This window comes from Arachis stenosperma, chromosome 2, assembly GCF_014773155.1.
Source record: "Arachis stenosperma cultivar V10309 chromosome 2, arast.V10309.gnm1.PFL2, whole genome shotgun sequence".
NCBI lineage: Eukaryota > Viridiplantae > Streptophyta > Magnoliopsida > Fabales > Fabaceae > Arachis > Arachis stenosperma.
Window position 1 is genome coordinate 104,217,716 of NC_080378.1, and position 59,798 is coordinate 104,277,513.

The 59,798-nt window shown below is 32.2% G+C and overlaps 3 protein-coding genes across 7 annotated transcripts; 1 reads left to right on the forward strand and 2 right to left on the reverse strand.

The window, feature by feature from the left end:
* Positions 1-33,591: 33,591 nt before the first annotated feature.
* On the forward strand, positions 33,592-38,310 carry LOC130961621 (RNA-binding NOB1-like protein). 3 transcript variants are annotated; one of them, XM_057887590.1, is made up of 6 exons: positions 33,592-33,821; positions 35,231-35,589; positions 35,889-36,936; positions 37,110-37,278; positions 37,362-37,478; positions 37,632-38,310. In XM_057887590.1, the coding sequence occupies exons 2-6, from the start codon at positions 35,241-35,243 to the stop codon at positions 37,779-37,781; spliced, it is 1,833 nt and encodes a 610-aa protein (XP_057743573.1). In that variant the 5' UTR covers positions 33,592-33,821; positions 35,231-35,240; the 3' UTR covers positions 37,782-38,310. The 3 variants fall into 3 exon arrangements, with proteins under 3 accessions (XP_057743573.1, XP_057743572.1, XP_057743574.1); XM_057887589.1 differs by lacking the exon at positions 33,592-33,821 and adding an exon at positions 34,793-34,863; XM_057887591.1 differs by lacking the exon at positions 33,592-33,821 and adding an exon at positions 34,897-35,042.
* Positions 38,311-39,555: 1,245 nt separating this feature from the next.
* On the reverse strand, positions 39,556-44,981 carry LOC130961106 (U3 small nucleolar RNA-associated protein 18 homolog). 3 transcript variants are annotated; one of them, XM_057886787.1, is made up of 2 exons: positions 44,531-44,981; positions 39,556-41,637 (listed from the first exon to the last, which is right to left on the reverse strand). In XM_057886787.1, the coding sequence occupies exon 2, from the start codon at positions 41,598-41,600 to the stop codon at positions 39,936-39,938; it is 1,665 nt and encodes a 554-aa protein (XP_057742770.1). In that variant the 5' UTR covers positions 41,601-41,637; positions 44,531-44,981; the 3' UTR covers positions 39,556-39,935. The 3 variants fall into 3 exon arrangements, with proteins under 3 accessions (XP_057742770.1, XP_057742769.1, XP_057742768.1); XM_057886786.1 differs by lacking the exon at positions 44,531-44,981 and adding an exon at positions 42,555-42,874 and having other exon boundaries at positions 39,556-41,615; XM_057886785.1 differs by having other exon boundaries at positions 39,558-41,615.
* A 3,833-nt stretch (positions 44,982-48,814) lies between these two features.
* LOC130961747 (suppressor of mec-8 and unc-52 protein homolog 1) lies at positions 48,815-58,346 on the reverse strand. Its single transcript, XM_057887745.1, has 16 exons — positions 58,045-58,346; positions 57,694-57,904; positions 57,184-57,336; positions 56,068-56,116; positions 54,926-55,009; positions 54,665-54,768; positions 53,704-53,790; positions 53,536-53,589; positions 52,599-52,694; positions 52,130-52,257; positions 51,722-51,848; positions 51,581-51,640; positions 51,364-51,471; positions 49,850-49,950; positions 49,511-49,562; positions 48,815-49,083 (listed from the first exon to the last, which is right to left on the reverse strand). The coding sequence occupies exons 1-16, from the start codon at positions 58,071-58,073 to the stop codon at positions 48,985-48,987; spliced, it is 1,542 nt and encodes a 513-aa protein (XP_057743728.1). The 5' UTR covers positions 58,074-58,346; the 3' UTR covers positions 48,815-48,984.
* Positions 58,347-59,798: the final 1,452 nt, after the last annotated feature.

A 59,798-nucleotide genomic window follows, 5' to 3' on the forward strand; every position in this document is an offset into this window, starting at 1 on the left:
AGAATGAGAAATAAATTACTTACCAAAGATTAAAGGAAGGATAAGGAGGCAGACAAGGAAAGCCATGCTCACGAGAAATGAACAGCCGAGCGCATTTAACCAAAGGCCTAACATCAAAATTACAAATAAAGAAGAAAAGAGAAGAGTCAGTTACAGAAGAATTGAATTGAATGTGTGAATCAATAGAAAAGAGCTGAATTTGCAGTAGATAAAACATAAAAAAAAAACGATAAATTAAGACATAGAATGGTCAATTTGGCATATTCACAAACAGATGGAGTACCTAAACTAGTTACCTCTGTGGCCTTAATATGGTGGTGGTGCAGACATATATCTATCACATGTTTTAATGATTTTCATGGTGTATCGTGACTTCATAGAGGTGTGATTTCCTACCAAGTTGTCGTGACAAGTACCATCTAAAATGTTCCACTACACTTATACTCTTACACACCAATATTTTCAACCACAACAACATTAGCAGAATCAACTAAAAATATAGGCAACAATATTTCAGCTAACATCAGCAGATTATCAATTAACAATATCGACAACCATATTCAAATAAACTGTACTTATCTTCAGCAGACAAGCAATCGGACCAGACTAGCAGCAGAGAAAGCATGGCTGAACCAAACAAGAATTAAGACCAAGACAAGAAGGATGGTGATGCTGGTGGTGGCATTCATGGCAGGAAACCCTACAGAACCGGCAGTAGCTTCAAAGGGGCTGCTGAGATAGCAAACCCTAATGGAAGAGAAGCGGAATTTGAGTAATAGTAGTGGCGCTGGTGGCTCTGGCAGCAAAGACGCGACACCAGTTCACCTCCAACGACGGCGAGCTCGATCGACGGCGACTGGGTGCGGCGGTGGTGACAGAATTGGCTTCCCTTCTCTCACGCGCTTCATTGGCTTCCATCAATTTCTCTGTCAGCATCGCTCTTCCTTTCTCCTTCAAGCTTGACGGTAGCAAAACTAACGGCGACAGTGGCAACACATGGCAGCGACGAGGACGAACAGCGTGAACGTCTCTGTCGATCTCTCTCTTCGCGGCTCTGCTTCTCTCTCCTTCTTCACCGTGGTGATTCGACGGCAGTGCCGGTGGCAATAACGCCCACCGTGCAGTCTCCTTTTTCCCTCACATCTCCCTCGCTTTCTAATTCCCGTTTCTCCCTCGAGCTACCCCTTGTTTCTTTCTTTTATTTCTGAATGTATGTATGCATTTAGGTTTTATGAAATTAGGTTAGAATTAGGTTTTAATTTAGGAATTTTAAGTTAGGATAAAATATATATAAGTAATATAATAATTTTATAAAATATTTGAGATAAAATAACAATTTAAAATTTAAATTTAATATTGTAAAGATTACTTTAAAAATGCATAAAATTTTATTCATCAATATATCAATGAGTTTAAATAATTATTTCTAATTCAAATTATAAAATAAATGTATCAATCACATTTTATAAAATACAATTTTAAACCCGAAAATATCAATTATTCAGATTATTTATATAACTTTTCATTATTTTTTCATTACTAAAACTTTAATTTCAATTTATATAAAACAACTAATTATAATAAAAATTGTACATAAACATTAATTAACTTAAACTTAAAGTATTTATAAAAATCAATTTAATCATTCCGAATAAATTAATATTTTAAACTCAATTTAATAAAATAAACCATGATTTATTCATAATAGAAATTACTTAAATTAAATTATATAATGCTTCCATTACTAAATTTTAATTTCAAATCATATTGACAATTTATTCTTAGTCTTAGCCTTTAATTATAATAATAGTTGATTTAATATAAAATATTGACAATTACATAAGCAATATTGGACTATTGGTATAATGGTACATATTGGATGGATTGATTTATAAATTAGTTGAATTTATGTTTTTGATTAGTTTGTTAATCATTAATTTATTAATTATGTTATGTTTTGTTCTCTTAATTTGTTCATTTAAATTGAGAAAATAGTTTGTCTTAATTATTAATTTATTATCTATATTTGCATCGTTAGTTGGGTGATTTATGTGTATAAGTTAATACTTGATTATTATTAGGGTCCGTTTGAAAAGTTTTAAAAGTAACTTTTTTAAGTTTTTGATTTATGAAAAATAGTAATATTAATGTCTGGTACAATTTTCAAAACCAAATTACAGCTTTTTAAGAAGTTATTTAGGAACTTATAAAGAAGTTAAAAAAAATTACTTCTCTCATAATACTATTACTTTTTATCATATTTTTATAAAATAAGCACTTTTAATTTTTAAAACTAAAAATTCAAATACAGAATAACTTATTTATAAATTACTTTTAATATAGTCGTTTATTGTTTAAGTTATTTTTTTCAAAAGTAGCTTAATTAAATTATTTTCCCAAACTGGACATTAATATGTTTGTGAAAACATACATTTTAACTTTTGATTATATTTTTTTGTAATTTTATATTTTTATTTAATTATAACTTAGTCAGTCGAGTGAATTAGTGATCTACCTGTTGAACTAGTAATTCATCGGTTGAACCAATAATTTACTAATTAAACCAGTGACCCAGTCGTATGACGAAATCAACTATCAGTTTAGTTCTGATAACTATAATGAATACTATCCAATTTACTTCTACTCTATATTTTTATTGTTCTGCTCCAATAGTTATTTTAACAACAAATTAGTCTTTCAAAACCCTAAACTAAACAAATTAGTCTATATCCACTAACAATATCAACCGGTTTTTATAAAGAGTTTTCTCTACATACAAGTATTTTTCCATACAAGTCATATAAGTCATTTATATTCACCCGCTTTCACGTTTTTCTTCGTGCCTCTTCTTCTTCTTCGTAATTTTTCTCTCTCGTTATCGTCGTCATCAACACCACCTCTTCCTCCTTTTTTCATTGAAATTTTTTCTCCTCTTTTCTTTTTCTCTTTCTCTTTCATCATCAGTTATCTCGTTGTTGAAGTTAGATTGTCAATTGAACCAGAACGAAATTGATTATTGTTTTGAATCTAATCAAGTGGCTAAGGTGTGGTTCAATTTAGAAGAAAAAATATAACATTAGAGGAAATATTTTTTTTGCAGCAAATTTAGGTGTAGCACGAAGATATTTGGGTGTAACACAAAGATATTTGGGTGTATTTTTATTCTGATAAGTTCTACATAATTCAAAACTCTTCCTCTTCCTCCTTCTCATCTTCTACTGTTTCTTCTTTTCTTTTTATCATCATCGCCATCTTCTTCTTTTTTTCTTATTTATCTTTTCCTTTTTATTTTACCTTCTCAAGTTTCTTCTTGTTTTACTCTCTTAACAAGAATAAAAACAAAAAAATCAAATAAAGAAGAAGAAGAAACACATAATGCTGCAAAATTACTTGAAAGAGGATGAACTTACATTCATTTAACTAAAAGAAAGAAAGAAAGAAAGAAAAGAAGAAGAAGAAGAAGAAGAAGAAGAAGAAGAAGAAAACGCAGCATTAGAAAAAATATTTTTCTATATTTGCAACAAATTTAGGTGTAACACGAAGATATTTGGGTGTAACACGAAAATATTTGGGTGTATTTTAAGATTTTTTGGTGTATTTTTATTCTGATAAGTTCTGCATAATTCAAAACTCTTCTTCTTCCTCCTCTTCATCTTCTACTGCTTCTTCTTCCTCATCTTCTTATTTTGTTTTCTTATAATTCTTTTTGGGAGAAAAAATCAAATAAAGAATAAAAAATACATAATATTGCAAAATCAATAGAAAGAGGAGGAGGAAAAATGCAGCAACAATAACAGTAATAAAAAATAACGATGAAGATGAATCACGCAAAGAAAAAGGAAGAGAAACGCAAATAAGAAGTAGAAGAAGAAGAAGGAAGAGGAGGAGGAAAAGAAGGAATGTGAAGAAGAAGAAGTGTCTTCCATAATGGTGAGTGAAAACGCGCTTTGAAAACAGTTGAGTGACGCGCGTGTTATCATGCTCCAGTATGGATGAATGTAGTTTTTGTTAGACTTGGCTCAACTTGTAAAACTTGTAAGATAAAAAGGACTTGTATGTATAGCATAACTCTTAATAAAAAGACTAACGTACTTAACAAAAACAAATATCAAAAACTTATTTAACAGTATTTAACAAACGTTGTTTATCATGAAATTTTCAAGAATATTTAATTTTATCCCGCAATTTTGGACGTCAAGAATTTATTTGTTTTTTCATTCAAATATTATTACCAAAATTTTGATCAAAATGCTCAATTATAAAAAATTTTTATGCTACTAATGTCAGGATAATTGTAGAATTTGGAGTAAGACTCAAGATCAGACACCATTTATGTGTCTTAATTTGTTTCTTTGTACTTTGTATTATATTTTTTTTATTTAGATTTTCTAAATTTTAGATTTCATTTGAGAGGGTAAAGTGTCATCTTTTACCATTTATTTTATAAATAAAATAAAAAAAAATATTAAAAAATATTAAAAAAAAATTACATTTTATTCTCTAAAATAAATATGTAAAATTTAGAGGTTACCAATTCTATATTTTCAACTAAACCCGCTATCTAAACCTAAAATCTATACTTTTATCAAAATATGTCAAATGTATGTCTGTACAAACATCCAGACCACATTTAAATTTATATTATCTAATTGGTTATTTGATTATATGATATGATATCCAATGAAATTTATTAATTTGATCTCAAATAATTGCATCCTACCTCCTTCATACATATGCTTTTATGTCAAACCCAATAATTGTTCTGGATGATGATTTTCAGACATTATTCCAATTATTCACCGAAAGTGGAGATTTTCTGTTGGGCATGCAGCAATATTATTATTGATAATGCACATGGCTTTTGTAGTTTTCTCTTTCTATAATCGTAATTTTGATTATAGATAGAATAAGAATTTTGATTAAAGAACCGACTTCTCTTTAACTAATAATCTGTTAAAGAAAGAGAGAGAGAAATGTTCTATCATTGTTGGCCCAAAAAATTAGGTCTAGTATTTTCCTAATTTGATTTAGAATAACTGAATTTTAAGACCTATTTGTGCCAAGAGATTTGTTAGTTTATTTCTCCCCAATGCTTTTGGTTCAATTCTTTTCCCTCTTTTATTATTGCTCCAATTCACCAAATTATGAAGAGATAAAGTCAATAATGAGAAAAATAGAATCTTAAACAGAGAATGGAAATTCATTGCACATGGGGCTCATAATAATGCAAAGAATTCTTTTTGTTTTTTAACTCATAGAAGTTGTTGTCTAAAACCATGTTCATTATACTATACTAACTAATGATTGATAATGATCCGAAAGCTTTTTTTTTTTGTCATTATATTACTCACACATCCACACTTTGAGACTGCCTTAAAATTGGGGATTGAATTAATTAGGGTCAATTAAGTAAAAAGGGATTGAGGTGAAAGTAAAATTAGATGATTAGTAGACCTAAAATACAACTCATTGTTTATATTATTCGCATATCTTATTGTTCACTTAACAGAATTTTTTTTTTTAAATTTCAAGTTTAAACTTGATATAGTTGGACTAAGAGATAATGTGATTACTACTTGGTCTAAGCCTTCTTTGCATAATAATGTGAAAGCCAAATAGCATTAAATTATGGTGGTTACTCCCATAAAAAATCATATGTTTTTATATGAAGATGATATTGTAAATCATTAACGTTTGACATATTCAACTGAATATGATTGATTGAATGATTCAATAGTTTATATTACAATATCATCTTCATGTGAATTTGTTTTTACGAGAGCATTTATCATTATTTATTATATGAAATATTGCAAAAAAAATTGTAGAACTTTTTTTTATATTAGATTATTAGATGTGAATTTCTTAAAAATAACTCAAATTATGTGTTATATATATGTATTTGTGAGTTTTTACAAAATGTCAATAACATTTTGTTAAAACGTTAATAATATTTGTCTTTTCATAATTAAAATTATATTTTTTTACAAAATGTCAATTTTTTATTTTTTTTATTGCAAAACATATTGATATTTTATCTTTTTATAGTTAATTTTTTTATCATAAAACGTTAAGGATGTTTTATACTACCATCGTAACTGTATAAAATATTAAAATAATTAAAAATTCTCATATTTTATATTAAAATTATTCATATAAAAAAATTAGTAAAACCTTCACGGGAAACAAATGGAACACAGATAACACCATCATTGAATAGTGTTGCTTGCATTGTTACTTCGTTTTCTTCCTTGTTTGGAAGGCAATTAATTAACAATCATAAGCCATTTTGAAAAAGTGATTGCAAATTATTATGGATACAACACAAGACATACAGTTAAGAAAGTACACGCCAACATACCTAACCTAACAAATTTTATCTAATGGTCGTGTTTTCAATTTTTTCTATTTTTTGTTTTCATAATTCTATTAAAAAAAGATTAATAAAAATAAAAAAATACACACCAAAAAACTCCAAAGTAATATTTATTTTGAGGTATTGGGACAGAGATTGGAAGACTGAGACAGAGTATCATATTTATTGGCTCAGAGATTGATACTAAAATTTTTGTTTCTATCTCTAAAATTTCAGTATTTCAGTACCTCCAAAAAATAGGGACACAGGGGACTGAAATTTTTAGAAACAAAGACTGAAACTTTAATAACATTTTATACCTAAAATACCCTCATTTCAATTAATTAATTTCAATTTTACCCTTTATACAAATTAAATTAGAGTTTTATTCTTATTTCAATTTTTGTCTCTCACTTTGTATCAAATAAAATACTGAAATTTATTTCAATTTTTGTCTCTTAATCTCAATCTTTCAGTCTCTATCTCTTTGCCAAATATTATTTAATTTTTTATATTTCTTAGAATAACTTTTCAAGGCTAGAAATGTTTTATTTTTTATTTTTTGGTTTTGCTAATCTATTGATCTCCTCTTTTATAAATTTTGTTGGTCCTCTTAGTTGTATAGTATTCAATTATTCATCATGCTGTTAGCTCTAGACAACATGAATCTATGAGTGCAACAATTTTAACTTTAGATAACAATGTTTTAGGCAAATTTTCTTTTCCATTTTTCTAATTATATTTTTTTAGGCAACGGCGTACGAAATATTATTAAACAATATTATTGTAATACTTTTAATGCATGACAACGTTTTTCAGGTAGTATTATTGTGGAAAGACAAATTTAGTAAAGTGTATAAAACTTTAAAAATTAAGATGTACGAACAAGATTTGACAGATTCAAGGAAGCATAAATAGAATAAAGTATTGGGAGAATTTTAAATGTTTTTGAAAATGTCCATATTGCAATAGTGTTAATGGTTGATTTCAATTATAAAAAATATATATAATATATATTAATTAAAATTATTAGAATGTCAGTTTTTAAGGAATATTTAAAAATTTTCCTAAAGTAATAATCTATCTCTTTGCATATAAAATGTTAAATTTCAGTTAAGGATATAATTAATTATATATTTTTTTTAGTAATTTAAAATTTTGATAGGAATAATTTTATAATATAAAATTAGAGTCTATTAAATTTAATATTATTGGACCACTTACTTACAAATATTTACGCACTAAATGATCATTTCTGAGTATGAACATAATATATTATAAATTTTATTTTTTTTTATTAAAGATGTCTTTACAAAATTTATAAATATGAGAATTTCTTCATTTTATGAGCTAGTAGTTTTTAAAATTGAATTAGACCTATTTTATTTTAATTCTAATATAATACCAAAATTTTTATAATTAAACATTTATATTAAAAATATAATAATTTATATATTTTTTATTATCTTAAACTTTTGTAAAAAATAATTTTAATTTATAGAAATCTGTTAAATGAACTCTCCTATCATGAGACTTTACCTTTAGAAATTTTATTCTAGAAGAATTTTTCGTCTATTACTAAGAACTTATTTATTCTCAAACTCCAAAGATAATTAAAAGTAGTTGCTTATTCAATTTTGTTCATGCAAATATTTTTCTTAGAATTGTTTTCAATAAAAATAAAATCTAAACCACCGGCCTCTACTAGGCTCTTAGAAAATAAAAAATTTATTAATATTAATTTAAATATAAGACAAATATAAAAAGAAAATATGAGTCATATAGTATTTCATATATCAAGTGTACGTACGTACACATTAGTACATTGTTATAAATTAAAATCCGATGGATATAATAAATTTCAGTAACGTAGACTTGCAACTGCAGTAAACTTTATTATTATTATTATTATTATTATTATTATTATTATTATTATTATTATTATTATTATTATTCGAATCTTTGCTTATTAGGTACATAATTCGTACACGGATGCATCAACATCAAGTTTAATTTAATTAAGCTGTAATTCATCGATCATGTCATCAAGTGCATCTTTCTTTTGATTTGTTGACATTTTTTTCTTTCTTTTTTTTTTTTTTTTTTTTGCAATGTTCGTCTTCCGATCCTATCTAGCTCTCACCTCCCCCAAGTTCTCTTTCCCCCATATAATGTTTGGCCACCATAATATATCAACGTTATATTAATTATTGATAATGTTAAAGAAATAAAAATAATAGTTAAAAATTATTTTATTTAATATTTAGTAATTATAATTAAAATTTTTAAACACATATTATGTAAGTGATTTTTATTGTATTTGGATTAATTTTATTAAAATTAATACAAACGCTTAAATATATAACAAAATTAATAAAATTAAAAATATTATATATATTATATAAAATAATTTTAAATATTATTTCCATAGCATTAAGCATGAATTATATCCTAATGGCTAATTGAAACATGTATATTTATATCACACACATTTTTTATAGGATAAATTACTGAATTAAAATAATTAGAAACATTTTTTTATCAGATTATAACTTTTTGAAACGTCATACTTATATGCAATTTTTGTAAAAATATATAAACTAATATTGGTAGTCATGGATTGCAAACTGAACGTAAACCGCTATTAGTAGTCACGATTTATATTAATATGAAACTGGTCAAAAATTGCTGTAGACAGTAGTAATTTTTGAAGGATTTTCAACATACATAAACAGCTGTAGGTAGTAAAGATTTATGTGCAAATAGGGGGTAGGTAAATCCATGACTATTAATAGCGGTTTATGCATATGTGAGTTCTCTATATATACTCATCCAAGGTAATTGGATAGTAGTAGAATGTCATTTTCATATATGGATGGTGAGGAGAGTTTGCTAGTTCTAGTACATTGCTCTGGTAAAATTCAAAAAAGCAAAAGGCACAGTGTTAAATTTACAGATGAGAAACCGCTGAGCATCTTTATTTGGTCATCGAATACATTGTTAGAGCTAAAAATCAGCATATTACAAAAGTTAGAGGTGTATGAAACAAAGTGGGTGAAAAAGTTATTTTACAATATTTCTGTTGCTGTTGTGTCAATCGGTATAAAGTATGATACATTTGTGATAGGGTCCGATGAAGATATGTAGCGCTTGTTTCATTGCTAGCAAAGTTTTCCAAAAGTAGAATACACGAGTTGTTTGCCAAGTTGGAACATAGTGTCGACAGCTCTGGGTATTAGTGCCGAATCCTTAGTCGACTATGCTAGGGGGTGCCTCAACCTCGATGCATGTGGTTGTACCTGCTTGTCTGTTGGTTGATCCTCCATCTATTGCAGTTGGGATGGCAATTTTACCTCGTCTGAATCCTAATTTTGTAGTTGAGGTTGGACCAGATCGAGTTGAAAATGCGATGCGAGAGGATGATTCGGACGAAGAGCCCGTTGACATTGTTGGGGACAGTGACGAGGATACTCGGAGCAATTCACCTACACACCATAGCCCATCGAGTTCCGACACACAACAACATCCTTCACATTTCTCAACCTTAAACTTGGAATACATCAGCCAACAGTCGAACGTCGATGCTACCTTTGGGAGTCAAGGACTGCATGATGCAACCGCTCTTGCGGAATTTTAGATTGGCCAATCTTTCCAAAATAAGGAAGAAGTTGTGTGAACATAAAGGATTATAGCATCCAATGTGGAGTTGAGTATAGGGTGACAGAGTCAAACCACCTTTAATACCATGGGAGACACAAGGAGTTCAGAAAAAGTTGTATGTGGTTGATTTGTATCACACTTCGATAATGAAAGAGCACTTGGGAGGTGAGGAGGTACAACAAACCTCCCACTTGCTTGGCCACCTCGATTTCAAGAGATTACCAGTAGCTTGATTAGCATATTATTTGTGCGAGGATCTTTTCATTGGTTAGAATTGATGCTGCGATTACAACAAAGATATTACAGCAAGCTATTGAAGCAACCTATGGATTCAGGCCTAGCTACAGGAAGGTCTGGATGGCGAAGCGGAAGACAGTAGCGCAGATATACAGAGATTGGATCCTTGGGGTGCAATCCACCATCTAGGAAACCATTGCTCTGTTGAATACCTCTTCTATTAGAGTTGGTGATCAGGCTAATGAATCAATCGTGTATTTTCATCATTTTTTTTGGACATTTCCTCCTTGTATTGAGACTTTTCGACATTGTAAACTACTGGTTAGCATCGATAGTACTCACTTGTATGGTAAGTATGAAGGTACTTTACTCCTAGCTATCGCGTAAGATGGAAACTCGAATATCTTTCCCATTACGTTTACACTTGTGGAAGGGAAAATGCAAAGTCCTAGGTCTTTTTCTTGACCAACCTGAGAGGATATATGACTCCACAAGAAGGTATTCTGGTGATATCTGACAAGCACCTTGGTATCAAGGCTGCACTAGAGGCACCTAATAGTGGTTGGCTACCTCCTCATGCATATCAAGCATTTTGCATTCGTCATGTTGTGGCCAATTTCTTCCTCAGTTTCAAGGGGCAGGATGCAAAGAGGCTACTTGTGAGTGCTTCTTATGTGAAGACTGAGATAGAGTTTGACTATTGATTTGATATTATGAGAACTAAAAATCCGGTCATATGTGATTGGACAAACAGAATGGAGTACGATAAGTGGACCTGGCACAAGGATGGTGGCAGACGCTTTGGACACATGACGACCAATATATATGAGTGTGTTAACTCTATTTTCAAGGACACAAGGAATCCACCAGTCTAAGTACTCCATGGACGGGCCTGGATCAGCCACTCTCTCGATACTCAGGACGGAATCAACTCTGTTACCCCAATGTAGATGCCATGTCTGAAAATCATAGGAGAATCACCTATCTCCCCTTTCCCTATTGTCCTTAGCATGGAGTCAGTCTATATTTAGAGTGGGCTCAAGTACATGTTGCATATCGCCAAACTATGGGACCATTCTATCAACTTGATGTCACTCAATGACGATAAAATATATCAAGTTGGTGACCGCCCGCCACAACCGACAGTGTTCCTCTATAAGTATCCCTGGATGAACCACGACAAGTACGTCAAGGACGGCATAAAGCTCTCACATAATCTGAAAAGGGCAACAAATTCGTATGCTAGAACATTATGTCAATGAGGTCGATGAACCATTAATGAAACAACCAACCACACACAATAAACTTACATCTCGACTATCCAATCAATCTAATGCAAGACAATACTGGATAACTCTTTGCTCCTTCCCATCTGGTGGTAAGTAGGTTGCCCACCTGTAGGATAGTAAGTGTTAAGATCATTATTTAACACGAGACCTAACAGGTTAAATACTTGAAACAAATAAACGGAAAAGAAAAATCGTCAAACCCTTGCTGTCTCAGAGTGAAAAACCATTATAAGATCCAACTCTGTAGCAGTTGAAGAGGACTGGCCAAGTTGGTAACAATTTTGTTGGCCACTCGACACATGCATCGTTATAACCATGTCAATGCGGTGGAACCTCAACTATAACTACCTATCTCGTCAAGCTTTGCCACAAATGACAATCACTGAATATGAACATGATTCACACTCTTGTCACCAAATAATTGAGTAAATAGCAACATCATAATATAGACACGTGCAAATATATGAACAGTATCCTCACTTACTTCAGTTAGTAGCACCTTAAATTTCTCATGGAACCATGTGAAGTAAATTATCATCTGCTTAACTTTATTTGATGATGATAAATATGTGATTAATAGTCGAACTTTCAACCATTATATAATTTAGTCTTTATGACTTCATTTATTTTATGTTAACTGTCTTTTATTTTGATGTTTTTACAAATTAAGTATCACTATCTAATTTCAAAAAGCTCTTAATTAATTTTTACTTATCATATATGCCCTCTGTTATTGAATAAAAAGAAAAAAGAATTAGAAGACTAAAATATTAATAAAGAGAGAAAATAATAATTATAAGAATATTTTGATAATTCTCTTTTGATTACTAGTTATTATAATTTTAATAAAATTTAATGATTTTCCTAATATTTATAAAAGTTAAAAAAACACAATATAAAATTGACGAGAATAATTATTATCACGGAGTAGGAGAGTTTATTTTTTAACTTTATTTGCTGTTGTACATAATATATCTGTAGATATTATTATTTATTGTGAAGATAATTAAAGGTAAAACCTTTTTGTTTTCTTTTCTTTCCCAGGAAGCATGTGGAAATAATTGTTAACGATAATAATTATCTAGAAAAAAGAAAAAAAAACGTATATGAAATGAAGCCTCCACGGGAAACAGACGAAACACAAAGAAATGTGAATATCAGTTGTTACCATCACTGAATTGGACTCTACCAATTATTTTTGTTTTGTTTCCCTTTTTTCTTTAATTAGAATTTTATGCAATCCAGTGAGCAATACCAAATTAGTACCAATAGATTATAGATGTTCTTTTTGACTTTTTCACCTTATTATACTATTAAGCATATATGAATAATTTCTACCCTTTTATATCTTGAATAATTTACTTATTATAGTGTAGTAAAATAAAATCACAACCTACACTTATTTATTATTATTATTATTATTATTATTATTATTATTATTATTATGGGAAAATATAGTGATGAGAGATAAAAGAAAAAAAATGTTGTGATTCATTTTTATAGTAATGTTTCTAAAAAAAGCTATTATTTAATAATTAAAAATTAATATTTTTCGTAAAAACCTATATATAGCAAAGATTGCTAACTTCAACTTCTAAAAAGAATAGCGAGGAATTTAGTAATATCCAATTCTATTCTAATCTACTAATATATATTAATTTTGGATAAAATATATTTTTTGTCAAAAAATTATTATAAATTTTAAAAAAATTTTAAATTTTATTTTGTTTTAATTTTATTTTAAAATTTTTTTATTTATATTAAATATATTTTTAAAATTTAATTTTTTAACTCAAACAAATCAGATATAATATTATTAAATTACTTTTAAATTTTATAACAAAATTGAAATAAAATATAAAAATATTTTTAAAATTTTTATTAAATTTTAAAGACAAAAAATATACTTAATTTGTATCTTTTCGATTATGGATTTAATGTTAGCAAGAAAAAAAAAATGTAGTATAATAATTATTATTTGTTCGGTTGATAAGTCATAACATATTCGATATGCTATATGCCCTAGATGCAATTTTCAAACTTATTTTTATATTAAATATATAAATATGAATAAATATTAAAAATAATTAATAAACGGAAGAAGCCTTCGCCAGATAAGTACGGGCAAAAAGTAGAAAGCAACTGCAGATATAGCACTGAGCTCCACCATTGATTTGTTTATAATTTCTTTCTCAATTTTTCTTTAATTTTTGAATTCCGTGGTAAGAGGGGAAGTTAAGATCTAGAGAAGAAGATTGAGATTCCACCGAATCATATCGACAATTCCAACTATAATATTTCATCAAAGAGATTATTTTAGTAACCAAAATTGTACGCCATTAATTAATTAGTTTATTCTTTAAAACTTGAAAATTTTATAGAGTATTTGCAAGAGAAATAAATTAAATAAAGCACAATCTAATAGTATAACAAAAATTTCAGTTTATAACTTTTGAATGGTTGAAAAATTGAAATAACAAAACCAAATTATAGTTATTTGTCGGGTCATTTTTCACTAGAGAATAAGAAATTTATTACATAACAAAAATTGAATCTTTAAAATATTTTAATCATACAAATTTTAATATTATATTATAAATTATTTGTCTTAAAGTTTTAAATTATTAAATAAAAATATATAAACAACTATATATCTAATAAACAGAATGACATTAGATATATTATCACTTAAATTAAGGATAAGATAGCTCATATCCATGTATGAAAAGGGGGATAAGAAAGCTATAAAATAATTAAATAAGTGATTGCTTTGCCAGCGCTGCAGATTTTTATTAGGTCTGCATCATTTAGGTGTCCATATTCAATAAATATAACAAATATTATACACAAACAATGCTAATTAAATTATGACAAAAAAATGTGACTTTGCAATTAGCATATTGTATTTCTTGTGGGGAGACATAGCACATGTTTGTTTCGGCTCCATTGCCATTCAACAATGATGGACTCACTTGCTGCCAAGTTACAAATTAGGCGCAAAGGACCCACCCCATATGATATGCTATAGCATTTTTTTTTTTATTTGGTATCTTTAAGATAATTAATTAATCACCTTCATATTCAATTTTCATATAAATATATAAAATTATAAATATATATTCATCTTAAAATTAATCCCAATCCACTTTTACTCAACCCCACGTTTATTCTATGTTTTATGCCATGTTTTTTCCCTCCAATAATAAAAGTTTGAATTAAGTTGAGTTGATCTACTTAAATAAATATTAAAAATTTAAATATTATATTATAAATATAATAATTTATTAGGTAAAATACACAATTAAACCAAACCCAACTCAATATTATACAATTCACCTAAATAAAAAAATATTACATGGATATTTCTAATAACCTTTTTATGTAAATCGAATGAGTCAGACTAGATTTAGCTCTTTATATAAATCTAATCACCCTGTTTTGATTTATGCATGTATGCATGCTGTCCTAGAAAAATGGATCATCTCAATTGTAAAATAAAAAAAATTAAAAGTGTAAAGTGTGATCTCTAACCCTTTATTATTTTCTCTCATATTTATTTTTTGTCTTACTTATAAAATTAATGGTAAAAGATCACACTTTACTCTCTCAATTGTGAAAAAAAATTGAGAAGATCAATTCTCCTATCCTAGTAAATCTAATCATCCATGCTGTCCTAATAAATCGAAATAGGGCGTGATTAGATTTACTAGGACAGCAAGCATAAATCGAAATAGGCCGATTAGATTTAGTTATGTGTTTTATTATTTTAATTATTTCGATTTATGTGTTTTATTATTTTAATTATTTTTTAGTTAAAACTGAAAAAAAAATTCTTCTAATGAGAGAAATAAATATAACAACTTTAATCTCTTTGGACGTTAATTTTCCCACCGTTGCTCAACATTTGTCTTTGTTTAATTGCATTTTTTGTTTTTATTTGAATGTAGATTAGAATGAATTTGTTGAAAAAATTATTTCATTCTAAAATATTTGTTTAACCTTTATTACAATGAAAGCTTAAGCTTCAATGGTGGATCCTGTATCTTGTTATTCTTGCTAAGAAAAATTCAAAAGTTTTAGGCAGAAAAATATATTTGAACAGTATATAAATTTCATGAGAGATAAATCAATAGTCACCAAGAACATGAAAAATCATAGACAAATAAAAGAGATATGGTTGTTGGTCCGTTTTTCATTAGTTGAATCACAAATCGAATCTAATCACCCATCCAAAAATTGAAGATGATGCTACTATTGTATGAATACCAGCTACGAGTAATAGCACGTGAAACACGGAAATATGAATTTTTTTTTTCAAAAATTAAATTCTAGTTGAACTTAAATTATTAGTGAAATTTATTTAATTTTTTTAAATGCCAAAAATATGTTTTTGTGTATTTTAGTTCTTTATGTAAATTTAATCAATCTGTTTCGTTTATGCATGTATGCATGCTGTCCTAATAAATCTAATCACCATGTTTCAATTTATGCATGCATGCTGTTCTAGTAAATCGAAACAAGCTTATTAGATAGTCACCAAAAAGAACAGGCTTATTAGATTTACAAAGAGAGTTAAATCTAATCTGATTCATTCAATTTACATAAAAAGATGATTGGAGAGATCCATATAACATTTTTTTGTTTGAGTGAATTGTGTAATATTGAGTTGGGTTTGGTTTAATCGTTTGTTTTATCCTAATTTATTGGTAACATGATACTTGAGTTTACGTTTATTTTAAACACTAATACAAAATTCTCATTACATAATTATTGAACTGAAAAATGAAAAATTCTCATTACCTCTTTTTTTGTAGTTTAAAATTTTTTTTGGTAAAGTATATTTTTTTTCCTAAAGTTTAGTAAAAGTTTTAAAAATATCCCTAAGTTTTATTTTGTTTTAATTTTGTCCCAAAAGTTTTCGATTTGCATCAAATATACCCTCGACGGCTAAAATTTCAAAAAATTTAAGACCAATCTAATAATAATGCATGAAAATTATGCTTGATTTGCTTTTGTTAAGGGTTGTTCTTATGAAATTGTTGTTGAATTGGTTTTAAATTTTTTGAAAAATTAGCCGTCATGAGTATATTTGATGTAAATTGAAAACTTATAGGATAAAATTGAAACAAAATAAAACTTAGGAACATTTTTAAAACTTTTGTCAAACTTCAGAGACAAAAAGTATAATTTACCCATTTTTTTAAAACTAAGTATTTAATCAAGTCACAACGCTCGTCTTTTTTGCACATATATATACATATTGTCGTTAGTTCTTTTTCTTTCTCTTTTTCCTCCTTCATTATTGTTCATTGGTGGTGTCGTCATCATCATCATCTTCTTCTCCAATAATGTCATCATCATCTTCTTCTTCAGCAATGTCATCATCATCAGTGGCGTCATCATCATCATCATCATCTTCTTCAATAATATTATCATCTTCTTCTTCAACAATGACATTATCATCGTCGTTGCCGTTGTCGTCATCATCTTTTTCTTCTCTTATTCTTTAATTTTTCAACGTTGTCGTCTTCTTTTTCAGCGACTTCTTCTTCTTTTGTTTGATTTCTTTTTCCTTCTCATCCTTCGTCATTATCATAATCATTCGTTTTCTTCATCTTTTTTTTTTCTATATATGTTCATAAAACTAGAGTACAAAATTTTTTAATTCATAACATACAATATTTTGATACACATCAGAGAAATTTTTAAATTAAAAACCACATGTCCAAAACATTGATACCCAACCAACAAAATATGCAAAACACAAAAATTTTAGTATATAGCATAGAAAATTTGGTGCACAATATAATTTTTTTTAAAGAATTATAAGTCCAAAATATTGACATCCAACCAACAAAATATATATAATATAGAAATTTTGCTGTCGAGAATAAAATTTTTTGATACAGTACAAAAATTTGAAAGACTACATGTCTAGACCATTGATTCACGCAACCAACAAATTACTTTGATAGCAAAAATTTATGTACTATATAAAAAAATCTTGTATTGTGGGTAAAAATTTTTGTACTATATGCAAAAATTTATGTGTTATATTGATAAGTTTGTGTTTTGTGCAAAAATTTAGGACAAATTACTAAAATAAGCCAAGGAGAGGAGAAATTTATACTAATCAGCCAAATAAAAAACTGGTTCATGAATCAACCAGTACACATTTCTATATAGTTCGAATCACCCTAATTCGAACTTCAATCTCCATATAATTCGAATTATACTGATTCGAATTACACACATGCACACAGCCACTAATTCGAATCAACCTGATTCAAATTACACACAGAGTAATTCGAATCAAGGTGATTCGAATTACACCCACACACGCATTCCAAGGAAATTCAAATTAGAGTGATTCGAATTACACAAGCTATAATTCGAATGACACTGGTTCGAATAATACAGTACCAGACGTGTATAAATATGGTGTGAACGTGAATTAATCTCATTAGAGTGAGAAAATAGCTAGTGAGGAGAGTTTTGTAGTGTTGGTTCATCACAGAGAATCGATTAAGAGGAAAACATGCTCTGGTGTGAAGTTCACTGATAAGGATCCTCTTAGTATTTTTATCAGGCCTACGATGAGCTATGATGAGTTTGTGAGTTCTATACTACAGAAACTTGGTCTGCAAGGCGTGAAACGGGTTCACAGGTTATTCTATCGCATTCTGATCTCATTGCTACAAGAAATAGTAAAGTATGATTGTTTCACGATAGGGAGTGATGAGGACTTGCAGGTCCTGTTTCATTGTCGCCAGCAGTTTTCCGAAGTTAGGACACCTGAGCTGTTGACGAAGTTGGTTAATGTGGTATCTAGCTCTGGGGGTTCGAACCGGAATACCCACACTATAGGCACGGTAGCCGGTTCTAGCTCCAGACCTGTTGGTGTATCTTCATCCATCCTTGTGAATGAACCTCTGGACGAGCCTGTCGCCTCCCCGTCATTTGCTGTTGATCTCAACTGTAGTGGAGGTGGAGAGGTTGGAATAGTGGATGTTGTGCCGACTTCTTTACAGTGTGGTGCACCGGCTGGTCTGGGCGATGCATTGCTGGATGATGTTAACGATGATGATGTGGAGCCGGATATGATTGTTGATGACAGTGGCGATGATATTGCAGCGAGTGATCGAGCTGGGGCTAGAGGTGGTTCTAGCTCTGGCACATAGCAGTACCCTCCGCACTTTTCATCTTTGGACTTAAACCACTAACAAAACCACTAACAAAATCACTAGCAAAACCACCAACGAAACCACCAACAAAACCACCATGATAACCACCAACAAAACCACTAACAAAACCACCACTGAACTACTCATAAAATCGCAAGGGGGGACCGCAACCAAAACCACAGGCAAATCCACAACCACAACCACTAACTAAACCACCCTAAAACCACTAACAAAGTCACTAACATAACCACTTACAACACCATTTAAGCAACCGCTAGTAAAACCGCTTACGAAACCACATACATTATCATTAACAAAACATAAAAAATCAGTCACATGCAATGTTACCAACGTTATTTACCATCCAAACCACTAACATAACGTATATAAACATACGAATAAGTTACTTAATCCTACTCTTAAAAAAAAGATTACGTACTAACCTCTTCGTTGATGACCCCAGCTATATGAGCTACTCCATCCAAACGATATAGTTTGTCCGGATTATCCTCCATGTGCTGAATATCCTGCTCGAGCCTTTGTTGGAGTCGTTATGGGTCGTTCTCTCTGGGATTTGGTGGGGTATGATAATGGAAAAGTGGTTCGAACTCCTTTTATAGCCAAAGTAGGAGAAATTCGAAAACCCTAATTCAAATTACTACTAGAGCCAAAAATTGAGTAATTCGAATCACCCCAATTCAAATTACCTTGGAATGCGTGTGTGGGTGTAATTCGAATCAAGTTGATTTGAATTAGTGGGTGTGTGCGTGTATGTGTGTAATTCAAATCAGTGTGATTCGAATTACATGGAGATTGAAGTTTGAATTAGGGTGATTTGAATTATATAGAACTGTCTCTTGGTTGATTCATGAACCGGTTTTTAATTTGGCTGATTAGTGTAAATTTCTTCTTCCCTTAGCTTATTTAAGTGATTTGCCCAAAAATTTATGTGCTATGTGCCAGAAATTAATTTATTTATGGAAGTGAAAAAGATGATGTGCAGCAATATTGTATCATGGTGAGTAATCCACAGATGTAGAACTGGTGAATTCAGTAACCTGCAAAACGCAGGTTACGTTTTGACTAAGATGATTTCAAAAAGGCTGCATGCTCTGCAAAATGCAGCTTGCGTTTAGCATGGGAGGAGAACCCAGTTTCGAAACGTGTCTCTATGCTCCTTGCATGCCAACACCTCGAACCTCCAAAACGTAAGATGTGTTTGGCAGGTGCACAGCAAAACACAACTTGCGTTTGGTAGTCTCCCCACTTGTATGTGTGACACGTGTGAAGGAGAGTGGTGGTGGAGCCTGCCTATAAAAATCAAAACACAGGCCATGAGAGTTTCAGTTTTCCTTTTGTGTTACATGCCTCCCTTTCATGTTACATGCTGTGAGTGAGTTTTGAGAGTAAAAAGGTGGGGTTAAGGGTGAAAGGGAGTAAGTTTGTGAAGAGGAAGAATTAGTGAAGGTTTGAGACTTTATTTAGTGAAAAAAAAATGGTTCGTAATTTTACTTTACCAAAAGAATACATTATTGAATATTTGAATCATCCTTAATTGGTGAGTAATTTTTTATTTAAGTTTATGATAAATAGATATTTTTATTTTTATGTTCTTTATTGATATATTTTAACTTATAAATTTATTATTATTATTATTATTATTATTATGTCTATGATACGAATAATAGTTGTGTTTTATCATACCGGCATTATTATTATTATCATGTCTATTATATGGAAAATAGTTGTGTTGTATCATATGGTAGTCATGAAATAGTTATTATTATTATTATTATTATTATTATTATTATTATTATTATTATTATTATAATGTTGTTACTGTTATTATAATAATTATTTCTTAAGATAATAATAGTAGTAACAATACTGTTTAATTACCGTATTATTATTATTATTATTATTATTATTATTATTATTATTATTATTATTATTATTATTATTATTATAAATGTTAGTTATAATAGAATATTGTATAATTATTATTATTATTTTTTAATAGTAAATAAATATTTATTATTTTTTAATAATTTATGATTATTATTTAGAATTTAATAATTATCATTTTATTTATTGCAGGCTATCAGGAATTTGTTGCTCAAAAAACTCGATCCGCCAGATACTTTTAATGAGGTAGCGGTAGAGGCACTAGCATTGACTGGGTTTTAACATGTTTCGCGAGTAGGTGAAATGAGAGGTCATGCTGCACTACTGAGTGCCTTGGTGGAACGCTGGAGGCTGGAGACTCACACATTTCATCTTCTGGTCGGTGCAGTGACAGTGACGTTGGAAGATGTGAGCTATACTTGGTCTCCCGATTAATGGGGAGGCTGTTTCCGGTAGATCAGATAGCAGTCACTAGTTTTTGGTGGAGAACTGCATTGCCTGTTTTGGTTGGGAGCTCGGTCCACAAGATCACGTGTTGGGGAAGGTTAATCTCGCATGGGTCCGAAGGTGCAGAGACACTGAGCCTTGTGACATTCAGGAGTCTGTTGAGCGGTATGTCCGGGCACACATTTTCTGCGTGTTCGAAACAGTAGTGTTTTCGGATAAGTCGACCACTTCATTGAACTCGAAGTTTCTACAACTACTTCGGGATTTCCATCGGATTTCAGGATACAGTTGGGGGCAGCCAATCTGGCGCACTTATACAGATCGTTGTATCGTGCTTCACGATACAACTGTAAAGAGATGGACGGCCCACTGATACTGTTTTTTGTTTGGGCGTGGGAGCGTATGCTACTCTTGGCACCTATACCCCGAGATCAGCTCGGCGACGTCGATATTCCACTTGCACGAAGGTATTGTTTTTTATTGTTATTGTTGTTGTTGTTATTATTATTATTGTTATTATTATTATTAATTTGTTATTGTTATTAATATTATTATTCTTTTTTTGTTCGGTGGAGTCATTGGCGTCGACATACACGATATATTCGAAGGCCTACTGCGCATTTTAGGCGACGACTCGACGACATGGGAGTTGACGATGTAAGTTGTAACCATTACTGTCCAATGTTTTTATTCAGAAGAATAATTTTTCTAATAGGCCTCTTGGTAACGAACGTGCAGTTTATATGGTAGCCGTATATGGGAGTGTGGGTTCCGGATGTCCTCGCTGCTCAGTTGGTTATGTGCTCCACCCAGTCGCCGCTAGTGTCCTTCGAGTGCATAGAATGGCACCCGACAGATCGAGTTAGGCGACAGTTCGGGATGCAATAGCTTCCACCAGGCCCGGCGTTCGACCTTGGTCGTGATCATTGCACGCGGTTGACAGGAGCACAGAACCATGACTGGAGAGAGATTTACAGTCAATGGGTTAACAGGTGGAGATCTGACCGCTATAACACATTTCAGTTAGGCGAAGAGATTATTGACTTTCATCCTCTCCCAGTATACTACGAGTGGTACACACAGCAGTATGGGATTCACCTGCAACTGTCAGATAGAGTTGCAGGTGAAGAGGCTGGCATCGATGAACCACAGCAGCAACAAGAAGAAGCAGCTGGTCCTCAGCAGCAAGTCCCGCCTCATGAGCAACAGTTTCAGGAATTATTATTAATTACTAGTGTTATTATTATGAATTTTTACCGTTTTAAATAATAGGTAAGTATTATTATTTAGGTTTATCTTTAATCATTAATTACTATTAATTGTAATTAATTGTTAATTAGGTTCCGGCATATGAGCACCACTATCAGGTCCCAGCATACGAGCACCAGTATCAGATGCCGGCATATGCCCAACAGTTTCAGGATCTGGCATATGCGCTTCAGTTTTAGGATCCGACACATGCCCAGCAGTTTCAGGATCCGGCATATGCGCAGCAGTGGCCAGCATATCAGCAGCAGGCATCATATAAACTGGAATCACAGCCTCCTCAGGCACCTGAGCCCTACATACCACAGCTGGTAATTCTGGCAAAGGGTCATTTTTGTCCGTTGGGTGGATCTGACACCATCAGCTTCGATTAGGTCCTGAGAGATACAGATTATCTATTTTCGACGCCACTGCTGGAAGGGCCTGCTATATTTCAGCAGTCTGTTGGTCGTCGAGCCACATCAGGTCATGCCAGTGACTTCGACTTTGATCAATCGACAGGTTATGTAGATTCGCCTGGTCCTTCCGTTCCACCACGCGACCAGTTGTTTGATTTGAATGAGTACCCGCAAGAGGAACAGGGAGACTTTGGATACGACTTTGCAGCACTGGTGTGATGTTGGTGGAGCGAGTGCTCCGGGGATGAGTGGCTCCGGTTTGTATGACACTGGTGGTGCGAGCGTGACAGATTTCGGTGGTCCTGACGTTGGTAGTGGGCTGGATGCCGGTGTGTCTCAAGGTCATTCGTATAACCTACGGACACAGACTGCGCCTCCAGACAAATACACCCCATCCTTGTATTCGAAGAAGGCACCGAGGAAGTAGTCTGTTGCAGTTGATCTTGTATTCAGTGTTGTATTTAGATTTGTATTTAGTGTCGTATCTTATATTTAGAAACTTCTGTTCAGTATTATTATTCTGACATATTTTGCTCTGTTCTCGTATAACTCTATTTGGCTCGAAATGTTTATTCTCTAAAAAATTAAATAACGAGGTTAAAAAGCTTTATTTATTATAAATTGTTAACTAGGTTAAAGTAAATGACGAGGTTACAAAAAAAGGTAGCATATAATTGTGAAGTAGGTAATAACAAAGTTACATTGAAACGCTAAACCACTAATGACCTCCAGCGGAGCTTGGACCTGCGCGCTGAGGACATCAGCTGCGGCTATGTCCCTCGCGTCCATATATAGTGCACCGGCGAGGACCACGTATCACGCGAGTCTATCTCATTCAAGTAGCGGGTTGACTTCGGTCTTCCTTTCGTCGCGCGCCTCAACGTCCAGTTGACGATTACCTTCACTCCTTCGTATCTATCCCACGTAGATGGGTCACCCACTCACCCATTGGAACAAACTCGCCTCTGTACACCTTGCGAATTTCAGACATCTTGTACACATTGTGCACGTACACTTGCCAATCAAGACGCTGGTTGGCGCAACATGCAAGCACGTGGCGACATGGAAGTCGCTCGACCTGGAAATGGCCACAGTCGCAGTGTCGTTGTGCAAGGTTAACAGTGTAAATAGTACCATCTTGCATTTCGCGAACCTCAAACATCTCGTTGCGCATGTCGAACCGGTTGACCACAATGTTTCCTGCACGTCGGAAGCTTTCTTCAACTCTCTTCGTTGCGAATTCTGAATATGTGAAACCATTGCGAAGACGCTCATGAGCTTCGATACTCTTTCGAGTGAACAACTCATTCAACCGATAGAAAGTTGATCGAACAAGGGCAGTCACAGGAAGGTTACGTGCACCCTTCAGGACAGAATTTATGCCCTCTACCAAGTTTGTCGTCATATGACCCCAACGATGACCACCATCGAATGCCAGCACCCATCTCTCAACACCGATCTCATCGCACCATTGAGTATATGCCTCACCCCGCTCTTTAAGCCTTTGGTAGTTTTTGTTGTACTCTTGCTCCGTCCTAGAATAGCCTGTTGAACAAACCATTTAATCATAAGTAGATGCCACAAATTTACTATGAATAGAACCATAACAGCGAGTTGAAATACCTTTGTTTACCACGAGTTTATGCAAATATGGAATTTTGAACCTCCTTAAGAAGTTGGACCCGATATGCTTGATGCAGTACATGTGCCACCCCCTGGTGGTGACCATGCACCGTTACTGCGAGCTATTGCAGCGTCAATGGAGGTATGACGGTCAGAAATAATACCCACACCATCGATGGTAACAACATATCTCCGCAAATTAGTTAGAAAAAACTCCTATGCGTCTGTTGTCTTGCCTTCGACAGCCGCAAATGTAATAGGCACAATGTTTTGATTCCCATCTTGTGTAACCGCTACCAGAAGTGCACCTTTATATTTTCCGTACAGGTGCGTGCCATCAACTTGTACTAGTGGCTTGCAGTGTCTGAATGCTACAATACACGGATAGAAGCTCCAAAATATACGGTGCAGAACTCTTACACCTTGAACCTCCTCACTCTCACGGTAAACGGGTAGCGTTTTAATTTGAACACGAGATCTTGGCATCTTCACTGTCATTGCTTTCAACCATACTGGCAGAGTCTGGTAAGAAACTTCCCAATCACCAAAAACTTTTGCGACAGCTTTCTACTTTGCCAACCAAGCCTTGCGGTAATTCACAATGTAGTTGAACCTGCCTTGAACTTCTGCAATAACAGACTTCACATTTATCGGGGGGCCTGCTTCGACCAACGGCCTAATGGTATCTGCAATTGTGTCCGAGTCTAACTTGGCATGATCTTGTGAAATCGTGCCCATGGTGCACATGTGCTTGCCATTGTATCTCCTAATCTCCCAACAAGCTTTTTTTCGAATCAAGCTAGCTCGGATAAGCCAGTCGCACCCTGCACCATACCCCTTGCATTTCGCATAGAATGTCTGCGGCTCAGACTCATACACAGTGTAATCAACTTCTCTAGAGATGGTGTAACTTTTGATTGCAGATATCACCGACTCTCTCGAACCATATTCCATTTCGACACTAAACTCATCATCTTTCGCCGCAACGTTGCCTTCACCTACGACATGCGCACCACCATCAGTCAGACAAGGTAAATAAATTAAGCACTATAGGACACTTGAGTTAATAATCATAACATACCCGTATTCGCATACTCAGGAAATTTTGGGGCATGCATGACTTCGAGATCTAGAGTCCGCATAAAAGACGAAACACCAAACGGGTGTTGGCTTACAATGGAATCCGCCTCATTCTGCACCGTCGGATTGCCTGCCAAGTCTCCGTCATCGTTTTCATCATCGACTTCATAGTTAGCTTCGAATTCCTCTTCGCTGTCATTATTTTCTTCTTCCCAATCTATATCCTCGAGCTCATCAACATTGACCTCGTCGCCGACCGTACCATCCTCGACTGCTGTTCAAACTCAATGTACAGCTCTATCATCGGCACGTAAAATCGGGTTTGTCGATAAATATAGAACATCTGCTGCATGCTTGCATCGTCAGTAATGGACATTATTTGAAACTGTATTAGTCCACCAAATACTTGCACAGGATTCCTGTACAAAATGTTGTTCACCCTTTTCGAAATGTGACTTTGTATGTTCACACAAAGACCATTTGTAACTCTACAAAACTCGTGCTGTATGAAATAACAAATGAAAATAGACATTCACAAACAAAACTCACTCCTTCGTGTGTATTCGATATAATCTCACCGTTATAATACACTCGTATATATGCAATATCCTCCATATTCTCACTTTTTTTACCCTTCTAATAACCAAAAAATCTCACAAGCATCAGATACAAGAAAAGAGAATGGGAGTACAAGTGAATAAGAGAAGTGAGGTGCGAGTTGAAATTAGCTGTGTTAGCTATTTATATGCAAGGCTCTTTATTAAAATATTATTTCGCATACAAAACGTAAGCTGCGTTTTGTACATTTCGAAAAAAAATTTAGGCCCAAATAAAACGCAACCTGCGTTTTCTCTTCTTCCAAAAAAAATTTGAACAGCCCATTTGACAAACGCAACTTGCGTTTTACTTTTTTTTAAAAAATTAATAAAACTTTTCTGACAAACGCAATTTGTGTTTTTGCTTTTCTCATAAACCAAAAAAAATTCAAATGCAAAACAGAAGTTACATTTTGTTTAATTTGAAAAAAAAAAAACGAAATGATAGAAAATGAAAAAAGGAAGCTACGTTTTTCTCCTGACACCCATAGCAGTGAACATTTTTGGTGTGCCTCCATTTCATGGTGTTAAACACCATGAGTTTTTCCATTTGCAAAAAAATGAGCCGCTATGTGCTATGTAAATAAATTTTATACTCTCCAATAAAAATTTTTATGCTAAAAAATGCAAAAAAAGAAAAACGACGACGGTATGCACGTATTTTTTTTAGATTTATACCAACTTAATTAGATTTAATTAAAAAAAATTGTACATTTAACATTACCAATAAAAAATTACACAACACATAATTCTTTCCCTAACCTATAGCTTAAAATTTTGTTTGAAAATTAAATTACATATACAATTAATAAATTGATTTATTAAGAATGTCAATACTATTTTCTCATCAAAGATTTTATATTTAAATTATATCTTACGATATATCAATAATCAAGTCACCTCGAGCAAAATAAATATAAATTTAATAAATTTTATATAATAATTATTTTTAAAAGAAAAAATTTTGCATATCATAATTATAAGAACTACTCCTTATAAATAAAGTTAGAATAATGATTAGAAGACTTTTAATTTTTTAAATAACTAAATTATTTTAAAAAATTATCTTAAAATATAATTAAGCGAATAATAAGATTTAAGAGTTTCTATCATTGTTCACAAAAATTGTAAGCAGATTCTGTGGAGATATTTGCATATTTTGAATTTTTGATGCTTGCATGTGAAAGAGAAAGTCACATCAATCTTTTCTTCCGTACCTATAATTCATATTTTATAGCCCATGGTTTTTGGTCGAAAGGTATACGTGTGTTTCTAATTTGTAGTTCTCTTGTACATTCTTGTTTTTTTCTTCTCTGTGTTGTCTATTTCATACATAATAATTATACAACAATGAATCACGTTATTTCTAAATTTCTGAATTTCAATAAATTAAAATTAATAATAAACACATATAAATGTAAGGTCAGATTTGATTTTTGGCAAAGTATTCAATGAGGCTTTGGATGGTAGCCAACCTCATTGATGAGATTATAAAGAATATTGCTGAGAGTGTCCCTGTATTTATTATTGGAAAATTTTCACACAGATATATAATGAATGATGCTACACATTTACAATATTGCCTGTAACAGTTGCAAATGAGAATGAAAATCATCTCTTTATATATCAATTGCATTTTCTTTCCAAATCTCAAAGTCTCATAGTTTTCTTGTATACATATAGTAAATTAGTAATGGATACTCCAATCTGTTATTTTCTTAGATTGTTGTAGAATGAGTAGTTTAAATGTATCAAATAATAAAATCTTGGGGATATTCTTGAATGTCCCTCTACGGTTTATAATGTGAATTTATACCAAATTTTTATATCTGAATTTTGATTTAAGTTGTCAAAATGGACTATTATTTCATTAGTAATCTCATTATATTGTCTATATATATTTAGAGATCGATAACTCACATTTAACATCTTATATCTCACATGATTAAATTGTCAAAATAGGTTTATTTCATTAGTAATTTCATCAGATTATCAATATATATTTGAAGATCGACAATTCACATCTAACATCTTATATCTCATATGATTAAATTAACAAAATAAACTTATTTCATTAATAATTCCATTATATTGTCTATAACTCTATATATATATTTGGAGATAGATAACTCGCATCTAACATCTTATATTTTATATGATTAAATTGTCAAGATGAGCTTATTTCATTAGTAATTCCATCAAATTGAGACATAAAAATGTAAATGTGTAACATTTCTCATATAAAATATTACCTGAACTGAACTGATGCCAACAAATTTTTAATCCATGGATCTCATATTTGATATTTAAAAACCCACCAAAAATAGTCATATCATTTTTTTGTATAGTTTCGTTTCAAAATCTCGACCATAAAGAAAGAGAGGGCACTAACCAGTGCCAAAAATCAGAAAAACATCAAGATCCAAGGAAACAAAAAGAATTGAAAGAAAACACTATACTAAAAAGATCCACAGTGACGGACCAAAAAATTTATGTTGGGAAGGCAAAAATAATATACATTATTATCAAAAGATATATTAATCTAAATTTAAAAAAATAAAAGTGCACATTAATTATTCAAATAAAAAAAATAAAAAATTACATATAATAAAATAGAACAAAAGATATTTTTTAAAATATTTTTTATTATTATTTCTATAAATAAAAAATATATATTCTAAATTTGTAAATTAATCAATTGACTTTAGAAATTTATATGCAACATAATTACATATAATAAAATAGAACGAAAGATAAACAAATAATTAATAATGATCACTAAATTGAGAATAAAATAAAATATATAAATTTATAAAGAGAATAAAAAAAATTAGATTAATACCTAAACTATAATTGCTTGAATTATAATTTGTAATTGAAAATATCAAAAAGAGAAACAATGAAATTGAAAGATATATAGAGTCATAAAGAGTTATATTTAAAAAAATAGAGAATTTAAAATTTATCTTTTGAAAAAAAAAAGACCACTAGAGAAATAATAGAAAAAGAAGGTTGAAACTAAGAAGAAGATTTAAGAGAATAAAAGAGTGATGACGGCTGGAATTTGAGAATAAGAGAAGACTAAATTTGATTAGATTAACTAATAGTCAAATGATAGAAAGATAAAGTGAATTTAAGACTTTAAATAATTGGAATAAATTTATTTGTAATAAAGTCACTTAAAATTTAAAATGGAGGCACATGTTATATATGTATATATTTAAAAAAAAAAAAGAAAGAGTGGGGGCAAATGCCCTCTAAATCCCAAATACACCATTTGGGTCCGTTTCTGGTCACCCACTTTTTCAATGGATGGTTAGAATTAAATCTAATAACGGTTTAGATTAATTATCTAGAACCTTCATTATAAATATCCATCATACCACAACTTTCTAAATATTTTTAGATTATTCCATACTTCTAGAATACTTTATGATTTTTAGAGTATTTTAGAATTTTTTTAGGATATTTTGGGATCTTCTAGGATATTTTAGAATATTCTAAAACCATGTAGAGTATTTTTAAACACTCCAAAAAATTATACAAATATTATTAAATTTAACCTTTTAAAATTTACTGTGACAATAGAGTTAATATTACTAAATTATCTTTTTTTATATTATATTTATACTATTGTCGAATTTTTTATCTAATGAAAAATTAAAATGTATAGTTTACGAGTATAATTGTAGTTTTAGATTTTAAAAAATATTATATAATTTGTAAATATAAATTTTTATTCAATAAATTAATATTAATTTTTAATATATTTTTTTAAAATTAATTTAGGATGTGGCACGCTAATGTATGGATTCTTCTACTAGTGTTGCCGGGGACGGACCAGGTGGTGTATTAGGGGGGCATTTGCTCCCTTTAAAATATATATATATATATATAACACGTGCTTTTATTTTAAATTTTAAATTTTAAATGACTTTATTATAAATAAATTTATCTCAATTATTTAAAATCTTAAATTTATTTTATCTTTCTATCACTTTGATTATTATTAGTTAATCTAATCAAATTTAGTCTTATCTCATTTTTAAATCTCAATCTTCATCACTCCTTTGTTATCTTAAATCCTCTTCTTAGTTTCAATTTTCTTTTTCTATTCTTTTTTTAGTGGTCATTTTTTTTCATTAAAAAATAAATTTTAAATTCTTTATTTTTTTAATATAACTCTTTGTGACTTTATATATCTTTTAATTTTATTGTTTCTCCTTTTGATATTTTTAATTACAAATTATAATTCAAACAATTATAATTTAGGTATTAATCTAATTTTTTATTCTCTTTATAAATTTATATATTTTATTTTATTCTCAATTTAGTAATCTTTATTAATTATTTGTTTATCTTTTATTCTATTTTATTATATGTAATTATGTTACATATAAATTTCTAAAATCAATTGATTAATTTACTAATTTAGAATATATATTTTTTATTTATAAAAATAATAATAAAAAAATATTTTAAAAAATATCATTCGTTCTATTTTATTATATATAATTTTTGATTTTTTTTATTCAAATAATTAATATATACTTTTATTTTTTAAAATTTTAATTAATATATTTTTTAATAATAATTTATATTATTTTTGTCTCTCCAATATAAATTTTTTAAATCCGTTACTAAATATTGTCAGTCACAAAATCAAACACATGACCGGATATTACGTTAACAATGTAAAGGCTTCATAACAAGCCCATTTACATATATTGGACAAAACTTTTCCTCAATAGCCCAACATAATATAGGCTCCGCTAACGCTTCCAACACGACTTTTTTATAGTGCACCGTGAAACTATGTTCTAATCGATCACCACAAAATACAGCAATACAAAATGATATTTGACATGACCAAAAAAAAAAAATGATATTTGACTGAAAATATATAAATAGAAATAATATGTTTAAAGACATTAAATTAGTATGTTTTATTTCTATCTTAATAGAAAAAATACAAAAATATTAATAAAAGATAAAACTTATTTTTTATTTTTTTAATTATTTTTATTAATTTTTTATAATTATATTTTTTGTTTCAAAATTTTCAAATAAAAAAATGAGAATAAATTGAATTTTTATAATTTGTTTTAGTTTATCATTAAACAGAATACAAAAATACAGTCTTATTTTCAGTGTCTTATCTTATCTTATTTTCAAATACAAACGCAGCCTAACAGATCAATTCCACTAAATCGTGACCCTTAACATTTTTTAAATTAAATCTACATGGACTTGACAATTAGAACACAAAACTTTCAATTTTGTATAATGGTATAGGTGAACATCTTCCTATTTTTAATCTAGAAAGTAATGAAAATAAAAATAAAAAGTAAAAGAAAAAATAATTTTTTTAAGGAAGAGTTTTTTTTAAGAATAAATATCTATTTCTAACCTAAAAGATTTGAACGCTGATAAAATTAATCACAAAAAAATTAAACTAAAATTGTGTATTCACGAAAAGTATATTTTGTTTGATAAAATTATCTTACTGTTAAATTTAAAGTTAACTCTGATTATTTTTACTTTAAAATGACTAAATTATCCTTTATCATGTTCTTCATTTTAACTTTTTAACTTTTTTCATTATTAGTACAAAAATCAACTCTAATCCATAAAAATTCTACCAAAATTTAAATTAGAATCAGAATTAATCTTAAACTGTAGAAGGTGAAATTATACCTTAACAAACAATCTAAAAATCTTATGAGCATTCTCTCTATAGATCTATAAAACGTATATCACATACATCTCATTCTCCAAATCAATAGTGTAATGATTAGGTTAAACAAACGAGGAGTATTGCATCACATTTACTTCGATTTTCATCCATCACCATTTGCACTGAATTCTGCGTCTTACCGCTAGAAGAGGAAGAAGCTCCATTCTAGCGAAAGAAGCTCTATCTTTGTCAAAGACTCACGACAATAAATGTAAATAGTGGGGTGGGGGGAGGGGAGAGAAAGAGTTTTTTTTTCTCTTTTTTGCTTTGTCTTTTGTCTCTTTATCTCTTTCTCTTTGTTAAAAAGGATAAAAAAACACTAGAAAAAGAATTTGTGTGTGTTTAAATTATGTAGAATGATATAATATAAAAAGATATTTATAGATGTTAAGAGAATCGAAATAATAAAGACTAATATCTTATAATAAATATTTAGATATGCTAAATAATTCTAATGAAAGCTAATTGATCCTAATATATTCTAACGTCCCCTTCAAACTCAAGTGACAACTCAACACTTGAGTTTGAAACTTATTTAAAACAATGAAATAAAAAAATACATAAATTGATAGAATGGATACAAACAGAACTGCAAGAAGAAAGCGCAAATAGAATTGCCGAAAAGAAGCACAGTCAAAATTGGCGAAAGAAAACGCAAACGAAACTGTCACAAGGAAACGTAGATAAAACTGTCAGAAGGAAGGCGCAGACCACGCAGAACTGCTGCAAAAAAAGTGTAACACCCACCATACAAAATTTTACACTTAAGCTATAAAATAAAAAAGTGTTGTGGTATTACGACTTATAAAATAAAAATAGAATATATATATATAAAATAATCGAAGGAAATATAATATTTGAATAGCCTTAAAAGTTAGTTTAAGCAAAAATATAAAAATTAAAAGCGCAACGCTCAAGATAACCTTAAAAAAAAGTAAATATACATATAGATAATTAAAAAAATGTCAAAAATACAAAATAATCAAACTCCAAATTCAGCCTTAAATCTAAAATTGGCAAAAAATAAGATATTTACATACTTATAATTCCGAGATTTTCAAAATACTCAAAATAGATCCTATGTCTTGGGTCGGGTCTTCTTCTCCCGTCATTCTCAATAGAGGTGTGCATGATCCGACTCGGCCTGACCCCGAGCACTTTAGGGACTAATTTGGTGTGATTTCATCGGGTCTAGGGTCGGGTAAGGGTCTCAAATAGTCATTATTTCGGGTCGGGTCCGAGTCATGGCTCGGGTCACCCGAAGTCGGCCCGGTGACCCGGTCATCATACACAATTAATATTTTGTGTTATTAGTGATGGATGATGACTATTCTTATGTGGAATTTAAGTATTATAAACCTTAATATTTTGTGTTATTAGTTATTATAAGACTATAAGTTGATATTTTATGTTTAAAATGCATAAGATTTTAGGCTAATGCATAATATTGTGTTATTTGTATTGATTTAAATATTTGATGTTATTGTACAATATTAGTATTGATTATGATTATACTTTAATTTTAGAGAATAGTTGGTTCTTGTTATATTTTTCTAAGTGAATTTTACCATGTCAAATAATAGTTGGAGTCTTGAAAATTTGGATATTTTCACATGCTAGTTTATAAAAAGGTATCAAGGTAATGTAATGTTAACGACCCGATTTTCACCCGGTTTTTACTCGATATAATCGTGGCCTGAAAATGTATAAGTTTCATCAGGTCTAGGGTCAAATTCGGGTCTAATAAATAAGTCCGGTATATATTTCAGATCGGATTTGAGTCACATCAAACCCGGTTTCACACGTCCCATACACACCCCTAATTCTCAGCCTTCCTCTCACCGCCTCCGTCCGTCGCGCTCAAGATCTTCCTCTGTTCGTGGTGCTCCAGCCTCTCTCCTCATTCGCCAATCGCCAGATTCTTCATCGTGCTCGCGAGTCGGCGTGCTCCAACCCCTCATCTTGCTCAGTCGCGCTTTGCCAGCCGTCCCTCGTCGTTCTCGTCGTCGTCTTTTGAGTCGTCTGTCGTGCTTGTCCCTCGAAGGTAATGGCTGCTCTGCTCACTGAATGATTAGCTTTAGCTCTGCTCACTGAACATTTTATTCCTGTTCTTCGTTGTTTATCAATTTTTTGTTCAGAAATCATATTGAAATACAGAATGATTAGCTTTAGCTCTGCTCCCTGCTGTAGTTCTTCGTTTTTTTATTTTTCGTTCAGAAATCATATTGACATTCCTCAATGCTCATTGTTCACTCCTCATTCCTCAATGTTCAGAAATCATTTGTTGTTCTTTGTTTTTTTTTTAATTTTTTAATGGCTACTCTGAGTTTGTTCAGAAATTATTTTTTGTTCAGAAATCAATTTTTTGTGATCAATGCTCATACTCTGAGTTTGTTCACTATTGTAATTTTTTGTTTTTGATTTTTGAAGCTGAAAAGTTTGACAATCCTTGTTAATTTCTGGAAAAGCTTGATAATCTTTGTTAAAATTATGATGGCGTATAGCTTGTTATTTTTGGTTTGTAACCCAATGAAGAAAAGCATAAATTGGTCAGCTTTGTTAGGAAAGGAATAAATTGTTCAACTTTGTTTTTAGTTCAACGAAGAAACAGATGAATTAAATTAAGTCAATTAACTACATGAGAAGATGATGGAATATATGTTGCTAGTTTAGTTAATTCAATAAAATTTTCTTATCTCTTGTGACTTTCTTGATGAGTTCAATAGTGATATAATGAGTGTTAAAATAGTTAATTGTTACTTTTTAGGATTTGTAATTTCAGTTATGGATGGTAGTATCAATCAAGAATCTCCTGCTGATGATGTTTATATATATTTTATTTATTATTTTATTATAAAACAATTATTTCGGTTAAACTACGGTTGAACCAATTAAACTAATGAATCAGTAACTAGAACGGTTCGATCACCGGTCCAATTTTCAGAACCTTGCTATTTTTCTTCTTCTTCATCATCTTTATGTTTGGTAGATTTCAAAAGACTAGGGCGAAAGGAAAAAGAAAAAGGAAACAAGAAAAAGAGAAAGGGAAGAAAGAGAAAAAGAGCAACAAGCTAAAGCCAAATCATGTTCAAACACCTTCTGTTCAATCTGTGTTCTATACTATATGTTTTCTATTGAATTTTTTCGTTCTACTTGTTCATTGTTATTTTTTAGTTGAAGGGAAAGAGTTTGGCAATGATTTTGCTTTTTGGCATTCTCTGTCTCTCTCTTATCAAAATCAAGAGGTTAAAGATGAGGATGAAGGGTAATCTAGAAATTTAATATGATGTTTTAACGGAATCAAAACAAATAACGATTGGTTATTTTTGTCAAACAAAATATATCTTTCATGGGTATAGAATTAGTTTAATTATTTTTCGGTTAGTTTTGTCAGCACTCAAATCTTTCGTGGTCAGAAAAGGTTATTTATTTATTTAATTTTTTTTAATCAAGGAGGATCAACATGGAGGATCAACCTCCACCAGCAGCAGCAGCAGCAGCAGCATCATCATCATCATGCTGGAGCAGCGTGCTGAAGAATCAGGCAACTGCAAAGCCACCTCAGCAACAATCCATTCAAAATGGTCGAGGCTTAGTCGAGAGCAGCAAATCTGCCCACGGCGTTTCTGTGGCCGTTGTTGATGCCAACGCCGTCATTGATGGCGGGGAGAAGCTTCACAGCCTTGCCGACAAGTTCGTGTCCGTCCCTGAAGTCATGGAAGAAATCCGTGACCCTGTTTCACGCCACAAACTTTCTTTCCTTCCCTTCACTATCGATACCATGGAGCCCACTCCTGAAGCTATCAACAAAGGTAAACTCTTTCATAAACTATGAGTCTATGATTTGCATGTGGGTGTAAATAAGGACTCATTACGCATTAAGCATTAATCTTTGAATGTGTTGTTAAATTGGACAATACAAGTGAATATGTTCCACAGAATTTAATATGAAATTCTAGTGAAATTATCTTGGACATTAATTTAATGTTCAAAACTGTTGCTTTTTAATTCAATCTAGATGTTATATTATGATTGATAGCTTATGTATTATTGTTTGTGAACTGATAGTGTGTATTGGCTTCTAACTCGTATTACCAATGGAATGCTGTAGTTGTCAAGTTTGCTAGGGCTACTGGTGACCTGCAAACTCTTTCAGATGTTGATCTCAAACTCATAGCTTTGACTTACACTTTGGAGGCTCAAATCCATGGGACACAAAATCTCAGGGAAAGTCCACCTCCTGTTCAAACGGTGAATGTTCCGAGGTTGCCTGAGAAGGACATGCCAGGGTGGGGTTCTAATGTGCCTAGTATGGAGGAGTGGGAAGCATTGGAGCATCAAGCTGAGGACAAGTCGAATTCCAATTCAAGGATCCTTCCTTTGAGGGATTTAAACCTGAATGTTGTTTCTCAAGAAGGTCATTTAGAAGACGGTTCAGCGGAACATAAAAGCAAAACTTCCTCATATATTCAACAGCATCTTGAGTTAGGATCAAGTAAGCCTAAGAAAAAGGAGATAAATATTGAAGGGAAGATCATGGTGGCTGCTGGAATTGATGCATCCCAAGGACAAGTTGATGGCGACGAGGGTGATTGGATGCCTGCTGTCAGCCGAAGTACTCATAGGAGATTTCTACGAAGGAAAGCTAGACGTGAGTTGTATGACACATCCAGTAATCAAGATCAGCAGCAAGATTTGGAAGAAAATGCCGATGATGTTACTGAAGATGCTGGAGCTTCGTCTCAGCACATTCATCAAAATAATGACGAAAACCATATTGGAAGTGGTGTTTCTACGAATGATCAGATAATGGAAGAGAATGAAAGTAATGAAACGCTCCCTGCCCTTATGAAGCAAATGATGCTAGAAGGTTCACCTGAAGTTCTTGATCATGAACAAAACCTAGGTTTCTCTAAACCTGGTGAGACAGATACATTCAACGGCGAATCAAACCACTTGGATCATGCAAGCCAGACTAGTGAAGCTACTGATTTGTCATATGCAGATGATGATAGTAGTGAACAAAATTGGATGGTTCGACCATTATCTGAATCAAGTGTAGCCTGTGTAACAGGTGACTTTGCAATGCAAAATGTTCTTCTCCAGATGGGTTTGCGGTTGCTGGCGCCTGGAGGTTCACAGATACACCAACTGCACAGGTAATTTACTTAAGCTTCTTAAATGCTTATGTCTTTACAAATTGCCAATCATCACTATTTGCAACTTACATAATGACTTATGACATCTACTGTTTGCGTGTAGTTTAATAATATATTCTTTGAATCACAATATGGCAATTCCTATGAGCTTATGTCTCAAATTATTTGTCCAGATGGATACTCATGTGTCATGCCTGCTGCACTGTTACTGCTGATATTGGGAGGATTTTCTGTCCAAAATGTGGAAATGGTGGTACCCTACGTAAGGTAGCTGTTACCGTTGGTGAAAATGGTATAGTGATGGCAGCCCGTCGACCTCGAGTAACAATACGTGGTACAAAGGTGAGCTTGGTTTGTTTTCTAGAGCTACATGTTCAATTTTTTTTAAATAATGTATTGCATCTTTTACATGGTTTTATTTGCAGTTTTCACTGCCTCTACCCAAGTGCGGCAGGGATGCAGTCACAAAGAACCTGATTCTCCGCGAAGATCAGCTTCCTCAACGGGTACTTTATCCTAAAACAAAGAAGGCTAGCAAGAAGGTAGTTCATCTATACATGCTGAAACTACTTATATAGCCACTGATTCCATTTCCAATTGAATTTGCTGCATCTTCCTGTCATCATTCCCATTCGGAGACTTGCACTCATACTAACCATAGCTACTTAATTTATTCTTTTCTTTAATCTTCACAGGATGATGACATTTTCGCATCAGGCAGTGTCTTCACCCACCACACAGATAAGCGTGCTCCTTTCCATCCTCCCATAAGGAAAGCATTAGCAGTTTTTAGTGGCAGGAGAAATCCCAATGACAATCACTACTCCGGTTCTAGACACAAGTAGTGGAGATGTCTAAATTTTTCATGGTCTCTCCACCACAATTTTGTTTCACTTGTTTGTTTTGTGGAGTTAACATGGAGAGTTTGTTTAGTTATAAAACAATGATTAAGGACAACTATTCTTACTATATTTATCTAGTTTGTTTAGTTTTTTTCATGTATTACCCCTCTTCTCTGTTTGAGCACAACAACAGCAGCTTATGATCTGAACCATTCTCGTCTAGGTGTAAGACAAAGGCATCTGAAAATAATGAACGCCAAGTCGTTGTTACCAGTGCTCTATCAAGTCGTTCCTTTGCAAAATTGCCTCCAAATTGACGATTTGACCAAGTAAATATGTCTCCCTCATAACCCAAATCCACCAGCTCTCATTTGTTGATGAAGTCATTAAAATTTTGAAGCGTAGCTGCTGGTTTTGGTCTCCTGCCTTTTTTAATTTCTCTTGATGTGCTTTGATCATGTTAAAATCTCCAATCACAATTGTTTGCTCCTCTTTATTTTCCAACAACTGCAGTACTTTATAGTATTGTTTATCTCTGTGCTTTTTCTCCGTATATAAATATACCCCCATAACCTTTTATTTTAAGTTAGATTGTTGCTCCTCTAGTACAAAGTGTATTAGAAAAGAATCGTGGTTGACAATATAAATATTTATTCTTGTCTTTCAAGTAATTGTCAATTTTTCTGACAAGCAAACATATTGGATCTACTATGAAAACTGAATTAAAATCAGTCCTTCCTAGAATTTCTTCAACCATCAACATTAGTTATTAAAATTTAAGATTTAAATTTAATATAAAAATATTTTTGTTGGCAAAATATTAAAAAAAAAACAAATTTTATTAGTCATGTCATTACTCTTTCCTTATTGTGAAGCAAAAAAAAAAAATCTTTTCAAAATATTTGTTGTAAAAACATTTACATAAAGTAATGTTGATTTAAATATGTCGTCCCATGAATTTTTGTATATTGTGAACTACAAAAGTTTTATTCCACGTTTAATTATAACAACTCATAATCAAGAAAAAAAAAATTATAATGACTCATGTATCTTTTTTAATTATAACTTCTCTTTTGTCATTACTATTTTGAGATAAGAGAACTGTTAGTTATTTTTTAATCAAATAATTTTAAAAAAAAGGATTTTACGTTTTTTTTCCTTCTTTCCTTCTTTATTTCTCCTCTTCTTTTGTTGCTTCTTCTTTTTTCTTTTCTTTTGTCCTTACTTCTTGTTGCTCTACTTGCTGCTCCTTGTTGCTGCTACTTTGTTTTTTTTTTTCCTTTTCTTCTCTATGTTTTGTTATTTATATAATTTTTGTGTTTTAGTTCAAAAATTATTGTATTCTTGTTAAGAAAAATTATGTTTTTTTTTAATATTTATGTGTTGTTTATAAAAAAAAATTTCTTGGTTTTTATAAAATTTTCATATACCTGCTATTAAAAAAAAAAAAAATACTTTTTGAAAGACATAATTAGAATTTGACTTAAAAAAAATATTTGTTCACCTTCAATTAGTATGGAAAATCACTCTTCCTCTTTAATAGATATATAAGAATTTCTCTTTACTTCAAGTTATATATATATATTAAAAACCAATCACTCATATGAACTACGAATATGAAAGATAGAATATACATTGAAAATATATGAAGTAAATGTCACATACCCACCCTTTCTATTAGAAATTTAGATTTTATGGAATCGGAAATTATATTTGTGTAAATATGAAAATTAATTATTCTTGAAGACTCAAAACCCTAGCAAAGTCTTGAACAACGTCTATATGAAAATAATCAAAATATTTCATCTATCTGCCTTGGTAGCACTCACCTTTTTATTTATTAGTTATTGGCTATTACCTTGCTTTCAGTACCCGAAGTGCCAAGAAGTGGCATTTAGTAATATCAATTTAACCCAGACTGTGTACAGATATAACATAACAGCTCATCTAGGTATCTAGTTAATATAGCTAATGTCAAACAATCAATAAAAGACTTGAAGCTAGTTTTCTCCTTCTATAGCTTGCATACAAACACATGATGCTTCATTAGTTTATGACAAAAATGCAACAATAACCTGAGTTCAGAAACCTGCCCGGACAACAAATAACAATACAAAAATTTACTCTCAAACCTTGAGAGAGCTTCCAAATTTGATTTTATGCATGCTGGTAATGGTGCAACTTGTACAATAACACCTTTCCTGCAGAGTTTCCTACAGCCATGAAACCACCACCTGGACTAAAATCAAGACAGCGGGGGTAACTCAGGCTTGCATTCGGCGGCGGCCAGTTGGAAAACACAGTATATGACGGGATATGTATCAATTTCAAACTGCTCTTTTTCATGCCTGAACAGATTGCTAATATTTGAGAGTCGTGATTGAATTTCATAAAATCTACTTTAGTGGTCAAATTCTCAATGGTCTTGATAGGCTTCCTCTTGCCCCCGAGGAATTCCTCTCTATTGTAAATATTCACAATTCCGCTGTCTGAACCAGCTGCGAAAAGTTTTCCACCTGGAGAAGTACTAAGAGCTGTGCTGTTTATGCAGCCTTCATCTACGCCTTTATGCATGCAAGTCATTGTTCTCAGATCCCAGTGGTAAACCTGGCCATCACCGCCACCGCTCAACAACTGCTGTCCATCTTCTGCAAAAGCTAAGGATCGAACTGTTCCATTCATCTTTAAGGTACTAACCAATTGCTTTGTTTTTGTCGAAACTAAAAAAATGTAACCCTCATTACCCACAAAAGCTACTAATTTAGAATCAGGCGAGACCTCGAAATTTTCCAAACTTTTCTCTTCCCTACCAACTAAAGGACCTACTTTATCAACCTTGGCCTTAACCAAATCAAAACTATAGAAAAACTTTCGTCTTCCCGATAAGATAACCTGAGATCCATCTGGCAAGAAAGCAGCTTTCCGAATGGGGCAATCTTCAAGGAAGATGCTTTGAATCTTGGTGTTACGTTTGCCATCAATTTGAAAAAATCTAAGCTTTCTGTCCAATCCTGTAGCAAGAAGGAGCTGAGCATTTCTATGGAACTGAACAGAATTTATTGGGCCATTAGATGGATCCTGTATATTAGCATCAACTAGCTTTGAGTATTCAACATGTCCGGGCAGTAGTTTCGAGCTACTCTTCACAACCAGGTCTTCATTTGTTCTCAGAATATCATCCACATCCTTGTTACCTTGGTTCAATGCAGCTTCATTTTCTTCATCTGACTCATCATCAGAAGATCTATCTATTTTGGACCTCGAATCAATCTGTGCCCAATCAGTTCCTGGGTTCAGCTTTACATGCTGAGCCCTCAATCTTGACACATACTCTGAACCAGAAATCAAATCCTCATCCTCTTCCTTCCTCAACTTCCTTAACCTGTTAACATTTGCTATGTTAATAGTGGCCTTTTCTTCTTCATCATCCACCCACACAGGTTTTCTCTGCACGGCAGCCCTATCATCATCACTTTCCTCTGAAATGTCAGCATCTTCCTCATAAATAGAAAGCACATTATTTGCAGAACGGTCAGTAAAAAACAAATCCGAGCTCTTTTTATCCCCAATTTCTACTTCATTATCCTCCTTTCCAAATTCAACAGGGGAATACAGAGAGCCAAACAAAAAGCTTTCCAGCTTTTTCATTTCTCTCACTTGTTGCATTTCTGACTGTTCTCGCTTCCTCTTCTTTGCCTTCAGAGCTTCATCATCAGAATCTTTCCCATCCTCAACCTCTTCATGATTGAGAGGTTCTTTGGTGTCCTCCTCCTTTTGGGTCTTCTCAGCTTTAGTGCGAGCATTTTGAGATATCAGACTCATATCTCACAAGCAACTCTGCAACATAAATGAGGTAAAACTGTTGGTGCAATCAATTTAACAGATGTTACAAAGAGATATATAACACAAGAAACATCCGATTTCATGCAAGGATCATGAAGGTTCCAAGATGGCAAAAAATAATGAGCAACAAACCACAACTCTAAATGACAGAATTGAAATCAAACAACTTAATACACATACATCATCAAATAACAATGTCAGCGCTTATAGGATTATGAAATCATAAGAGTACTGTGAAAATTAAGAAACATACAACATACAATAAAATTAGCTTTTCGGACATGAGAAGGGAGGGGGACCACGGTAAGTGCACTGCCTAAAGTGCTAAGAATGCGGGTTCCCTAACAACCTCAATCAATTGTGCTTCGGAATTCAATAACACCAACTGCCAAGTTTGTTTCATGTCATTCAAATTCTAAAAGCATGGAATAGAGCACTTTGGCTCTGATGTACAGTGCACAAACAAATGCATATAATCTAAAATGACAAATTAAGCATAACAATCTCTAATTTGCTCTTTACTAACTTCATCTGTTGAATAATTACAACAACCAAATGATATAAACTCAAGCCTTAAAGAAATAAAATTTAATTTACATCAAATTCAAGCTACTACTACTACTTCCTACTTAATAACACGAACAAGAACAAGAACAACATTATCCACGAGATTCACCCTAACAGCAACAATGGTGATATCCTTTTCTTTTCCTGACACTGATTCATTTTATTTTTTTTCAGAGAGACTGTTGGATTGTTCAATGCATCCCTCAAAAAGTGTCAAAAGATTAGATGGAACGAGAATTAGGACACAAAAGCAGAACAAGATAATCACTAGAGACGAGTACAGAATCCAATAACAGACCAAAAATAAAACAAGTAATAGAATATTGGAACTCACTATTGGCAGCTATAGAGAGAGAGAGAGAGAACCTAATTTGATGCTTGGTCGAGGGGAGTTCAGCCACCGTGGTTTCTGCCGGCGCGAAAAGTGAAGGCAGAAACGGCAATGAGACGAGATTATTGAAGCGATGGATTTCATGAACGAAGGATGAGGGTGGCGTGTGAGAATGTGAAGAATGAAAACCCTAGATTGAGTGAAAGTTGTATCCTAAAACCCTAGTGAATGAAAGGGTTGCATCCTAAAACCCTAGTGAATGAAAGGGTTGCGAGTTTCCATTTCCTCTTTCGAGTAAGTCCTTAAAATCTTAATAGATGAATATTTTATATATATATTTTTTTACCTTTACAGCAATACTTAATCACAATATGGATTAAAGTTCAACATTTTAATAATAAATTTTGATAAAACAAATCAAAATAGTCATTTTGACCTTAAAGATTATAATTTTAATAAAACAAATTTCAAAACATACAAACAATAAAATGATCTTATAAAATAGGTAATTTACGTAGAGAATTAAATAAAAAGTTACATATATATCCTAAATTGAATTTGGTTACATGCATGTCTCGTTTGACTCTTTATATAAATCAAATCAAATAAATGACAGGTCATCAAACCGTTTTAATTACTGGTTCACTGGTCCAACCAGTCCAACTGGTGGTTCAACTGGAAAAACCGTTTTAGAACAGCAACCGCGTGATGGAGAGGGAAGATTGTTGGCTATTTGTCCATAGTTGATTCCAAAATCAGAACCACTTGTCTGTTTAAAACTATAAATGTCTCTTGAGAAAAACAGTTTTGAAATATCAGAAAAATAAAATGCTTAAATTCCTATGCTGAATAAGAAGAATAAGTACACAACCAAATTGATAGAATCATATAACTAAAATGAATAATATATAAATTAACTAATGGTTTTTGATTCCTCTGAGGATGCAATGTAGTTTCTCTTTCATTCCATGAAGCTAAGAAGGAATAACATTCTGATCACTAAACAACTAGACTAGAATGTTCCATTAGCAAAAAAACATAGACAGAAACAGAATAAGATTACCCCAGATAACAAAATCAGTTTTTTTCATCAACTTTGTGTGGAATCAAAAGAGAATCATGCAGAAGTATACAAGTTACACACCAGAAATAGTGAGAAGTAGCATAAGCAGTTTGAAGTAGGAGGAATTGAATAAATTTGCATGGCCTTGACATGACTTTGACTAATAACACATATAAAAATATGCATTGAAAAAGTACAAAATTTCAATAAACATTACTAAACAGAGGCAAGAAAGAACAATCATCATTCAGCAACAAACATTACAAACAGCAACAAGTAATCACACTATTACCAAATTCAAAAAGAATGAAAACCAGATAACCCCAATCATAAACACCATTACCAAATTAAATAAAAAATCAACCAAAAATCACCTTGCAAATCAAAAACTCAATCTCTTGAACTCAATAATTACATCAGTTATCCAACTAAATAATTGCATCTCAGTTATCATAAACAGATTTCAAAGCCTAGAAGCAGAGTGAAATTAAAAACATGAAGCATATAATAAATCAAAAGATCACCAATTGCAAATTTTTTAATAAGAACAGAAGTTAAGAACAATGAAAAATGAAAAAAGATTCAACAGTTTTCAACCCAATTTTAATAAAGCTCATCACAATGATTAACAACAACAAAAAGGACTGAAGGAACAGTGAATCAGTAACACGCAGTGCAAATTTAAAATTTAAAAGTTATCAATTTAAAATTTATCATCAAATACAATCAGTGAGCAAAACCAATCAACCAAGCACTGACTGAGTATTCTATTCTGATTCTGTGACTGGGAAGCAACAAATTTAACAAATCCAAGTAAAGTCCCGATTTACAGCAACATTTAGATTAGCAACAAGGCAAATTTGATTAGCAATTCAGCAACATGCAAAAATACAGGGAGAAGGGAAATCTGAAAAAAGAGAACAGGGAAGCGATGGTGCAGGGACTCACCAACGGTCGACGGCGAGTCGGCGACCACCCCACGGAAGGCGACGAAGCAAGAGACAACCCCAGGAGTTGCTTCTGCCGCCGGCGACGAGACAGACGAACCACGAGATGCCAGTGACTGAGACGAGACTCGAGTGAGACTGGGAGGCAGAATCGAGCAGAGACAACCACGGACGACGAGCAGCAACCAACACGCACAGCTCGAGCACTCACTGGCGGAGGGAGGCGCGAGCAGCCGAGCACAGAGGAAAACGGCGAGATGCGAGCACCCGACGTGGAGGATCCGACGAGAGGCCCGAGAGCACGAAGACGGAAGTTCTTGAGTGCGATGGACGGCGGCAGCAGTCTCTCATCCAACAGACGGCGACAACTATTGGTGGAGGCTAGGATTTGCTTTCTTTGGTGGAGGCTAGGGTTTGCTGAAGGAAGGAGTTGGAGAAGGGGGGAAGGGGGTATGAGGGATAAAGCGTGCAACTTTTTCCCTTTCAAGGAAGGAAACGAAGTCGTTTTCTGTAAACCGGCTGGGTTCCGGTCCGGTCCAACCTACTGATAACCGGCTGATTCAGCAGTTTATGAACGGTTTTTTATTTTACGGTTTTATATATTAGATTGCATTATTTTTTTGTTGGTTTCCGATTGAATCGGTTCGACCGACCGATCTGATCCGGTTTTCAAAACTGATTTTAAGTGCACAACATACCTACATACTCCTCACACATTTATCATATTTTTTTCTTGGATTGTAATTGTCAGAATTTGAACTCGAGACATTTGAAGTGAAAAGGGAGAGATATGCCATATGAGTTAAGGCTCATTGGCCATGTATCCCCTTATCTTGTCCTATATTGGACATTTTTTGTTAATGCATTCAAAAGGTAAAAAAGAGGGCAAAGATTAAGTGGAGACATGATTTTTTTTTATTATTATTATTGAACACATATACCAATTTTACAAAAACAAAAAGACAAAGATAAAATGGAGAAATGAATTATTTCTTTTATTTTTGAATATATATAATAATTTCACGATATGCGTCGTTAACAATAGACCGTCTTTCATTAAATAATGTTGTAAATTAGTTTAAACTCGAATTATATATTATGTATTATTATTATTATTTATGAAATTATTAAATTTTTTAAATATTAATCTTTTATAATAGTGATTTTTTTAATTTATAAATTTTAATAATATTATTATAAAAAAATATAACTATATTAATTTTAGTAACTTTATTTAATTGAGACCATAATAAAAACTAAATTTAATTCCTTCTAATGGAGAAAAAATGAAATACTTTAAATTTTTATTTACTGTTTGTAATAAAAAAATTAATGTAAAATTATTTTTTATGACAAATAAATCATAAATAGAAATTCGAATAAATTGCCCTACTCAAGATGATCTTACATTATAAGCTTCACCACCTTTTTTTTGTGACGAAAAAGATCAAAAGACAAAAAAACAAAACACAACCTAAGCTAAACTAGCTAGAACCGATAGCATCCTGTACCAGGATTTGCTCCAAATCTATACCAACCTTGATCCAAAAAACATAAGCTGAATCACTTGTTCCAGATTTAGTCAACCAATCAGCGACACTATTAGCTTCTCTTCGAATAAGATGGAAATGGATCTCACAGTCTTTGGACAAAAGATCTTTGAGTTTTAACACAATATTCTTTTTCCATGTATTTTGTGGTAGGTTATGTTACTCAATACAAGATAAGCATCAAGCGAGTTTGTCTCACAAATAACACTCGTGTAACCAATTTTCCAAACTAACATTAGCCCTTGCCAAGAAGTCAGCAGCTCACAACGACAAACAGACTAGAAAGGAAGAGTATCTGAATGGCCCAGCACCCATCTCCCTCTATCATCCCTCAAAACACAACCAAAACCAGTTCGTTGGACTCTCTAAAGAACACTAGCATCGCAGTTGGCCTTAAAGGTGCCATTGGGTGGAGGCTCCCACTTAAATTTTCTCTCAATGTCTAAATAGATAAACCGGTTGTAATGAAGGTTTCTAAAATCAAAACTCATATTTCTAGCTAGGATCGCCACTTTCTTATCGGACTAAACTTTTTTCAAGTTGGCAACCTCATGACATCGATGCCTCCATATCCACCATATTCCCAATGCGAAGAGGCAGTCCTTAGTTGATATGCCCTGTTTGAGCCAAGGAACTAGATCGAACGATTCTTTAGTCTCAATGAACGAAAGGGTCGAAGATATTCCAAACTGCTTTGGCCCTATCGCAATCTCTAAAATAGTGCAAAATTGTTTTAGAATGAGCACCACACCTCTTGCAAATATCATTCGATGTTAACTTTCGCTTGAAATGGAACGCATCAGTGGGGACAACATTGTGAAAAGAAAGCTAGATCAATAACTTGATCTTCTCCGAGACGAAAGTCTTCCATAACCAATTCCAATCTTCGCTTTTATTCCAGTGAAATTTTCTTTTCGCCAGCCAAAGATATCCACTTCTAGAAGAATACTCCTTTGTTGAGGTAGCAATCCAAACCCAGCCTAGGTCATAATGATTGTTACCAGGAACAGACAACTCAATTAGAGACGTGAATATGATGAGGAAGATGAGAATAAAGCTTACTAAGATCCCATCGACCATTGCAAATAACGTCATCAAGATAAAGGTGGAAGTCAGTTATAAGAACATAAGCAATTAAGTCCACAAACTTACCCAAAAGAGACCATTGATCAAACCACAAAGATTAATCCAAAGTACCACAGCACCACGCAAAGCCCTCTTTCAAGCTATTGAACGCTTTTATCACACTTTTCCAAACATAAAAAGCCCAACAACATCTACAAAATCTTTCCCAACAAACAGATATCTTTAAGTTAAGAGTTATACCCATAATTTCTCTTTGCAGTGAAAAAGTTGCCAAACAAATTTTTTCAAAAAAATAATCTTAACACACTTAGGCTGTTTGTTTTGTGTATCCTTTAATACATAGACACTGAAGACACAGACACAACAAGACAAATTTTTTAAACTTGTTTGGTATACAAATACAAAACAGAAGACGCAAATCACAATCATGTTAAATTATAATATTATCTTTATTGCAAACTGTTATCAGTACTACCACTACACCAAACTACCACTATTAACAATCAGCCACCATCTCAACAAAAAATAACTACCAATAACAATCTAAAACTGAATAACAAATTTAATCTAACAAATATTAACAAAAAAATCCAATCTAACAAAGTTAATACAAAATTATTTTAACAAAAATTCAAACAAATAAAAAAATTAAATTATACAAAAAAATAGTGCCAGAAGGGAGAACGGATCTGGAACATGATAACAAAGTACGGATCTAAAAAACACAGCGCACGAAAAAGGTGGTGACAGACGAAAAAACGGTGCGCAGATCTGGATCGTCGACGAAAAGTGAAGCAGAGGCAACAACTGCAAAAGGTGACCACTGAGAAAAGACAACCGTAAAGAGACAAAAAAAAGTGAGGAAAGAAAAAAAAGGAGGAAGGGATGGAGTGGTAGCGGTGGTCTGGGTGGAAGAAAGGGAGGAGAGACCAAAGGAGAAAGAGAGGCAATGGAAGGAAAGGAGGAAAAAATGCGGCGGCAGACTAGTGGTACAACAAGAGGAGAGGTGGTGGTAGTCGGAATGACAAGAAAAGAAGATGAGAGATTAAACTTTTTATATTTTGGAAATGGAAGGAAAAATAGATAAAGAAAAATTTAAGAATTTGAAGGATAATTATAAAAATTAAAAGTTAAAAATCTCAAATTTATAGTTCTATCCATATCTTGGGTAGACACACCCACTAACCGGCGGCACGCCTAGAATCTCTCACCCTTAGGCCTCCGTGTTTTCTCAAGGCCACAACTTAGTCCAATTCACAAGGGGTAATTCTCTCCCATCAATCTGACCCTTCCAAAAAAATTACTACATTTTCAAATCAATTTTTTCACAAACATAAGAGGGGAAGACGGCTACTTACATATTATACAATGAAATGAAAGTCAACACCAACTTAACCAAACATAACCTTCTTGCCTTATTTAAGCAGCCTACCTTTTCAGCTATCTAACCTCCCTTGGACCTTGTCAATAACCTCCTACCCCGTCCTTTTCGCCGCTCTATCATGGCCAATGTTTTGAATAATTGGAAACATATCTTTGTAATGAGTTGAGTTTTTTATTTGATGTGTAATCTCTAAATAAAAAGTTCCAGGGATTTTAATTTCAATTTTTTTTCCTTTAATTTTAACAAGACGATAAACCATAAATCATAAATAAAAGTACAATCTCACCTACAATTCCCAATGGCAGCGTAAGAATTAACAAGCTACAAAATGGAAATAAGAGAAAGAAAAAACATTGTACAGCTACAAACGGGAAACATGTATTCATATGATTTTCATTTGTGCTTATGGAGGTTACAATAGAGGGCAGACGAAGATCAAGGCTTCCATAACTTCATTGTGCAGTCTTCACTATAAGTTGCAACAAGATTCCTATGGGGATGATGGGTGACGCCTATAACTTCCTTCTCATGGACCTATCATTAACCAGAGAGAATATGATTAACCGTGAAAAAGTTGTGTATCAAGAGATAAACATAAGTTGTGTTGGTGGTGGAGAAAACACAATATATAGAATAAGTACCTTGAATATCATTTGGATTGGTTATTTTAATGGAAAAAGTACCATATTATTATTAAAAAAAAAGTATTCTATAAAATTCGAAAGAATTTGATATTTGTATACAATTTTTAAAAAGTTTTTATTTTATTGAGTGCTTGGATTGGCTCGACTCCAAGATACAGCTGGAAGATAAAAGTATAAAAAATATGCTAGCTTATAGATCAACTAACACAATGGTACCTTATATAAACAATATCACAATGTTATATTGTTTCTGGAAAATAAAAATTAATTTGAGAGAAATTTATAAATCTAATGTCAGGCTATCTCAAGCAACATACCTTCATCAGATGCTCTAATTTGCCAGATTGGTGACTGAAGCAGTACATATTCCTGCATTTAATTTTCAAATCTCCCAAAGAATTAACATAACAATTTGGAAGTAAAACTAAGGAGGATTAATTCAAATAAAAATTTAATTACAAATTGGAAAATCTCGTGAAAATCATTTTCTGAAGTTTATTAAGGATTAAGCTAAGCTCTTTATTTTCAAAAACCGAAAATATAGCAAGCACAAAAGTCTGAGTAATAAGGCTAAGGCATGGTATAACATCTTTGTCTTCCATCTTGCATGAAGAGACAATATTATAGAACAAAATAAGAAGTATAAATCTATACACCTGTCTTCACCGACGCAATAAATCCATTCTCCTTTAGGTGAAACACAAGCAGCAATGAAGTCGCCACCCTCTCTTTTACCAGATGAGAAGCTCTTAACAACCTAACACGTTTGACAAAGAAAAACACGCTTAGAATATAGGACCAGAAATGTTCACAGAATAGTAGGACCACTTAGATCAGATAGCATTCACAGAAATGTTCTAACAAACTTAGGCACCAACTTGCCTAAAATCCAGTAGTTAACACGCTTTCTCTTATCATAGTTTGAAGAATAATGATTCAATTTCATAACTCATGCAGTATGGGAATCTCATTTTTTATCTTAATAGCACGTACTACAAGTACAAGTACATATGTATTATTGTCGATTTTCAACAAAAATCAAAATCCACTTCAACCATTCAATTGTACAGTTAGATTTTCTAATCCCATCACAACATCACAATTTATGACAATATGCCTTTATATCCCATTGAGAATTGAATAAAACCACAATCACAATGCCTGCAACATCCATTACATGCATTTTAGTCTCAATCTTTAAATATATTGTAAACATGTAATATAGTGTCATCTTCAACAACATACAATAATAAATTAATCTTAAAAATACATATCATTTAGAAAATAAAACAAAAAGCTTCAAAATTCAATTACCTTGGTTAAAAAAGTTAAGTTATAATTTCCAAAACTTGCAGCATTATTATATTTAAATTACATGAAAACTGAATTTCATTTGTATAGAAAAGGAGAGGGAGAAAAGAAATATGGTGATAATCTATCAACAAGATGATGAATAAAATGGTTGCGCAATTGCACCATCAAACTGTTGCAAGGAAAACTACATAAATGTAGTAGATTGATATATTTATACTAGAAAGTATAAGTAACCTTCATCACTCCAAACCTATGAGTTTCATACTATGACATTTAGAACCAATCCTAAACTAAAGCTGGTTGGTTAATCCCAAGCCAAGATAAAGAGGATTGTGGTTGGCCATCAACAGCTAAGATTAAAAACTTGTCAAATCTTTATGACATGGATCATGGACAGGATGGTATTTTAGGTTATTGCCAAGAAATGTTTTGGAACACTCAGTACACTGTCAAATATTAATAGCTTAAACATGAATATCATAGAGCACTATCCATGACCCCATACCATATAACAATGCTTAGTTGTTATTAGAACTAATAAAAAGTGGAGAGGTAAGACATCATATGAAGCAAGTACCTTCTGACTCCAATATAGTAATGTAATGACTATTAATTCTTAAATATGAAAAATTTCAAAATAATTAAAAGGCAGAGAAACAAATACAGCAAGACTATAGAGAATTTGTGTATCTCAGTAAATTTCCCAATTTCACCCCATGTATATGCAGAAATAGATATTTTCAACAGAAACCATGAACATTAAGGAAAATACTTTTGCAGCCACATTAATCTTCATAGCAATATCCCCCTAAATCAAGTATAAAAAATGACAAGTCATCCACTATATAATATTTACCTGTCCTTGAAGTGTCATGATGTATATTGATGATGTTTTATTACAAACAATAATGTGGTCAGTAGTCTTGGGGAAAATATGAACAGAGTTGACAGAAGCATCACCTCCCTAAAAAATTCAAAAGAACCAAAACTTAGGCAGAACAACAAATTTAGAGAGATGCGATAGTAGATTGAAGTTTCTATGCAGTAATAATGGAAAGTTATTAAATACACACTCTTAAAGGAGGTGGCGGCTTAAAAGTTTGTATGCAGTCTGTTGTCTTCACATCCCAGACCTACAATTAGTAGAGGGAAAAGAATTATTATGAATATCCAAGAATTATTATGCGACACACATATGTTGCTGAATAACTGACCTTCACTGTACAATCACTGGATGCAGTAATGATACGACTACCATCAGTTGTGAAAATTGCATCGTTCACATAAGATGTATGCCCACGGAATTCTTTCAACATCTTTCCAGATTTGAGACCATGGATTCTATATTACATCACCAGAAACAATTGCATTAGCAATTACTAACATTTTATTAAAGAAATTATAATAAAATATCAAATAGCTCTAGAGTCAAAGATTATAATAAGTTGTGTAAAATATAATTAGTTGCACACAATTTAGCAAATTTTACTAGCAATCCCTGCAGTGTAAATAATAGTACCATCTAAAGCTCTTACTCCCTAATAAGCATTTCCCTTCCCTACCAAGTCCCTAACATATTCCATGAAGGCTCTAGGCTCATAAATGGTTAATGAAATATGGACCTTGCTGTGCTGTCAAATGATGTACTCAATAATTGGCTTCCATCACGAGAGAAGGAAAGGCTTGTCACACCTTGGGAATGTGCACGTTCAAGACGCCGCAAGCATTGACCAGTCCTTATACGCCAGACCTGAAATGAACGACCAATTATACAGATTAAAGTTCCACTTATTAACAGATCAGGTGAACAATGTTAACACACTTTGAATTTACAGCAATTGCGGCAAAGATAAAAGATGATTAAACATATTGGAATAACCATAAACCATATAGAGTGGCATACAATTAACTAGGAGGACTAGATATGGTAATGAACATAAAGCTTCATTTAGAAACAAAGCATAAAGACAAAGATAGTAAAAATTTGCAATAGTATTATGATCAGTTGCTATTTAATTCCTCTTATTTTCATTTTAGAATTTCATCAAAGGGATAGTTCAAAACCATAAAAGGCAGACAATTAACACTCACTTTGATCTTTCCATCTTGTGATCCAGATGCAAGCATCTCTGAATCTCTGCTAAAGTCTACACAAAGCACGGCATCCTCATGCATCATGAACACTTCCTGTAAGTTAATAGAATCAGACAAGGTGCAATGCAAAAAATGACTAGACTTACTGTACACAATACTATACAAAATTCCCTTCCATAAAGCACAAACATATTATTTCAATGTGCAACTACTTTGTTCCAGAAGGTAAGCATGTCTTGTTAGTATTGATAGTTTTAAAACTCGGCTACGTGAATCACGATGTTTTCATGCAGAACAACTCAACAGGAAAGCTCTGATGAAGGTCTAATCCGTGTACTACATCACAAAACAAACCCCATGCATACTGAAAGTTACAAGGAAATGGAAAAAATAAATAAATAAATCATTTCTGCATTTATGGCAGTAGTTCCAAATTGGCAACCAAGACTACTGCATTATTTTTTCCACAGCTTCCAGTGAATCAATAAATGCATAGGTGCAAGGGACACTAAAGGTTTGAGAGATATTTGAGGCTCAGAAAATTCCACTTTTTTTTTTGGATGGAGTAATTAAAGAAGGCTAAGTAATTTTAGAGAGAATTTGAAATCTCATGGTAAAATATTGTACTTGCAGATATAAATGAAGGGACATACAAATTTCAAGGGATTTTAAGAAGGAAATTGAAGTACCAAAAAGTAACAAAGAGGAAAGTCAGTCATATTAAATGCAAGTAATATATTTATTTCATCTAAATAAGAAATTGTGCAATTGAAGGGAATTTAATCGAACCCTTTGAATTTCCATGTATTCCCTGAAATTTTAGAATACTTCATCCAAACACAACCTAAGGAAACGTATTAGCCAAATTGCTATTTCAAAATTCATCAAAATACATTCTACTTAGTCTCAAAATTTCAAATACAAACTCACTTACATCTGCCTGGTACTGAAGATCTTTCTTTAGTTTTCCACTTAAGTAATCCCAGACCTGGAAATTTGTCCACAAATTAAGAAAGAAGCTCATAAAAATTCTAAAGAAATTAAAATATTTCAATATTAGTTTTCCTATCCCAAAAACATTAAATATTCTAATCTTGCATACCTCGATAAACCCATCAACCGAGCAAGATACAAGAAACTGCCCATCTGGTGAAAAGCAAGCGCATTCTGCATGACTTTTTGTCCCAAACTAAACAAGCATACAGGAAAAACACAAGCGATAAGGGTCAGATTCTGCACCGTCCACCATCATTATACAAAAAGGAGCTAGTAAGGAATAACAACTTTTACTATGGAAGTATGGATGACAAATAGAGAAACAAACTAGAAGCATAAGGCAACCTCTAAAATGCGACATACATACAAGGTCAAACAACCGTGACTTTTCAAAAGATAAATAATGATGAAGTAGGAATGACCATCGTATACCAATTAGCAATACTAAAACAGATTGTAGTTCAAAGGCTTTAAGGATGGCATAACTACCCTAATAACTACAAAACCAACATCTACTAGAGACCTGCCAAATTAGATAATCAGTGCCAGATTATCTGGACCCATGTACATCTTTGGACAATACCCCTTAGCGACCACAGCAACAGGTGCATAAACAAGTGATGGTTAAAGCTTGAACACCAGAAAACAAAACAGCTCCTCCTTCCCCATCACCTCACCTTCCTAAAACTAAACTCCTACCAAATGTCATATAACCTATAGCTCAATAGAGATTAATGTATGTTTCTACAGTTCCTGTATAATAAATAAAAATACCTAACCTCAAACAAGGTTAATGTGTTACTCATGTTTATAACAGAATATTCATTCTTGAAACTAAAAGGAAGAAAAAATGTTATATAGATAATACTTTAAACAAACCCAAAAAAAACATAACACTTGTTTGTGCCATCAGTCCTATCTTTGCAGCATTACATGAAAACTTCCTTGGCACAAATTTGCAGGAAATCATGTGGCCTTGCAGATTTGTTTCTTTATATCTCCAATGATGTTCACATCCATTTAAGAATATAACTAAAACAATTGATTAAAACATATATTAATCATGCCTTTATTGTGTGTGAGAGATTTGTCGGGTACATGTCATCTACATCTTGTTTCATAGCAGCTGTTCCACGGAACAAATCAAATTGTGTTCCAGGAGGTAGTAACCCTGAAAGATCCCAAAGGAAAACACCGCATCGATGAGTTGAAGAAAAGTAGAATAGTTGATGTCCTGCACTGAACTGAAACAAAAACAAAATTGCAAATAGTGAATCGGATACAAATGCACACTTCAAAGTGACATCAACATATTACTGGGTGATTACCTTGATGCTGCTGCCACTTCAAAGCCTGACCAATTAGAGCCATTAATCGAGACGGAGGGACTACAGTAACTTCAGCAGCAAGAGCTGAAATTCAAAATGCAAGTTAGTTCCAGTTTTCAAGCAATATAAAATGGCACAATGTACTTATACAATCATAAATGAGAAAAATAAACCCACAATATTAAGAACCACCTTGGTGGTTATGAACTTGAGCCACTGAATTATATTAGACTGAAATTTTCTTTTGTGTATGGTTCGATGCTTGTATACAATTTACCTGGGGCAGATTAATATTAGAGTAATTAAAACAATCCTGATTTCAGTCATGTTTAGACTAAAATCTCAATACCTTCTACATTTTTTTACAGAATTAGTAAACTAAATTTGAGACTCGAGTTTGAATTAAGAACTTGAACGGTTGAACGTTCACTGAATGCTGCCCACAATCTTACAACACACTTATAGCAAGAAAATTGAATTTTATTTAATTAATGATTATTATAGTGTATAGCATAATTAGAATGCTAGTATTCTACTACAGTATTATATAGCTATGGAAAAGGTAGGAGTATAAGCAACGTTTGTAAACACAATACCATAAGAAATTTATCTCCGGGGCACATATTTGAGTGTAAACATATTATACAACAAACGGTATTTTATCTCTTCTATTATCTTTTGCAAAGTTTCTCAATCCTCACAGGAACCCCTATCAAAATGCTAGAAAAAACACAATTCATTCAACAAGAAAAAATGAAAAGGGAAGCTGGACAGCCCATCACCAAAAGAGAAAAAGGAAAGCAGTCCACCAGTTCAAATGATAAGGAATTCTCCAAACCATTACATCCTTAAAAGAAACAATCCTAGAATTATCCTATAAAGGATCTTGCAAATGAAAGAAGTCCAACTAAACAAAATTGATAACAAGGTATAAAAATGGAATTGGTTTCCTCAAACCTAACAGACCACAAATTTTTCACATCATCACTTTTAACAAAACAAAATGAAAACAGAAAACAGAACTCCAGCAACAAACTGGTTCTCTATCAATCAGAGGAGGGTTCATTTTAAAATTCCAACCAAGATAGAAATATTCATTACAATCAGATATAGCAACTACCAGTAAAGTAGAAGACAAAAACCTTGGGCAATTAGCGCACGCCGCTTCTCTTTTGTTGAGTCTTGATAAGCCTGTCAGATAGATCACAATTCAGACCTATTCATTTTTCAAGAAAACATGACAATAATACATGAAGATTATGGTATTTATTTTTCAATAAAACATGAGAAAGAAATCAAATCGTTGTATTTAGTATGCTAGCCGTAGTAGCACTTCACTAGTTGCTTAATAGGCACTACTGAGCCTCGTTTTTTTAATTATTAATATTTTTCATAGAATTTATAATATATTGAATCGAACAATATATTTATTATAATTTTAATAATATTTTTTAATAGCTTTTTTATTTACATAGTAATTACAATAAAGAAGACATAACAATGTCAATGAGAAATATATTATATTTTTTTCTTAAAAAATAAAAAATAAAAAAAGCTGCACTCCTCTAGCAAATTATTATCAAAATATTCAAAACCTCTTCCTCTCTTATCTCTACATAATCTAATAGTCATAAATAAGCTTAACTATAGCTTAATTATGTCAAGCTTGTTGAAAACTTTTTACATAGCCAATCTCAAGTGTAGACAAAAGAAGTGGTTTATGTTAGGCCCTCAATAACCAACATAAATGTTTGCCAAATCCCAATGACATTGAATACACTCCCCCACACATAAGAGTCTCTATAGATTTGACGGTTAGACTACAAAAATCACCCTACGTTGGGCTAAATTTTAGCTTCTAGTTACACGAATGGGGTCAAATAGGGATCCAATCTTGATCATAGTAACTAGTACCTCCAAATGCTAGAGTTGCGTAGAAACATGTGAATAGTTCTATACCTTAACATCATCAAACATCACTAAGTGTCAATTATTTTTCAGGTTTGTCTATCCAAACTTCAAAAGCACACATACCTCATTTAAGAGCAATCCACTTTCCCCAACATAGGAACACTATATACTACCAACCTAAAACAAACAAAAAATCTAGGAACTTATCATGCATAAAAAGTCACAAACTGACAATTGACCATGACATAGTCTAAGCAGAAAATTAAAAAAAGTAGAAAAAGAAATTAGCGAAACATTGATTGATTTGGAGAACAGGCAATTGCAAAAATGTAAATAGTGATCAGTACCTCATTCGGGTCAAAATAAGTTCTGACCAAGAGATGTTCAAGACGCAAATATCTTTCAGGTTGCTCCTGTTTCATGACACCCATCACCTGTGTTTGCCTTAAAATTGCACGTGCAGTATCCAATTCTCGAAGTTCAATCATTTCTAATACAATCTGTAACCATTTGAATGAAGCTTCGAATGAATTCAAAATACTAGTAACATGACTAACATAAATAACATTTTTAGAGTGTTGATGCTTTGAGCATCACAAAAATGTAGAGTAGAAGGCAAAATTTTATGAAATTCCAAAATATCAAAACCCCCACCTTCACTATAGTGAAATTCTTCTTTTATCCTCTTCCCCCCCCCCCCCCCCTTCTCCCCCCAAACAAAAAAAAAACACACACACACACACAAAGAGAGAGTGAGAAACTTATCATCATCTTTTCATATAAATTAGAGAGTTTATGATAAATCAAGAAGGGAAACAGAATGCTTACCATGAATGGAAGTGATTAAAGAGAAATACCTGCTCATACAAATCCTCCAATTTATTCCTTGGAAGCTTCAATTGAGAAACTTGAGGCAATATTGCATCCCATCTTCCACTATTAATATCAGCAACGAAGGTTTCAATGCTATCCACAGTGTTCAACGAAACCTGGCACTCGTTCTGAAGTGTCTGAAATGTCTGATGCAAGGAATTTTCTTTGCAAAACTGAAGCACAATTTTGATGACACTGAAAATGACAACAAAAATCAATCATCAAAGGATAAAGTATGTTACAACTAGACAGTACATATGTACAGATTAAAAAATTTAAACTTTAAAATATTTTTTTTTTAATTTAAGGAATAAACGAGAAATAAGGGAACTTACTCTCGAGCTTCAATTTCTAGCGTAGACATCGCTTCTTATTCTATTGGACTTGGATAATTAGAGTTTGCAATGAAAGATAGAAGGAGCTTAGGGTTTTAGTGTTCTTAATTGATATACATGCGAAAAACGGTTAAACGGGAGAATAATAAACGAAGAAGTAAGTTTGGTGCCGCATTGAACTCAAAAGGTTTGGAACTTTCCGGCGAGGGGGTACTCGACTGCCCCGTCCGGCGAGAGTGCGGCGAAGCGAGCGAGACTGACTGAAGGAGAGCGTACGTAGTGTAGTTGAGTTCACCGAGTTTACTAAGTTTAGGGTTCACAAAGGGCCATTGAATATTGATAACATTGTAAAGAACAAAAAGATCAGAGCAATGCTAGGGGCCAGCAACTTTTGTGATTGTTAGCCATCAATTAGTCATCAATGATGATTTGATGGTGTGAGATTAGTGTGAGATTTTATCCAATGGCTCACATTTCTCTGCTGGTTACATGCTGGCCAAAATTCAATAGAATTGCTGGCCTCCTAGACTTTCCCAAAAGATTAAACGGTAAAATACGCTTCTATCCCTAATCAAGTAACCATCATCAATTAAAATTTGAAACAATTAAATAGGGTTTGCGTCAACCGCCATAGTGAAAGAGTATTATAGAGTACATTTTAATTGTTAAATTATTAATTATTAATATAAATTTTAAATAAAAATTATAATTAAGACTTAGAAGTGAGAAGTGAGAAGTGAGAAGTGAGAAGTTAGAAGTAAAGTTGTAAGAACCGGATCTGTCAATGAACCGATAAAGTGACTGATTTATTGGTTCAATAGTTCGACCTAGGTTCAGTTGGGGTTCAACTGATTTAATTAAATATTAAATAAAATTAGTCACCAAAAAAAAATATTAAATAAAATTTTTAAAATTTAAATATATAATTTCAAATATTTAATAAAATATCATCAATCATCAATAAAATTATGTTAGAAAATTTAACATAACACCAACAACTATCATCCATCAAAATTTATCAAAATTCAAGAGAGCAGTAAAACACCATAACAAAATTATGCCATATTTCCTAAAATCAACCATCAACAATTATTCCAATTTCATAAAATTATAGAAACCAAAATCTTAACACACCTAATGACTTAATAGTTAACACAGCAACAACACTATTCTCCCCTAAGTTCTCGCAAGTAATCGGCAATCCTCATCAATTAGCAACAAAATTATAAAATAAGAAAATCTTTAAAAATAATTTTTTATAATTTAAAAATAGAAAAAATCAGAGAATCCAAAAACAAAAATTACACAATTAATCCAAACACGGCCATCATACCACCATCAACACTAACTCAGAAGTCAGAACACAACAAACAGAGAAAAACAACTCACCCCAACTCAGAACACAACAAACAAAAAAAGAAACAGCAACTAAGAATCAGATTTCAGTAACTCAATAAAATTAATAAAATAAGCAACTATAAATTGAAGCAAACAAAGATTTGAATCATTAAAATACAGAAACTCAAATTAATAGAAATTAACAAAAAAATGAAGCAGAGTTATAGACGAATCAATCTGACATCGAAGGAAGAGCGAAACAGGCGGTGAGGAAAGAACGAAACCTAACTACCGGCAAGGGAAGAACGACGAGACAGAGACGAGGATCGAACAAACTGACCAGCGATGGAGGAATCCAACCCACCGCACTTCGATCTGCAAGTCCACGACAAAGAAGACGAAGACGATGTAGTGAA

What these genes read in the sequence shown, in the direction of transcription:
- LOC130961621 (XM_057887589.1), top strand. An exon ending in TCCTGAAGCTATCAACAAAG is followed by an intron (nt 35,590 to 35,888) that starts GTAAACTCTTTC and finishes GGAATGCTGTAG; the next exon opens with TTGTCAAGTTTGCTAGGGCT. An exon ending in CAAAGAAGGCTAGCAAGAAG is followed by an intron (nt 37,479 to 37,631) that starts GTAGTTCATCTA and finishes TAATCTTCACAG; the next exon opens with GATGATGACATTTTCGCATC.
- LOC130961106 (XM_057886787.1), bottom strand. Translation starts at nt 41,600, where the DNA reads ATGAGTCTGATATCTCAAAATGCTCGCACTAAAGCTGAGAAGACCCAA.
- LOC130961747 (XM_057887745.1), bottom strand. Translation starts at nt 58,073, where the DNA reads ATGTCTACGCTAGAAATTGAAGCTCGAGA. An exon ending in CACAAGATGGAAAGATCAAA is followed by an intron (nt 52,258 to 52,598) that starts GTGAGTGTTAAT and finishes CGTTCATTTCAG; the next exon opens with GTCTGGCGTATAAGGACTGG. An exon ending in AGCCGCCACCTCCTTTAAGA is followed by an intron (nt 51,472 to 51,580) that starts GTGTGTATTTAA and finishes TGAATTTTTTAG; the next exon opens with GGAGGTGATGCTTCTGTCAA.